Raw genomic sequence first — 72,089 nt, 5'->3', positions numbered from 1 at the left:
CGTCTTATGGGAGAGACACCTCTAGTGAACTGTGGACCCCGGTCCAATTCTCTTTACTCGAAATACAATCTACCGCAATACTTGTTTCTACTCGTTTTCTCTGCAAACAATCATCTTCCACACAATACGGTTAATCCTTTGTTACAAGCAAGCCGGTGAGATTGACAACCTCACTCGTTTCGTTGGGGCAAAGTAGCTTGGTTGTGTTGTGCAGGTTCCACGTTGGCGCCGGAATCTCCGGTGTTGCGCCGCACTACATCCCGCCGCCATCAACCTTCAACGTGCTTCTTGGCTCCTCCTGGTTCGATAAACCTTGGTTTCTTTCTGAGGGAAAACTTGCTGCTGTGCTCATCATACCTTCCTCTTGGGGTTGCCCAACGAACGTGTGAAATACACGCCATCAGTGATCCACTTAAGGGAAAACTTGCTGCTGTTCTACAAACCTCTGCTCTTGGGGGCCCAACACTGTCTACAGGAAAGGAGGGGGAACGTAGACATCAACAGCCCAGTAAGCTTTGTGCTCTAGTTCTAACGGTAAATGACAAGCTTTCCCATAAACCATTTTATACGGTGACATACCCATGGGATTTTTATAAGCAGTTCTATAAGCCCATAGTGCTTCCTTCAATTTAATAGCCCAGCTTCTTTCTAGATTTATTAACGAGTCTTTTGCAAGATAGATTTAATCTCTCTATTTGATAATTCTACTTGCCCACCAGTTTGAGGATGATAAGCGGAAGCAATTCTATGATTAATACCATATTTAGCAAGAGTTTTTCTAAAACCACCATGAATAAAATGAGAACCTCCATCAGTCATAAGATATCTAGGAACTCCAAATCTAGGAAAAATAATATCTAAAAGCATTCCTAAAGAGGTCTCACCATCAACACTCTTTGTGGGTATGGCTTCCACCCATTTAGTAACATAATCAACAGCGACAAGTATATGAGTGTTACCTTCTGAAGAAGGGAAAGGACCCATGAAGTCAAATCCCCAACAATCGAATGGTTCAATAACAAGAGTATAATTCATAGGCATTTCATTGCGTCTGGAGATATTACCAACCCTTTGACATTCATCACAAGATAAAATAAACTTCCTTGCATCTTTGAAGAGAGTTGGCCAATAGAAACCTGATTGTAGAACCTTTTGCGCGGTTCTGTCTCCGGCGTGATGTCCTTCATAAACACTACCATGACACTTACTCAATATCTCTTGTTGTTCATATTCGGGAACACATCTTCGCAGAATACCATCCACTCCTTCTTTATATAAGTGTGGGTCATCCCAAAAATAATGCCTCAAGTCATAAAAGAATTTCCTCCTTTGCTAAGTCGAAAAGGTTGGAGGCAAGTACTTGGATACAATAAAGTTAGCATAATCAGCGTACCAAGGACTATCTCGCGAGCTCACCTTTATTACAGCCAATTGTTCATTTGGAAAACTATCATTAACAGGAACATGATCATAAGCAATATTTTCCAATCTAGACAAATTATCAGCAACAGGATTATCAACACCTTTCCTATCTATAATATGTAAATCAAATTCTTGCAAAAGAAACACCCATCTAATAAGCCTTGGCTTAGCATCTTTCTTTTCCATAAGGTATCTAATTGCAGCATGATCAGTATGAATCGTAACTTTTGAATCAACAATATAAGATCTAAACTTATCACAAGCAAAGACTACGACTAATAATTCTTTTTCAGTTGTAGCATAATTTCTTTGAGCAAGCATCAAGAGTTTTGCTAGCATAATGAATAACATTCAATTTTTTACCTACTCGCTGTCCAAGAACAGCGCCTACAGCAAAATCACTAGCATCACACATAATCTCAAAAGGTAAATTCCAATCAGGAGGTTCAACTACAGGAGCAGTTGTTAAGGCTTTCTTTAGAGTTTCAAAACTTAAGGCTTCCTTACAATCATCATCAAAAACAAAAGGTACATCTTTTTGAAGAAGATTAGTAAGAGGCTTTGAAATCTTGGAGAAATCTTTAATAAATCTCCTATAAAACCCAGCATGACCAAGAACACTACGAATACCTTTAACATCCCTAGGATAGGGCATCTTCTCAATTTCTTCAACTTTAGCTCTATCAACTTCAATACCTCTCTCGGAAATTTTATGTCCCAATACAATTCCTTCATTAACCATAAATTAAAGTGGCACTTCTCCCAGTTAAGAACAAGGTTAGTTTCTTCACATCTCTGCAATACTTTATCAAGGTTTCGCAAGCAATTATCAAAAGAATTCCCATAGACAAAAAAATCATCCATGAATACCTCTACAATATTCTCACAAAAGCCATGAAAAATAGCAGACATGCATCTTTGAAAAGTAGCAGGAGCATTACATAAACCAAAAGGCATACGTCTATAAGAATAAGTTCCATAGGGACAAGTAAAAGTTGTTTTCTCTTGATCTTTAGTTTTAACGGCAATTTGTGAAAACCCAGAATAACCATCAAAAAAGCAAAAATGAGTATTTTTAGACAACCTTTCTAACATTTGATCAATAAAGGGTAAAGGGTAATGATCTTTCTTAGTAACTTTATTAACTTTTCGATAATCAATGCACATTCTATACCCTACAACTACTCTTTGAGGGATGAGCTCATCATTATCATTAGGCACAACAGTCATTCCTCCTTTCTTAGGAACACAATGCACATGACTAACCCATCTACTATCAGCAATAGGATATATAATACCAGATTCAAGAAGTTTTAATACCTCATTCCTTACCACATCCTTCATCTTCGGAATTAGACGACGTTGATGTTCAACAACAGGCTTTGCATCATCTTCCATATTGATAGCATGTTGGCAAATAGAGGGAGAAATCCCCTTCAAGTCATCAAGAGTATAGCCAATAGCTCCTCGGTGTTTCTTCAATATTTCCAATAACCTTTCTTCCTCAATATCCGAAAGCTTAGAACTAATAATAACAGGATATATTTTCTTATCATCAATATGAGCATACTTAAGATTATCAGGCAACGGTTTTAAATCAAAAACAGGATCTTCCTTTGGTGGTGGTGTTGTACCTAAATCTTCAACAGGCAAGTCATGTTTAAGAATAGGTTGACGAAGGAAAATTTCATCAAGCTCATTTCTTTCTTCCCTAAAGACTTCACTCTCACTATTCTCCAAATGTTGTTGCAAATGATTATTAGGAGCAAGAGCAATAGACGCACACTGTTCAACTCTAAAATCATTATTAGGCAAATCAGCTTTATAAGGAGTTTTGGCAAATTTAGAGAAATTAAACTCATAAGATTCACCAGCAAATTTAGTCATAATTTTTTCCTTCTTGCAATCTATAACAGCTCCACAAGTATTTAGAAAAGGTCTACCAAAAATAATAGGACAAGACTTACTTGCAAGCAGAACCAAGTACCAAAAAGTCAGCAGGATATTTAATCTTACCACATAGAACTTCCACATCTCGAACAATACCAATAGGAGAGATAGTTTCTCTATTAGCTAGCCGAATAACCACATCAATATCTTCAAGTTCACAAGAACCAATTTCATGCATGATATCCGTATAAAGCTCATAAGGAATGGCGCTAACACTTGCACCAATGTCGCATAAACCATAATAACAATGATCACCAATTCTAACAGAGAGCATAGGAACACTGGCTTTCCTGACTCTCTGTCTTTGTCGTTCTCCCATCCTCCAGTATTCTCCTGGATCCGATCAAGAAGGTCCCTTTTAAACTCTTCTTTGTTGCGTGTAAATGATCCAGAACAAGAAGTATCCAGCAAAGTCTTATCTTGAAAAGACAGTCTTGCATAGAAATTATCAATAATAATATTACCAGGAAGCTCATGAATGGGGCATTTGAGCATTAAAGACTTCAATCTCCCCATGCTTGGGCAATACTTTCTCCATCATGAGGCCAGAAATTATATATGCGGTTCCGATCTTTGTGAATTTCACTTGGAGGATAGAATTTGGAATAAAATAAAGGCACAATGTCCTCCCAATCAAGAGAATCCCTATTCTTCAGCAATTTATACCAGCTGCGCTCGCTTTACTAGACAAGCGATATAGAGAATAGTTTCTTCCTAACTTCATCCATAGCAATACCTGCACATTTGAATAACCCGCATAATTCATGTAAAAACAATAAATGATCTCCAGGATGGACAGCTCCATCCCCTTCATAGCGGTTATCCACAACACGTTCAATAATTTTCATAGGTATTTTGTATGGAACCTCTTTCTCACCTGGCGCCTCATCCACTACCTTTGCAGTAGTAGTAGATTTTCCAAAGAGGAATTCAAGAGAAGACCCCTCCATAATGAATGATAGCAGCATGCAGAAATAAAAACAGCACGTACAGTAAAGGTTTCCCTTACCAATTCCACTTACCAATAGCGCTTCACTCCCCGGCAACGGCGCCAGAAAATAGTCTTGATGACCCACAAGTATAGGGGGTGTATCATAGTACTTTTGATAAATAAGAGTGTCGAACCCAACGAGGAGCAGTAAGGTGTTGACAAGCAGTTTCGATGAAGGATTCACTGTAAATGCTCACAGACAAGTATTCAGGGGGTTTTAATATAGCAGTTGAATAAAGTACAAGTAAGTAAAGTGTGAGAGAAATAATTGCAGCGAGTGGCCCAATCCTTTTTAGCACAAAGGACAAGCCGGTTTGTTTACTTATAATGACAAAACGTTCTTGAGGACACACGGGAATTTAGTCTAGTGCTTTCGCTTCATATAGCTGATTAATCTTCATTGTTTTGATAAGTGTTGTGTGGGCGAACCTATGCTAATGCACCACCCTTCCTAGGACTAATACATACTTGTGATTATACCCCTTGCAAGCAACCGCAAATACAAGAAAGTAATTAAGATAAATCTAACCACAGCCTTAAACTCTGAGATCCTACTATCCCTCCTGCATCGATATACCAACGGGGGTTTAGGTTTCTGTCACTCCGGCAACCCCGCAATTAGCAAACGAATACAAGATGTATTCCCTAGGCCCATAAATGGTGAAGTATCATGTAGTCGACGTTCACATGACACCACTAGAACAATAACACCACAACTTAAATATCATAACATTGAATACTAACCAACATAATTCACTACTAACATTTAGACTTCACCCATGTCCGCAAGAACTAAACGAACTACTCACGAGACATCATATAGAACATGATCAGAGGTGATATGATGATGAATAACAATCTGAACATAAACCTTGGTTCAATGGTTTCACTCAATAGCATCAATAAAAAGTAGAAATCAATACCGGGAGAGTTTCCCCTATCAAACAATCAAGATTCAACCCTAATTGTTACAGCGGTGATGAGGTGCAGCGGTGGAGATGGCGGTGATGATGATGAAGATGATGGTGATGATGATGGAGATGATGTCCAGCTCGATGACGGTGACGATGGCGTCGATTTCCCTCCGGGAGGGAATTTCCCGGCAGATTTCAGCCTGCCGGAGAGCTCTTTTCTCTCTGGTGTTTTCCGCCCCGCAGAGGCGGCTGTGACTCTTCGCGACTATCCTCTGGTGCTTAGGTTTTCGGGACGAAGAAGTACGCGAAGGACAGGAGGCCAGAGGGGGCTGTGGGCCCCCTCCCCACATGGCGGCGCGGCCAGGGCGGCCCTCCTCGGCTCCCCCTTTTGGCTACCTCCGTCTTCTGGAAAAATAGGATTTTCAGTATAATTCCCGTCAATTGTTGATCTTCTGAAATATTGCATTCTGACGGTGCTTTTTCCAGCAGAATCCTGACTCCGGTGCGCGATTCTCCAATAATCATGAAACATGCAAAATAGATGAAATAACATAAGTATCATCCCTAAATATGAAATATATCAATCAATAACAGTAAATTATGATATAAAATAGTGATGCAAAATGGACGTATCATGGGTCTAGGATGCATGATTAAGTAATAGTAAAATGGAACCATTAGGGCCCTTCCTCAGCGGTTTAACGCTCTAGGCCGTCCGATGACAAATCTAAATGCTCCAGATCTTTTTTACTCATCCTGCAGTTGTGGCTTGGGCTTTTTTCACCACCTAAGCCGCGTGATCCGCACGACCAACATGACCGGGCCGCTACTGCATGAAACTACCAGAACGGCTTCTCATGAACCGGGCCTTGCGATGGTGATTGGCTTGCTTCGTTGGTTGTGTGGGCTTTGACATGTGCTCAGCCCTGCTGAAAGGCCCGTCGTGCAGTTAATTTCATGCGATGTAATGCGTCTTCCGTTGGCAAATCCTATACACTGACCAGGTCGGTGTGTACGGCATGCCGCACACACTGGTCGGGTATAGGGGCCGGCTCATTTCAGATTTTTTCTTCTTTTTCCGTTTCATGTTTATTCTTTCTCTTTCTTTTTTTATTTCATTTTCCTGTTTTTGTTTCATTTTTTCCTTTTATTTTTATTTCAAATTCCTAAAACATTCAAATTTAAAAAATGTTCAATTTTGAAAAATGTTCAAACTTTAAAATTGTTCAAAACTAAAAAAATGTTCAAATTTGAAAAATGTTCTAATCTAAAAAATGTTCAAAGTTAAAAATTGTTCGTACTCGAAAAATGTTCATATTCAAAAAAAGTTCAAATTTAAAATATCTTCATGTTCGAAAAATGTTCAAATTTTTTAAAAAAAATATAAAAAAGTTCAATCTAAAGAAATGTTGAAATTTGAAAAATATATAAATTCTGAAAATTGCTTTTTTAAAAAAAAATATATTTTTTAAAAAAATTCATAAAAATTAAAGCATTCGGATTTTAAAATAAAATGATTCAAAAATATTTCTGCTTTTTAAAAAACGAAAATATGTAAACAGAAAAGAAAAAGAGAATAAGAAAATCAAAAACGAACTTACCTGATGGGCCACGGCCCACTACACAACCGCCAGGTCAGGGAGTGTGCGGCACCCCATCCGCACCGACCCGGTCGGTGTATAACACCTCCCCCTTCCGTTCCCTTGATTATCGGGTGGTAGTGAACGCCATTTTGGTGTTTCTGGCCTCTTTTCGGGTGAGAAAGAAAACACCCAATATATCTGCAAGCAATTAAAAGGGCAAATCTAGGCAGTCGCAGAAGTAGGGGAGAGGTGAACGGCGTTCACTATCCTCTTTTCATCCTTCCAGAGTATAGTATATTCCAACGGAAAGGAGACTAAACTATACCTGTCTCCCTTTTTATAACTTGTTGAGGAGATAGGTATTGCTGATAAATGATGGAAATCGCCATACTTGTCGAATAACAACAGTTTTATGTGTACTCCATCGCATCGTACACATTTAACTTTGATACCTAATTTTAACTCTAGCAATGAAGATGATTATACTTCTACTACTGTCATCAACTGAATTTAGTTTGGTTTATGATGAAAAGAATTTTGGACGTGCCTGTCTCCCATTCACAGGGCCGGCCTGACCCATGGCAGGCATGGGCGGCCGCCTAGGGCCCAGGCCAAGGGGGGCCCAGGCCAAGAGGGGCCCAGGACCGGACCTTCTCCATACTACTATGGGCTAGAAAAATGTTTCGTATGAAAGTGAGAAAGGCAAACAACATAAAGAATTCAATGCCTGACCTTTCAGCTCCTATCACCATCAAGCATGAGCAAGGGCACTTCTGCTCCGGTGCTCCCCTCGGTATTTTTTTAGGCCCATCAAACACAATAACGATGGAGATCTTGTCATACCAGTTCGTAAGAGAGGGCACGATTGTAATTTTAGTGTAGGTGCATCGTCCGTACAACCTTGTACAGGACCGTCTGGTCCGTGTTGTGGTGTACCTTGTTTTTGTACGTATCTACAGTCACGTGCTTGTGCAAAAATAGAAAGATCCTATAAAGATCTTGCTCACGTGACCTTTTCTTTTTCTTACGCGACGTACACATACCGTATCAACATAGACGGGTATACAATGGCTGGATATGGGTTTCAGCGAACCCAACATAGAAAAAAATCCAACTATAACTCTTCAGTTTTATTTAGGGGGGAGCACCGGAGCAACCCTCGAGCAAGGGATGTTCACGAGGGGTGGCCACCAGTTCGCGCAAATAAGTGATGCCGCTGTTTGTCCGATCGGTCTGACTCCCTGCCTGGCTGCCTCGATCAAATGTGGGGATGTGTCTTTCTCATCTGTCTCGCGGAGTGCTTCTCGCTGGTCAGCGTTTTGCCCCTTCACGTAAGTCCATGATTAAATCTCTTGTTTGATTTTCATCTTATTCTTGAGTCATTTGAAAAGGTGTTTGGTTTCTTATTCAACTCAAAAAAATTGAAGTCGTTAGATGATAGTAATCTACGAAAACATTGCACTACTTTTGCACAATTTTTTACTCAGAAAGGGGCGTCTGATGTTGATCTTGATGATTTTCTTTCTGAATTGAAAGTGTTGCAAGTAACTTTTCCAGATGATTTGTTAGCACTTGAGATTTTTCAGTTTATTACAACTGTTGATTGCTATCCAAATGTGTCAGTTGCTTATCGTATTCTCTTGACTATACATGTGACTATAGCTTCGGCTGAAAGAAGTTTCTCTAAATTGAAATTACTGAAAAATTGTTTGAGGTCAATTATGTTACAAGACAGGTTGAATGACTTGGCTATATGTTGTATTGAGAAGGATATCCTGAACAACATTGAACTTAAAATTGGTCTTGATGATTTTGCATCTAGAAATGCACGAAGGAGCTTTTCTGTGGAGCATTGAAATATAATTGGTGACAGAGTCATTGTAATTTGATATTTATTTGAGTTAATTAAACTAGTAAAAAAATACTTACTATATTTTCTACTATTGTATTGTTGTTTTTTATCGTAAATATATGTACACATATTTGCGTCAAGGGGCCCCTTTATCGACTTCGCCAAGGGCCTCGAAAAACATAGGGTCGGGGCTGCCCATTCATCCTCATGGTTCACCATTGTACATGATATGTGCTATTCTGGTTTGTTGCTGGTATAAACTTGTTCTCTCATCCCCTCTATTTCACCTTAAATTCATGAAATCCAGATTGCCTAATTGTACCAATAGTACAGTACTGAATCTCTTCTTACTACTCTTGTTTATTGGAAACTGAGAATTCTTCGTTGTTGCTTTCCATCAGGTAGCAAACTGAGAATTCTTCGTTGTTGCTTTCCATAAGTTGTACTCAATGTGTTGCAAGCTCCAGCTCCAGTTGTCCAGTATTGCGTGGAAAATCAGGTCAAAGAAGAGGCAAGAGGCTGCATTGATTCAACTTGCTAACGACATATCAGTGAAAAAGAATTCTGAAGTTGATACAGGTTACGTACAAGTGCTAGCAACGTACCGAAGTCTCCCCCTCCTTACATGAAGTAATTCTGAACAAAGTCCATGAACGTCATCTCTAATTGCCCTTACATTCTCAGTTCTTGTACTATAACATTTTTATCTAATTAACGAATTACCCATGGGGGTCTCGATCCTTAAGGGAAAAAATTCAATAAACGGTAGTTATAGAGATTACCCTTACAAGGAACAAAACAGAGTGACCTGAGTCAATCTTAATGATGCCTGATTCTGTTCACAATTTCACACATATACTTGTAGGCTATACTAAACCACGCTATCCATTTGCAAGCTCTTTCCTGAATATGTGTATGCTTATTTATGCTATTAATACGTAAGACTTTGAGCAAATGTAGAATGTTGATTAGTTATGCTTAACCCATATTGAGGCACCGAAATCTGCTTTTAGTTATTTGTATAATCTTTATTTTGCCTAATACTATACCGACATTCGTCAAGATGGACGGGTGCGGCAATGCGTGCTTTGATATTCTAGTACTAGCTAAGATACTATTGTTAGAGTTGTATAGTCCCTTTTCCGTTATTCCCCAGTGTATGAGGGGCTTACCTGCACATTGTCACACATGTACATGTACTGGCCTATGGCCCTCTGTGAATACTAGTTGCTCATTCACAACAACTATCACTATGGTCATCCTCACCGGTTTCTCTATAAAACAATGGTGTGTGGTGTCTCTTACTGGTGGGCTTCTCCATGCAGCGATGCTGGAGTGAGACAATTTCCTGAACTACTGCGAGAGGTATTAATTTGCACCAGAAACAAACAAAAAAGACAAATTGTACTTGATAGTGTTAACGGGTCATATTCTAACCCAATTAGAAGTAGCATATGTGTGGGATGTAAGTTCTCCAAATCACAACTTAGCCGTTCTACGTAGGGACCGGCACGGAGTTGCTGGCGATTTTATTGTGCTCCAAATTGAATGCCGCACCCCAAAGTTCCATGGGGGACACTGTTGGACGCACCGGTGGGAATGCTCTCAGCTGATCGATGTGCATAGTTGTTTTATTTTTTGAGTTGATCGATGTGTATACAATATGATGACGATTGATGTAGTTTTCAGATGAATCTGTATGGAATTCGACCACAGTTGATGTTTGAATCCAAAAGCGTACTGCACACGTAGATGTACTCCTATCAAATTCTAGAAAAAAAAAAAAGACATGCTTGAAGCTAGCAGTGCTATAGGCCGGAGTGCCGGACAATGCATATTCCTAACAAATTCGATTTCCGTGTCCGACTCCAATCATGCAATCAATCGACTGTTTGTTTTTTCGGGTAAATCGCCTGTTATTATTGCGCGCGAGGGTAAGCATACTACTAGCAAAGATCGAGTACTCTTGCGCGGAAAAGGGATCGCGCCTTGTACGGGATGACAATGGATTACTGGTCCGATCTCCCTGACGATCTCCTCCACCTGGTCTACGCCAAGGTTGGCTGCTTGCTCCACCGCGTCCGGTTCTCCGCCGTATGCAAATCGTGGCAAGCCGCCGCGGTTGCGTCGCGGCACCCGGCGCCGCCTGCCCTACCGTGGCTCATCCTCTCCTCCATACTACGGAACGACCACGGGACGAGGCCCGTGTACCGCCCTGCGAAGACGAGGCCATGCGCATCCACCTCCCAAGCGAGAATATGGTCGACAAGTGGTTCGTGGGAGCTCACGACGGTGGCTGGATCGCCGCGGTAGGGTTCGACCAGCAGCTTGCGATCGTGAACCTCTTCTCCGGCGTCGAGGTCGAGGCGCCGCTTCCGAAACAGGGGACCATGTCCGGCAGGCTCGTCCGGAAGGTTGTCTTCTCAGAATCTCCAACCTCACCTGGATGCATCCTCGCGGCCATCACCCACCACCACGACAACCATGACATCCTGCTATGCAAGCCCGGTTGTCCGGAGAGCGGATGGACTGCATATTCCATGATAGAGGAGCTCCTGGACATCATATTCCACAATGGACATCTCTATGGCCTCAACCTCTACGGGGACCTGTTCAGGTTCGAAATAGGTGTGAACCAAGACGGCTGGCCGATGGTAACCAAACAACACCTGCACGCGTTTGAGATAGGTAACTCCCGTGTGGTCAACGACGACCATTGCTACGTATTTGTTTTGGAAGGCAAGCTCGCAATGGTGGTGAGGAGTGAGCGGTCTATATTCAGATCCGACCCTTTCTTCACGGTGTTTGAGCTTGGTGACGAACCGGCGATAGGGTTGCTTCGGAAGTGGGAGGAAGTAGCGAGCTTGGGAGACTACTCCTGTTCTTAGGGAAAACGTGGTCCAAGGCGGTGCCCGTACCAGCAGGTGGGTGCGGTGCGGTGCAGAGAAACTACATCTATGTCGATGATTTGGTTGGTGGCCGGGGCTATCGCATGCAAGAAGACGGCGGTCATGGAATCAAATCGCCTCAATCTTGGATACTTCGTGGCACATGGGCTTGGGGTGAAACGTTAACGTGGATTCTTCCTCCTGATTTCTAATCCGGCTAAGCGTAAACGATATGATCCAACGGCAATCAGATATGCTAAGCAAGGTTATAATTGGGAGGGGATTAAGAGGATGTTTCGGTGATCTACATTTAATCATTTACTAGTAAATTAATTAATATATTTTATATTAATATCTCCTCACTAACGTGTCTATCTTTAGAACTCGTGATCAAATATTAGAAAAAAAACTCAAGTATTAATGATGAGATGGACTGGTCCATGCCCACTACTTAGACAATTTACTTTAAAAAACGAGGCAAAAGCTTGCATTTTGTATATCGATGTAAAGAAAGAATAAATAAAAATGGGATCTCGTCATAAACAAAAAGGGACTAGAAACTAGTCAACAATTTCCATGATCCGCTATTTTGCCTTCATGTTTAATTTTTTGTATTAGGATTGACAACATGGATATATTGTTGCTAAAGTCCCTTGCAAAGTTCCCAAATTATAACTGTTATGTCCAATAGAAGTCCCTTCGGAGAGGAGGAGGGTGTCATGGAGATGGCTAGCCAATATTGCAGCGTCGGTTGCTTGGACCTGAGACACTCGTACAAAAGAGGGGATTGAAAGCCAAGAGACAACCACCGACCAAATCCGCTTGGAGGTGTGATGATGAGGTTATCCATTGATTGCAAGGGGTTGATAAATTATGCTAAAAAGTCGTCAACATATTATAGATGAAATTTGGCTTTTTGGATAGATAACTTTTTGCATTTACTATTGATAAATAGCGGGTAGAGGTGTTGATAAATTGTGAGCTAAAAAAGTCGTAAAATATTCTAAATAAAATTTGGCTTTTCGGGTCGGTAAGTTTTTGCGTTTATCGTTGATAAAACGGGCAAAGAGGTTGATAAATTGTGAGCTAAAATGATCACCAAGATATTCTAAATGAAAATTGGCTTTTCGGATCGATTTTGCATTTACCGTTGATAAACAGGGGGCAAAGAGGTTGATAAATTGTGAGCTAAAAGATTAGTCAAAATATTCTAATGAAATTTGGTATTTGAGCTCGATAATTTTTTTACATTTACCGTTGATAAATAACAGGCAAAGGAGTTGATAAAATGTGAGCTAAAAATAGTTGCCAAATTTTTCTGAAAGAAATTTGCCTTTTTGGATCGATAACTTTTTTGCATTTACCATGTATAAACAACGGGTTGAGGGGTTGATAAATTGTGAGCAAAAAATCGTTAAAATCTTACAAATGAAATTAAATTTTTGGATCTATAACTTTTTTACATTTAGAGGCCGCGGGTTAATAACATGTGAGCTAAAAATACTCTCTAAAATATTACATAGATTACATGGTAAAACAAATTGTCGATGCGTGATCATCTTTGACATGAAGCTGTAAGACAAATCCAAATATTCGTGTGCAGTAAATTTATTGGTCGGAAATCGTTGTTTAAAAATCGAACCAGTTGACCGAGACAGCGAGCCTCGTGTTACGACAGTTCGCGGCTCCAGTTTACACGATGTACAAAGAAGTTTTTTTTTACTTCTACCATCTTGATTATACGGTATAAAAGTAGCGATCCTGTTAGGTTGGTCATTGCCCTGGCCGTTGTTTTCTGATGTGTTGTGTTCGAATCCGGGAAGCTGTATGATTTTTGCCAACGCCTGCGGGAGAAGGATTGAACGGGGGACAGACCAAAACGGAATTGCGGACCGCCAAAAAGGGAAAATCACCTGGTTAGGCGGGACTGACCGCGGAATCGACAGCTCAGGAGGTTGACCGCGTCCTAGGGTGGCCCGTTGGAGATGCCCTTAGCGCTTCATACTACTGCAAGATGTATTAGTAGTATGCCCCACCAACGAGAAAAGACCATAAGTAACCTGTCCTAGTGCACTAAGAACTGAACAAAATGCAGCGGGTCTCAATTGTGGAAGAGAATCTCCCCAAGTCCACGATGTGTTCCAAGTCGTATACCACGATTGAACTTCGATGCCTAGCATTCCAATATTCTCATCCTAACAATCTCTCGCTTGTGTGTATTCTGTTAGCATGATCTTGATGGCTTATTATCGTGGTATCGAAATTTGTATTTTTGAAGGCTCTACAATTGATCCATCTCTATAACATCACCCAACAATGTGTCAGCTTATGTGTATCCTATTGGTCCTCGTGTGTGCTCTATTAGATCACAATGTATGATGTGTAAAATGTGAGATTAAGTAGGCATTTGTGCAATTGGTGTGTCTGTCCTTGTTAGGTTTAGGTTGGTTAGAGAACCATTGTATGGTAACATGACTGCCATTTAACAACATCGCTAGCTATACCCAACACATGATATTTTCTGCAAAAAATGGTAAGTAGCTAGACATAGAAATTGAGAAGAAAATCTATATGGTATTTCACGGTAGTGAATACTTATAATTAATTGATATTCTAGGTTTGACCTAAGCCAAATTACCTTAAGTTTGACCAAGTTATCTACATGACAAATATTTTTTTATATTTTCATCAAACAATATATTTGGCCATGCATGACATCATCACTCTAGATGTGGTGCGGATGCATGTGCACCAACATGTGTCTATGTGGTGGAGGCCAGAGGTGGTGAGTTACGTGCATGTATGATATTCTACGAGTTAGGAGGACATGCTACGAACATTTCGTGTTTGGTGAGTTCCAGATGAAGGCGTTGCACCAGCCTCTATCCAGTCGATGTTCTCGAATATCACTCCCCTCCCTGGAGGCATTGTAGAGGAGCCCCTTCACCTCTCTCATCGTTTGTGCCTTAGACTCTCTAGGTGAAACCTAAGTTTCCATCTTACCAAAGCATGCTTTTGTGACATCATTGTTGTTTTCCCCTTGCGAGTGTCACTTTGGAAGTCTAGTGATTTGTTTGTGACGTTGGCTTGTATCTTCGATACGGATTACGGATTGTAGTATGGTAAGATTTTTCCCTAGAAAACCTATGTTTAATCGAACCTTGGGAAGCACAACTAAATGATGCATGAAGGAAACATCTACAAGACTTGCTAGTATATTTTATTTCAGTTTACCAGACCTATGTTTAATCAAACCTTGGGAAGCACAGCTAAATGGATTAGCAAAGTTGTATGTTGTTTGAGCTATGTAAGTTGTACTCAATGTGTTGCAAGCTCCAGCTCCAGTTGTCCAGTATTGCGTGGAAAATCAGGTCAAAGAAGAGGCAAGGGGCTGCATTGATTCAACTTGCTAACGACATATCAGTGAAAAAGAATTCTGAAGCTGATACGGGTTACGTACAAGTGCTAGCAATGTACCGAAGTCTCCCCCTCCTTACATGAAGTAATTCTGAACAAAGTCCATGAACGTCATCTCTAATTGCCCTTACATGCTCAGTTCTTGTACTACTACGTATAACATTTTTATCTAATTAACGAATTACCCATGGGGTCTTGATCCTTAAGGGAAAAAATTCAATAAACGGTAGTTATAGAGATTGCAGCCTTACCCTTACAAGGAACAAAACAGAGTGACCTGAGTCTGTTAATGATGCCTGATTCTGTTCACAGTTTCACACATATACTTGTATGCTACTACACACGTAGATGTACTCCTATCAAATTCTAGATAAAAAAAACAAGACATGCTTGAAGCGAGTGCTATAGGCCGGCCGGAGTGCCGGACAATGCATATTCCTAACAAATTCGGTTTCCGTGTCCGACTCCAGTCATGCAATCAATCGCCTGTTATTATTGCGCGCGAGGGTAACCATAGTACTAGCAAAGATCGAGTACTCTTGCGCCGAAAAGGGATCGCGCCTTGTACGGGATGACAATGGATTACTGGTCCGATCTCCCTGAAGATCTCCTCCACCTGGTCTACGCCAAGGTTGGCTGCTTGCTCCACCGCGTCCGGTTCTCCGCCGTATGCAGATCGTGGCGAGCCGCCGCGGCTGCGTCGCGCCACCCGGCGCCGCCTGCCCTACCGTGGCTCATCCTCTCCTCCATACTACGGAACGACCACAGGACGAGGCCTGTGTACTGCCCTGCAGAAGACGAGGCCATGCGCATCCACCTCCCAAGCGAGAATATGGTCGACAAGTGGTTCGTGGGAGCTCACGACGGTGGCTGGATCGCCGCGGTAGGGTTCGACCAGCAGCTTGCGATCGTGAACCTCTTCTCCGGCGTCGAGGTCGAGGCGCCGCTTCCGAAACGAGGGGACCATGTCCGGCAGGCTCGTCCGGAAGGTTGTCTTCTCGGAATCTCCAACCTCACCCGGATGCATCCTCGCGGCCATCACCCACCACCACGACAACCATGACATCCTGCTATGCAAGCCCGGTTGTCCGGAGAGCGGATGGATCGCATATTCCATGATAGAGGAGCTCCTGGACATCATATTCCACAATGGACATCTCTATGGCCTCAACCTCTACGGGGACCTGTTCAGGTTCGAAATAGGTGTGAACCAAGACGGCTGGCCGATGGTAACCAAACAACACCTGCACGCGTTTGAGATAGGTAACTCCCGTGTGGTCAACGACGACCATTGCTACGTATTTGTTTTGGAAGGCAAGCTCGCAATGGTGGTGAGGAGTGAGCGGTCTATATTCGGATCCGACCCTTTCTTCACGGTGTTTGAGCTTGGTGACGAACCGGCGATAGGGTTGCTTCGGAAGTGGGAGGAAGTAGCGAGCTTGGGAGACTACTCCCTGTTCTTAGGGAAAACGTGGTCCAAGGCGGTGCCCGTACCAGCAGGTGGGTGCGGTGCGGTGCAGAGAAACTACATCTATGTCGATGATTTGGTTGGTGGCCGGGGCTATCGCATGCAAGAAGACGGCGGTCATGGAATCAAATCGCCTCAATCTTGGATACTTCGTGGCACATGGGCTTGGGGTGAAACGTTAACGTGGATTCTTCCTCCTGATTTCTAATCCGGCTAGCGAGAAACGATATGATCCAACGGCAATCAGATATGCTAAGCAAGGTTATAATTGGGAGGGGATTAAGAAGGATGTTTCGGTGATCTACATTTAATCATTTACTAGTAAATTAATTAATATATTTTATATTAATATCTCCTCACTAACGTGTCTATCTTTAGAACTGTGATCAAATATTAGAAAAAAAACTCAAGTATTAATGATGAGATGGACTGGTCCATGCCCACTACTTAGACAATTTACTTTAAAAAAACGAGGCAAAAGCTTGCATTTTGTATATCGATGTAAAGAAAGAATAAATAAAAATGGGATCTCGTCATAAACAAAAAGGGACTAGAAACTAGTCAACAATTTCCATGATCCGCTATTTTGCCTTCATGTTTAATTTTTTGTATTAGGATTGACAACATGGATATATTGTTGCTAAAGTCCCTTGCAAAGTTCCCAAATTATAACTGTTATGTCCAATAGAAGTCCCTTCGGAGAGGAGGAGGGTGTCATGGAGATGGCTAGCCAATATTGCAGCGTCGGTTGCTTGGACCTGAGACACTCTGTACAAAGAGGGGATTGAAAGCCAAGAGACAACCACCGACCAAATCCGCTTGGAGGTGTGATGATGAGGTTATCCATTGATTGCAAGGGGTTGATAAATTATGCTAAAAAGTCGTCAACATATTATAGATGAAATTTGGCTTTTTGGATAGATAACTTTTTGCATTTACTATTGATAAATAGCGGGTAGAGGTGTTGATAAATTGTGAGCTAAAAAAGTCGTAAAATATTCTAAATAAAATTTGGCTTTTCGGGTCGGTAAGTTTTTGCGTTTCTTGTTGATAAAACGGGCAAAGAGGTTGATAAATTGTGAGCTAAAATGATCACCAAGATATTCTAAATGAAAATTGGCTTTTCGGATCGATTTTGCATTTACCGTTGATAAACAGGGGGCAAAGAGGTTGATAAATTGTGAGCTAAAAGATTAGTCAAAATATTCTAATGAAATTTGGTATTTGAGCTCGATAATTTTTTTACATTTACCGTTGATAAATAACAGGCAAAGGAGTTGATAAAATGTGAGCTAAAAATAGTTGCCAAATTTTTCTGAAAGAAATTTGCCTTTTTGGATCGATAACTTTTTTGCATTTACCATGTATAAACAACGGGTTGAGGGGTTGATAAATTGTGAGCAAAAAATCGTTAAAATCTTACAAATGAAATTAAATTTTTGGATCTATAACTTTTTTACATTTAGAGGCCGCGGGTTAATAACATGTGAGCTAAAAATACTCTCTAAAATATTACATAGATTACATGGTAAAACAAATTGTCGATGCGTGATCATCTTTGACATGAAGCTGTAAGACAAATCCAAATATTCGTGTGCAGTAAATTTATTGGTCGGAAATCGTTGTTTAAAAATCGAACCAGTGACTGAGACAGCGAGCCTCGTGTTACGACAGTTCGCTGGCTCCAGTTTACCTGATGTACAAAGAAGTTTTTTTTTACTTCTACCATCTTGATTATACGGTATAAAAGTAGCGATCCTGTTAGGTTGGTCATTGCCCTGGCCGTTGTTTTCTGATGTGTTGTGTTCGAATCCGGGAAGCTGTATGATTTTTGCCAACGCCTGCGGGAGAAGGATTGAACGGGGGACAGACCAAAACGGAATTGCGGACCGCCAAAAAGGAAAATCACACTGGTTAGGCGGGACTGACCGCGGAATCGACAGCTCAGGAGGTTGACCGCGTCCTAGGGTGGCCCGTTGGAGATGCCCTTAGCGCTTCATACTACTGCAAGATGTATTAGTAGTATGCCCCACCAACGAGAAAAGACCATAAGTAACCTGTCCTAGTGCACTAAGAACTGAACAAAATGCAGCGGGTCTCAATTGTGGAAGAGAATCTCCCCAAGTCCACGATGTGTTCCAAGTCGTATACCACGATTGAACTTCTGATGCCTAGCATTCCAATATTCTCATCCTAACAATCTCTGCTTGTGTGTATTCTGTTAGCATGATCTTGATGGCTTATTATCGTGGTATCGAAATTTGTATTTTTGAAGGCTCTACAATTGATCCATCTCTATAACATCACCCAACAATGTGTCAGCTTATGTGTATCCTATTGGTCCTCGTGTGTGCTCTATTAGATCACAATGTATGATGTGTAAAATGTGAGATTAAGTAGGCATTTGTGCAATTGGTGTGTCTGTCCTTGTTAGGTTTAGGTTGGTTAGAGAACCATTGTATGGTAACATGACTGCCATTTAACAACATCGCTAGCTATACCCAACACATGATATTTTCTGCAAAAAATGGTAAGTAGCTAGACATAGAAATTGAGAAGAAAATCTATATGGTATTTCACGGTAGTGAATACTTATAATTAATTGATATTCTAGGTTTGACCTAAGCCAAATTACCTTAAGTTTGACCAAGTTATCTACATGACAAATATTTTTTTATATTTTCATCAAACAATATATTTGGCCATGCATGACATCATCACTCTAGATGTGGTGCGGATGCATGTGCACCAACATGTGTCTATGTGGTGGAGGCCAGAGGTGGTGAGTTACGTGCATGTATGATATTCTACGAGTTAGGAGGACATGCTACGAACATTTCGTGTTTGGTGAGTTCCAGATGAAGGCGTTGCACCAGCCTCTATCCAGTCGATGTTCTCGAATATCACTCCCCTCCCTGGAGGCATTGTAGAGGAGCCCCTTCACCTCTCTCATCGTTTGTGCCTTAGACTCTCTAGGTGAAACCTAAGTTTCCATCTTACCAAAGCATGCTTTTGTGACATCATTGTTGTTTTCCCCTTGCGAGTGTCACTTTGGAAGTCTAGTGATTTGTTTGTGACGTTGGCTTGTATCTTCGATACGGATTACGGATTGTAGTATGGTAAGATTTTTCCCTAGAAAACCTATGTTTAATCGAACCTTGGGAAGCACAGCTAAATGATGCATGAAGGAAACATCTACAAGACTTGCTAGTATATTTTATTTCAGTTTACCAGACCTATGTTTAATCAAACCTTGGGAAGCACAGCTAAATGGATTAGCAAAGTTGTATGTTGTTTGAGCTATGTAAGTTGTACTCAATGTGTTGCAAGCTCCAGCTCCAGTTGTCCAGTATTGCGTGGAAAATCAGGTCAAAGAAGAGGCAAGGGGCTGCATTGATTCAACTTGCTAACGACATATCGGTGAAAAAGAATTCTGAAGCTGATACGAGGTTACGTACAAGTGCTAGCAATGTACCGAAGTCTCCCCCTCCTTACATGAAGTAATTCTGAACAAAGTCCATGAACGTCATCTCTAATTGCCCTTACATGCTCAGTTCTTGTACTACTACGTATAACATTTTTATCTAATTAACGAATTACCCATGGGGTCTTGATCCTTAAGGGAAAAAATTCAATAAACGGTAGTTATAGAGATTGCAGCCTTACCCTTACAAGGAACAAAACAGAGTGACCTGAGTCTGTTAATGATGCCTGATTCTGTTCACAGTTTCACACATATACTTGTATGCTACTACACACGTAGATGTACTCCTATCAAATTCTAGATAAAAAAAACAAGACATGCTTGAAGCGAGTGCTATAGGCCGGCCGGAGTGCCGGACAATGCATATTCCTAACAAATTCGGTTTCCGTGTCCGACTCCAGTCATGCAATCAATCGCACTGTTATTATTGCGCGCGAGGGTAACCATAGTACTAGCAAAGATCGAGTACTCTTGCGCCGAAAAGGGATCGCGCCTTGTACGGGATGACAATGGATTACTGGTCCGATCTCCACGAAGATCTCCTCCACCCGGTCTACGCCAAGGTTGGCTGCTTGCTCCACCGCGTCCGGTTCTCCGCCGTATGCGGATCGTGGCGAGCCGCCGCGGCTGCGTCGCGCCACCCGGCGCCGCCTGCCCTACCGTGGCTCATCCTCTCCTCCATACTACGGAACGACCACGGGACGAGGCACGTGTACTGCCTGCGGAAGACGAGGCCATGCGCATCCACCTCCCAAGCGAGAATATGGTCGACAAGTGGTTCGTGGGAGCTCACGACGGTGGCTGGATCGCCGCGGTAGGGTTCGACCAGCAGCTTGCGATCGTGAACCTCTTCTCCGGCGTCGAGGTCGAGGCGCCGCTTCCGAAACAGGGGACCATGTCCGGCAGGCTCGTCCGGAAGGTTGTCTTCTCGGAATCTCCAACCTCACCTGGATGCATCCTCGCGGCCATCACCCACCACCACGACAACCATGACATCCTGCTATGCAAGCCCGGTTGTCCGGAGAGCGGATGGACTGCATATTCCATGATAGAGGAGCTCCTGGACATCATATTCCACAATGGACATCTCTATGGCCTCAACCTCTACGGGGACCTGTTCGGGTTCGAAATAGGTGTGAACCAAGACGGCTGGCCGATGGTAACCAAACAACACCTGCACGCGTTTGAGATAGGTAACTCCCGTGTGGTCAACGACGACCATTGCTACGTATTTGTTTTGGAAGGCAAGCTCGCAATGGTGGTGAGGAGTGAGCGGTCTATATTCAGATCCGACCCTTTCTTCACGGTGTTTGAGCTTGGTGACGAACCGGCGATAGGGTTGCTTCGGAAGTGGGAGGAAGTAGCGAGCTTGGGAGACTACTCCCTGTTCTTAGGGAAAACGTGGTCCAAGGCGGTGCCCGTACCAGCAGGTGGGTGCGGTGCGGTGCAGAGAAACTACATCTATGTCGATGATTTGGTTGGTGGCCGGGGCTATCGCATGCAAGAAGACGGCGGTCATGGAATCAAATCGCCTCAATCTTGGATACTTCGTGGCACATGGGCTTGGGGTGAAACGTTAACGTGGATTCTTCCTCCTGATTTCTAATCTGGCTAGCGAAAACGATATGATCCAACGGCAATCAGATATGCTAAGCAAGGTTATAATTGGGAGGGGATTAAGAGGATGTTTCGGTGATCTACATTTAATCATTTACTAGTAAATTAATTAATATATTTTATATTAATATCTCCTCACTAACGTGTCTATCTTTAGAACTGTGATCAAATATTAGAAAAAAAACTCAAGTATTAATGATGAGATGGACTGGTCCATGCCCACTACTTAGACAATTTACTTTAAAAAAACGAGGCAAAAGCTTGCATTTTGTATATCGATGTAAAGAAAGAATAAATAAAAATGGGATCTCGTCATAAACAAAAAGGGACTAGAAACTAGTCAACAATTTCCATGATCCGCTATTTTGCCTTCATGTTTAATTTTTTGTATTAGGATTGACAACATGGATATATTGTTGCTAAAGTCCCTTGCAAAGTTCCCAAATTATAACTGTTATGTCCAATAGAAGTCCCTTCGGAGAGGAGGAGGGTGTCATGGAGATGGCTAGCCAATATTGCAGCGTCGGTTGCTTGGACCTGAGACACTCGTACAAAAGAGGGGATTGAAAGCCAAGAGACAACCACCGACCAAATCCGCTTGGAGGTGTGATGATGAGGTTATCCATTGATTGCAAGGGGTTGATAAATTATGCTAAAAAGTCGTCAACATATTATAGATGAAATTTGGCTTTTTGGATAGATAACTTTTTGCATTTACTATTGATAAATAGCGGGTAGAGGTGTTGATAAATTGTGAGCTAAAAAAGTCGTAAAATATTCTAAATAAAATTTGGCTTTTCGGGTCGGTAAGTTTTTGCGTTTACTGTTGATAAAACGGGCAAAGAGGTTGATAAATTGTGAGCTAAAATGATCACCAAGATATTCTAAATGAAAATTGGCTTTTCGGATCGATTTTGCATTTACCGTTGATAAACAGGGGGCAAAGAGGTTGATAAATTGTGAGCTAAAAGATTAGTCAAAATATTCTAATGAAATTTGGTATTTGAGCTCGATAATTTTTTTACATTTACCGTTGATAAATAACAGGCAAAGGAGTTGATAAAATGTGAGCTAAAAATAGTTGCCAAATTTTTCTGAAAGAAATTTGCCTTTTGGATCGATAACTTTTTTGCATTTACCATGTATAAACAACGGGTTGAGGGGTTGATAAATTGTGAGCAAAAAATCGTTAAAATCTTACAAATGAAATTAAATTTTTGGATCTATAACTTTTTTACATTTAGAGGCCGCGGGTTAATAACATGTGAGCTAAAAATACTCTCTAAAATATTACATAGATTACATGGTAAAACAAATTGTCGATGCGTGATCATCTTTGACATGAAGGCTGTAAGACAAATCCAAATATTCGTGTGCGATAAATTTATTGGTCGGAAATCGTTGTTTAAAAATCGAACCGGTGATCGAGACAACGAGCCTCGTGTTACGACGGTTCGCTGGCTCCGGTTTACCTGATGTACAAAGAAGTTTTTTTTTACTTCTACCATCTTGATTATACGGTATAAAAGTAGCGATCCTGTTAGGTTGGTCATTGCCCTGGCCGTTGTTTTCTGATGTGTTGTGTTCGAATCCGGGAAGCTGTATGATTTTTGCCAACGCTCAGCGGGAGAAGGATTGAACGGGGGACAGACCAAAACGGAATTGCGGACCGCCAAAAAGGGAAAATCACCTGGTTAGGCGGGACTGACCGCGGAATCGACAGCTCAGGAGGTTGACCGCGTCCTAGGGTGGCCCGTTGGAGATGCCCTTAGCGCTTCATACTACTGCAAGATGTATTAGTAGTATGCCCCACCAACGAGAAAAGACCATAAGTAACCTGTCCTAGTGCACTAAGAACTGAACAAAATGCAGCGGGTCTCAATTGTGGAAGAGAATCTCCCCAAGTCCACGATGTGTTCCAAGTCGTATACCACGATTGAACTTCGATGCCTAGCATTCCAATATTCTCATCCTAACAATCTCTGCTTGTGTGTATTCTGTTAGCATGATCTTGATGGCTTATTATCGTGGTATCGAAATTTGTATTTTTGAAGGCTCTACAATTGATCCATCTCTATAACATCACCCAACAATGTGTCGACTTATGTGTATCCTATTGGTCCTCGTGTGTGCTCTATTAGATCACAATGTATGATGTGTAAAATGTGAGATTAAGTAGGCATTTGTGCAATTGGTGTGTCTCGTCCTTGTTAGGTTTAGGTTGGTTAGAGAACCATTGTATGGTAACATGACTGCCATTTAACAACATCGCTAGCTATACCCAACACATGATATTTTCTGCAAAAAATGGTAAGTAGCTAGACATAGAAATTGAGAAGAAAATCTATATGGTATTTCACGGTAGTGAATACTTATAATTAATTGATATTCTAGGTTTGACCTAAGCCAAATTACCTTAAGTTTGACCAAGTTATCTACATGACAAATATTTTTTTATATTTTCATCAAACAATATATTTGGCCATGCATGACATCATCACTCTAGATGTGGTGCGGATGCATGTGCACCAACATGTGTCTATGTGGTGGAGGCCAGAGGTGGTGAGTTACGTGCATGTATGATATTCTACGAGTTAGGAGGACATGCTACGAACATTTCGTGTTTGGTGAGTTCCAGATGAAGGCGTTGCACCAGCCTCTATCCAGTCGATGTTCTCGAATATCACTCCCCTCCCTGGAGGCATTGTAGAGGAGCCCCTTCACCTCTCTCATCGTTTGTGCCTTAGACTCTCTAGGTGAAACCTAAGTTTCCATCTTACCAAAGCATGCTTTTGTGACATCATTGTTGTTTTCCCTTGCGAGTGTCACTTTGGAAGTCTAGTGATTTGTTTGTGACGTTGGCTTGTATCTTCGATACGGATTACGGATTGTAGTATGGTAAGATTTTTCCCTAGAAAACCTATGTTTAATCGAACCTTGGGAAGCACAGCTAAATGATGCATGAAGGAAACATCTACAAGACTTGCTAGTATATTTTATTTCAGTTTACCAGACCTATGTTTAATCAAACCTTGGGAAGCACAGCTAAATGGATTAGCAAAGTTGTATGTTGTTTGAGCTATGTAAGTTGTACTCAATGTGTTGCAAGCTCCAGCTCCAGTTGTCCAGTATTGCGTGGAAAATCAGGTCAAAGAAGAGGCAAGGGGCTGCATTGATTCAACTTGCTAACGACATATCAGTGAAAAAGAATTCTGAAGCTGATACAGGTTACGTACAAGTGCTAGCAATGTACCGAAGTCTCCCCCTCCTTACATGAAGTAATTCTGAACAAAGTCCATGAACGTCATCTCTAATTGCCCTTACATGCTCAGTTCTTGTACTACTACGTATAACATTTTTATCTAATTAACGAATTACCCATGGGGTCTTGATCCTTAAGGGAAAAAATTCAATAAACGGTAGTTATAGAGATTGCAGCCTTACCCTTACAAGGAACAAAACAGAGTGACCCGAGTCCGTTAATGATGCCTGATTCTGTTCACGGTTTCACACATATACTTGTATGCTACTACACACGTAGATGTACTCCTATCAAATTCTAGATAAAAAAAACAAGACATGCTTGAAGCGAGTGCTATAGGCCGGCCGGAGTGCCGGACAATGCATATTCCTAACAAATTCGGTTTCCGTGTCCGACTCCAGTCATGCAATCAATCGCCTGTTATTATTGCGCGCGAGGGTAACCATAGTACTAGCAAAGATCGAGTACTCTTGCGCCGAAAAGGGATCGCGCCTTGTACGGGATGACAATGGATTACTGGTCCGATCTCCCTGAAGATCTCCTCCACCTGGTCTACGCCAAGGTTGGCTGCTTGCTCCACCGCGTCCGGTTCTCCGCCGTATGCAGATCGTGGCGAGCCGCCGCGGCTGCGTCGCGCCACCCGGCGCCGCCTGCCCTACCGTGGCTCATCCTCCCCTCCATATTACGAGACGACCACGGGACGAGGCGTGTGTACTGCCCCGAAGAAGATGGGGTCATGCGCATCCAGCCCCGAGCGAAAACTTGGTCGGCAAGTGGTTCGTGGGAGCTCACGATGGTGGCTGGATCGCCGCCGTAGGGTTCCACCGAAGCTTGCGATCCTGAACCTCTTCTCCGGCGTCGAGGTCAAGGCGCCGCTTCTGCAACAAGTGGACCATGCCCGGCACCCAAGTCGGGAAGGTTGTCTTCTCGGAATCTCCAACCTCACCTGGATGCATCCTCGCGGCCATCACCCACCACCACGACAACCATGACATCCTGCTATGCAAGCCCGGTTGTCTTAACATCGGATGGACTACATATTCCGCGATAGAGGAGCTCCTGGACATTATATTCCACAACGGACATCTCTACGGCCTCAACCTCTACGGGGACCTGTTCAGGTTCGAACTAGGTGTGAACCAAGATGGCTGGCCGATGGTAACCGAACACCACGTGCACGCGATTGAGATAGGTAGATCCCGCGTGGACAACGACGGCCATTGCTACGTATTTGTTTTGGAAGGCAAGCTCGCAATGGCGGTGAGGAGTAAGCGGTCTAACATATTCAGATCCGACCCTTTCTTCACGGTGTTTGAGCTTGGTGACGAACCGGCGATAGGGTGGCTTCGGAAGTGGGAGGAAGTAGCGAGCTTGGGAGACTACTCCCTGTTCTTAGGGAAAACGTGGTCTAAGGCGGTGTCCGTACCAGCGGGTGGGTGCGGTGCAGTGCAAAGAAACTACATCTATGTTGATGATGTGGTTGGTGGCCGCAACTATCTCATGCAAGAAGACGGCGGTGATGGAATCAAATCGACTCAATCTTGGATACTTCGTGGCACATGGGGTTGGGGTGAAACGTTATCGTGGATTCTTCCTCCTGATTTCTAATCTAGCTAAGAAGAAAAGATCCAACGGTAATCAGATTTGCTAAGAAAGGTTATAATTGGGAGGGGATTAAGAGGATGTTTGGGTGATCTACATTTAGTCATTTACTAGTAAATTAATTAATACATTTTATATTAATTAAATGCCCGTGCGTTGCTACCGCTTATTTTCTTATTTTCTTTTGTCGGTGTACACGTTGCATGTGTAAAACTAAAATGCACATGAACAATTACTTATATGGAATTATAAAGAAAAGATAGTAGTCACATAAATCTGGGCAACATTGAAACTTTTTTTTTATAAAACGGAGGCAAAAGCTTTGCCTCATCTATTCATTAAGCAGAAGGTACTCGGTTTTTAGGAGAAAACCGGGCGAAAACCAACAACAATAGTGCCAAAGCACACCCACGGCCACACACACACACCGCCACAAGGGCCACACCTAGCCATCCTGGCTACCAACAAAAGCTACAGAAGAAGCTCAAGTCGGTCTATGCTAAACAGATGGCTCTTCGAGGAGAGACCGACAGCTTCGATTCTGAAGACGAGTGTAATATCCCAGGTAATGGGGTTACAAAAATAGAGGAAACAGATGTGTGCATTGCATTCATGCATAGAAAATCTGGGAAATTTTCGCGCTTTAAAGTAAAACAGATCACGATAGCGAAGTTTCACTTGATCTTGGTGGAATTGAAGTAGCTCATCAAGTCAAGCGCTATAAACCTCAATGTGACTTAGTTAAAACCTTGTTTTGGGTAGAGATGATTTGATCTAAGGGGTTAGATCAAATGGAACTAATAATTAACACAACAACACTTTACCCAATGATCAATTGCTTGATCTCATAAAAGATTATAATATGGAATTCCCTGCCATAACATATGAACCTACAATTAATTGGGAATCAAGTAACAATAATTGGGAAACCATTCTTCACTTATCTTTTCCATGCCTTAAACTAATCCATGATCCTACATGAAACCTCATGGTATTCATTCCACTTCAACATTGGAATTATAACAAGGAGATCCACTCAAGAAGTATATATTCTTCTATATTCCAAGTTATTACACATCAAACCTATAGAGGTGAGAGTTCTATAGTATTCATTAGAGAAGCAATGGAAAACCTTGAGCTAAACCTTGGATATACATCCAAGTATTCTAATCATCATCTTCAAGAGGAACCTTTGAGTATTATTCAAGACATTTCTTAGAGAGAGAAACCATATATGCTAAACATAGAGATTGATGATCACATCACCTCTATGGAGCCTAATCTTAGGTTAGTATTAAAGACCTTTCCCAAATAAGAGAGACCAATCATACTAATTCTAGCTTCACCTATTAAGAATATAGGACAATCTTTGAACTAAAGTATTAGGTTGTAAACCATTTCCTTTGGAGTGGTGAGATAACCTAATATCACATGAAATAATACCCTATCCATGAATTGATTAAGTAAGGAAGAGAACTATCCATATAACCAGATGATCATATTATCATTGTTTAAGTAGAACCCTAACATGATATCTCAGGCATTCTCCTGGGATATAATCTATTGAGACAACCATAACCATGGGCATCCAAGAAACTATAAAAGAAGTTCTATATCTTAGTTGATCAAGAAAATACTTGATCTTAGAAGTGAGAAACCCAACTCATGAGAGATTCTAAGGAAGCCAACCCTTGATCATTATAAATTGAGTAATGATCATAAACCCTAAGAACTTGTAGTAGAAGCCATTAAGAACAAGTTGATCATGTCTAATTCATGATCAAACCTTGGAGATATATAACTACCAACTAAACCTTAGTGGGTTAAGCAGATATAATCCAATGACAGAAATCATAGGGGAACTACTAGAAAACCTAAACCATTTCACAAAGGTTAATTATAGAGACAACTGTATATTAGCAACCTTCGTATAGTTTAGCCCTATATTCATCTAAATGATCTGGGAATTTATTCATCTTATAAGTGGTGAGAAAGAGCAACACTAGCCAGAGTAATATGGTGTTAAGTCATATATAGAACTTATGCTCATATCTCAAACTTACTTGTGAATTATTTGATGATCACAAGTAAAACCCTAACCTATATCCCAACATTAGTTGTGCACCACTTGGATGATCACAACTAAAACCTAAAACACAATTAAATCCCAACCCATGTGTCATTAGGTGAATATAATTAGAATCCTAGTAATATTTGAGATAAGCATCTTATTAATGGTGAGGTAGAGTAAACCTAAACCACTCAACATATGATCAACACACACTAGGAAACAATAATACCTAATACCATATTGCACTTATGCTTCATCTCATAAGCATAAGAAAACTCTAGTATCAATTCTATAAAGATTCTAACAGGAATCAAGATATAAACCCAACCTACTCTTCAAACTTTGCATATATAGGTATACCACCTATTGTTTCCAAATAAATGAAAGCCTCATGAGAAGAACAATATCCATCTTAACCACTTTAAAACTAAAGGTTTAGAAGATGACATTAATACTTTAAAATAGCCTTCAACAATTTTCCAAATCCCTAACCATCATGAGCACATGCAATAATGCCATGAGATCAAATTCTAAAATAAGAAACTAAATAAGGAACTATGCCTTGTAAATTGTTTCTGCAAGGTAACAAAAACTTAACTATCAATAGGTACTTAGAAGGGCCTATTTAAAAAATAGTTGGACCACCCTAAATTGATCATTGCAAATTATGTCTATATAGATGTCCATTTCCAAACTCTCATAACATTTAATAAACAATGGTGTCATAACACATATAAATTATTCTTAAAATCCCATATGAAGTATATTAGTATCTTCATAAATTCCAAAAGGATCCACACATGAAAAAAAAATCCCGCAAAACAGATTTGAATTAAAACAGAATTCAAAATGGAAAATTAAAATAGAAAACAGAAAATAGGAAAGAAAAAGAAAACAGAAAAAAAAGAGGGAACAACTCACCTGGACTCACCTGGCCGCAGTAGACCCACCAGCAGCCCAATTCTCAGCCCAGTCCATCGCCAGAACCAGCCCAAACCCAGCTCCGTACCGATTCGTGAGGATAAGAACGAGGAGAACGTCGTCTCCTTCTTCGCCACCGTCGGCGCACAGGAGGACGCCACGGCGACGAGCAACTCCACGTCCCGGCCGCCATTCTAGACCGCACGACCGACGAAGAACCGCCTCAACCCTATAAATACTCGGTCGTAGACTCCCTCGCTTCTGTTCTTCTTTTCTCCCCAAATTTCTCAAACCCTAGCCGCCCGGCCATCTTCGCAGTCGCCGATTAGGGCCACCTCGAGCACCGCTGTGAAGCTCTGGGGCTTCGCATGGTCGCCAGCAACCTCCTCGTCAACGCATGCTTGCCGGGAAGCCCTACAACCGACGAATCGAATCGCCGTTTCTCCGCCGGTCACCCGCAGACGCCGACGATCGTCGTCGAGATAAGCCACCCCAAGTCTTGCCGACACGCTCGTCGGAACCGCGGTGAGCTCCTCTACCGCCTGGCATGCTCGCCTTGCTTACTAACCCACAGTAGCGTCACCGCGTCGTGAACCCGTGCCCGCCGCCGTATTTCGAGCTCGCCGGAGTTACTCCGGTGACCAAAAGTTAGGGGCGCAGCCACCCATAGGCTCAGCATAGCGCGGCGACTTCAACCCGCACCTCAGCTCGGGCGCGGGAGCGCCGATTCGCCGGCGTCGATTCCGTCTGGCCGCCGGCCGGTCTCTGTCATGCCACCTCGTCAATTTTGACTGCGGTCAAAGTAGTCGTGGCAGCTGACCTGGCCACTGGCCTACCTGTCAGCGACTATGCGGGTAGAGTACCCGGGTAGCATTAGTAATTCCGTTTTAAATTTAAATTCAATAATTACTGCAACTTTGCAAAATTATATAAAATTCATAATAACTCAGAAAAATGAAAATAAGATATCAAAATTCTTAGAAAAGTAAACTCTATCAAATAAAAATATAATATGAAATTTTTATTTTTAATAAAAATTTAATTATTTAATACTTGTTATTTAAGCCTTTAATTTTAATTCTAAATTCAATTAAAATTCAATAATTAGTAAAAACTTCTAAATTTAATAAAAACCAGTAAGTAAATCAGGAAAATATTAAAACTAATTTTCCTTTACTTTTAACTTATTAAATCCTTAATAAGAGGATTTAAACCCTAATTAATAATTGTCTTAATTATTAATTCATTAAAAATAGTATAATGCCATATCCCAACATTATTTTAAAGAGTATTTATAACTTCAACTTTATTAATAAAGTTATTAATCCATGAATTATAGGGTAATTAGGACAACCTTAGATCCTTTATAAATAAAGTTATAACCCCATAATTTCATGAAGGATCCTAAAACCCTAATACCATTAGGAACCCTAGCCCTATTATTTTATGTGAACCCTAAATTGCTAATAAACCTAAACCTAGGTTATAACTTGTGATCATGTTATTTCCTTTTGGATTATAGACTCACAATTAGCAACTAAGTATTTGTTCTTGTTCCCATAAAATAATAGAAGCCATAGTACTTATAAGTAGATATACCATGAACACATCCTAATAAAACCTAGATGATAATGTAGGGTCAACCAAGTGCAAACCCTAGTTATTATTACCAAAACCATCATCCTTAACTATCCATGATTAGCATCACACCATTGTGATGAACCTCAGGAACAATTATGCCAAATCTTGAGCATTACCTAACCATATTCCACTAAACCTAGTAGTGTTGGATACTTATCAACCATCCTATTTAGGAGCCAATTACTCCTGACTTAATAGAACCAACAGTAAAACCTAGACCACTTCCACCCTAATTGATATACTTCTTATTAATTAAGAAGTATGTTCTTCAAAAGTTATTCTTTTGAAGAAAATATGGAATCATCATCAACCCTGCTTATAAGGACCTATAAACCCTAGCCAGCTATCACTAGCAAGATAAACCCACCTTGACAACCACCAAGTAAAATAAATTGCTTAGGATGCCTAGGCTTATCTTAACCCTACAAGCCCTAGGTGTTGATGAATCCAACTTTGTTGGGATCCATCTAATACCTATTCCAGCAACTACATGCAGCCATAGTCAACCATAGAAAACCACCCACTTAATTATCATACTTGTTCTTTATTAAAGAACATGTTCTTCAAAAGTTATTCTTTTAAAGTATAGGATAATCAATCATTAACCATGCCATATAGTACTAAAACTGACCACTGTTCCTTACTTGTTAACATTATGCCAATCATCATTCTTTGTGTGCTCAATTGAATATTATGCTTTATTATCTACCTGTTTATAATATCAAGTAAATCACACCTGAATAAGAACCTTGTATGTGAATCACTCTAAAAGTGCAACACACCCTAAACCAATCATTACAACTCACTGATCCTAAATCATCGGGGTTAGTTCACGTTTAGAGCGATTGCATCTTATTCTTATGCATTATTGCATCCTTGCCAATCTTTTAAACATCGTCCTTACCGGACGATGATGCTATTTCAGAATTTGGAGTTATTGCGTATCGAAGACCTTGTCTGCATAATCTTGCAGCCAAGAAAGGCAAGTTCATCACTTGCTCATGTCATTTGAGTATTTCTATCAAATTAATTGCAAAGTACTATGGTTATCACTATTGCATAAAAATCAAAACCACTACTTTCATAACTATGAATATGACTATGTGGTGGGCAATGGAACCATAGATTGTGTTGATATGGTGGAGGTTCCATTGCACGGGTTTATATCCATCTAGGATTAAACAACAAATGTCGCCAGTGGTTCTTGTGCCGTAATACCCGTGTTAACCATAAGATCCGGAGTGGGACGGAGTAGTCAAAAGTGTTTCCACCTCTCGTTCATCAACGGATGCGCTTTACCGTAGACACTTGTATACGTCGGGGCAAGCGGTTGGCTGGGGAAGCCTTAAGTCCCCACGGCATAGTCCGTAGACACTTGTCGCTCGAAGTGCAAGCGGTTGGCTAGGGAGGCCTTAAGTCCCCACGGTATTGCGGTCTATGATGGGTTGCAGCTACCGGCGAAGGAGTTTGGTTAACGAGTCCCAAGCTGTTGTCGTGGTCGGGGTCCACCCGTGAGTGGGAATAATGGGACCGGCGAGGACCCAGGGTCGGGGTATGCAACAAAGGGTGGGTGTTCGAGGTAGCGGAGGAACATGATTGGCTAGACCTTATACCGGGCCTCACACCAAAGGAAGTGTGGACGGGTAACGTGCTCGGTTGGCAACAAGGTTAAGATCTCTTATGGGTAAAGCAACACACCTCTGCAGAGTGTAAAGAACCGTGACCTGCACTCCCTGTTCCGGGATATGGAACTGCGAACGCGGCCGGAAAGGAGCTCCATGAAGTTCTAGTAAACCGGTGAAGGCTGACGGACATAGTTCTTCTGAATAAAAGCAACCTTTTGAAGAAATGATTATGAAATCTTGCATTGGTATTAGACTTTCTGGTCTAATGCTGTAGCTAGTGCATTAAACACCTCTTTCCTATAATGAACTTGTTGAGTACGCTCGTACTCATCCCACTCTTAAATCCCCTGCTTAGATATGGAGGCATCGAAGGAGGAGCTACAGTGCAACTCGAAGGCCGAGGAGTCAACAACCACTTCAAGAGACAGGACCTCGTCGGATGAGTCGAATACCACATCCAACAAGGAGAAAACCTAGTTTAGCCATAGAATGGAACTAGCTTCCTAAACCTAGCTCCTACTTAGCTAGAATCTATTCATAGCCTCTATAGCTAGTCAAATACTCTACAAATAGAGTCCGTGATAAGATTAGATCACGAGTCGTTCTTTTGGAGTTTATTTGCAGTTTTACCTCATTGTAAAGTAGGAGTCTGTGTGGATCTTTTGTAAAGAGTACGTATGTTGTAATTCTATAGACATGCCTTGGACCCGCATATGTTTCTGTTGTACCACTCTGAGCGATATAATACGAGTGGAACGGTGTTTCATTGGTGTTATATCAGACTTGCATACTACACCATGCAGTGGTATGCCGGGTCACCACAACGAGCCTCGAAGAGGAGATGCGCAAGACAAGCGCCAAATAGGACCTTCATCGGACCACGCCTCAAAGGTCATCGTACACTGGTGATCTCACCTACGACCGCGTCCTCTGACATCCGCAAGACGCCTGCGACGGTACCCCTCAGGGTGCAAAACGTCGCCCCCGACGGTACTTTTTAAGGTGCAAAACGTCGGCCCCGATTGCAGCTCCGTCCAAATAAAAAAGGAAGAAGAAACCCGCGCAATTTTTTGCGCCTCCGGGGAATGCGGCTACACATCTACGACAACTACATCATCGACCATGACTACCTCGACCACGGCTACATCACGATCGGCTACCTCGACATCGACATAAAGGCTACGTCTACAGCGACACATCGGCAACAACTTCAGTAGACAGCGTCTGCGTCGTCACTTGCGTCCACGCCACTCCCGCTGTGACTGCGGGAGGGAAGAGAAGGAACCAGAAGGGAACGCCGATGATGAAAAGGAGGAGAAGGAGAAGAGGACGGAAGCACGGGACTGCAAATTCAGTCGCAATCGTCCGCTTCACTCCCGCTACGACTGAGGGGGGATGTTAATACGTATAGGATATAGAGATAGACTAAGACTGTAGAGATATCATCTTGTACTCCAAGTCTGCTCCCTCCTGTATTTCTATATATACCCCATGAGGGTCACCGAAATAAACAACGAAAACGAAATAAATATTAGGGTTTTACGACTTTCTACAGGACCTTGTGATGTGTTGCAACTCGCATACCACGACTGAACTTCCGATGCCTCTCATTCCAATGGTATCATCGAAGTGCTCTTTACTTTTTTTTCGATAAGGGGTAGCCGCAGCCTCTGCATCAATTGATGCATACGGCTCTTTGCTTTTGTGGGTATTATGTTGGCACGATCTTGATGAGTTCTTTGCATGCTACCTATATTTGTATTGCTGAAGGCTACACCAACCCCTATCTATGAGCGCACCCTGCAACGTACGTGTGAGCTCATCTGTGTCCTATTGATTCACTATGATGTGCGATTGTGAGATTATGTAGACATTTGTCCAATTGGTGTGTCCGTCCTTGTTAGGTTTAGGTTGGTTGGAGAACCCCTGCATGGACTACTATTTAACAACATAGCTAGCTAGACTCAACGCACGCTTTTTATTTTTATTTTGCTTGAAAATAATACATGGCTAGACATATTTGGTGAAAAGATAATCTATGTGATATGGAGCATAGTAGTTTTCTTGAACGAAATATATATGTAATTCTAGTGAATATGTCTATAGCTACTAAAACGCTTTATATATATACGACTTCACACCAAATGTGATACCACAATTTTTTCCTTAGGTTAAAGTGATAAATCACTAACTTAAGGGGTTCGAAGTGATCCACTGTTTTGAACCCTGAATCACAGACCAAGGTGGAAAGCAAAGAATTGTGGTATGATGGGTAGCCTAAGCTAAAATGAGCAGGATTTGAGAATTTCAGTCGAATTCCATGTTTAAACTCATGTGCAAAAGGATGGAAAAAAAACGTTATATATGATTTGAGATGATAACGGGTAGGGAACTAGAAGTCTGACGGGGCTTCAGTTTAGATGAACTAGAAATTTGCAATAGAAAATGTGAAAGGCAGTAAACAAGACAAGAAGGTAAAACTGATTTCCCTTCAGATCTCTGCAAGCTCTTGCTAATGTCGGCAGACACATGCTACTGTTAAGTTGCCTATCAGATGACTGCTCATTTGTTTTGAGTAATACTTGGTGTTCCATGCTTCATTGCTTCCTAATTATCTTGATACTGAGACACCTTAACTGCCTTACGAGCCATTAAACCTTAACTAAAAATTTATCCTTTAACATAGCCCTCCTAGCATTGTATATAACCTATTTTTCCATCTAATATGAATAGGCAGCTGCCGGGTTTACCCCAGAAAAAAAGGATTTGAAACATTTGTTGCAGGAGATTGCTAGACCTGATACTTTAACACAACTCAAGGCATTTTTTCTGTAGAACTCCCTCAATATTTTCAGCGTCTCATGCATGTCGGATGTTAGGTTTTTCCTATCTATTAATCTTGCACAATTCAGCACGGACAATTCAGCACAATCTTTTTTACTATGTTTCTTTAAGTTGATGTGGCAACCGTTAAGGATGATGAATGGATCGGTTGGAGTAAATAAACTGAAAGGTAGACCTTTTTCTTTTCTTTTGGATGACCTGCTGTCTGATCAATTGCTGCAAGGGCATTACCTCCTGCAGGACATAAAGGGGCCATGAACATATGTCATGGTGGTTGTATTTCTGCTCATGTTATCTATGATGTATGATGCAACTTCGGAATTCCAGAAAACAATTTATTTTGGTAAACGGTAATCCAAAAATGAATTTGTACATGACATACATTAATTGTTTCATCAGATTTTACAAATTAACTAAACATTATTGTACTGGCAAACAAGATATAGGCACAGGTAGCTTGCCGCAGTAAGCTGCCAAGGGAAAAACATATTTCTGACTGCTGCTCTCCGTTTCATCTACAGTATGAACCATGACATTGCAAAATTTGACCTTTTGTATTGGTGCTGTTGTTAGTGTGAAAACAAATTAGTTTATATTGACCCATCAAGGTTGACGCAGTGAAAACTAGCATTTGTAATATGGTGTCCTAATGCGAAATAATTTCAGTAATGTATGTGATTTCCCCTGAAGTGGAAGTCGTCTCTCACAGGACAAACTGCAATGCAAGTGCAAAAGGAAAACACACTGCTGACAGCTAACTCGGTTCCATCTACAATGAGTTATTTCTATGGCACTACGATTCCATTAAGGTATTAGGTAGAATTCAGTAGGATATCATCACCACCATCCGTCCTCAAAATGGCATAAGTTCACAACTTCAGATAGTAACAGTTCCGAATCCAAGGAATGAAAAGGGGCAACACTGAAGTACAACATGAATGGCCTTAAGAAAAGAAGCTCAAACAAATTGGTGTATTTACATTTGGCCAGGTATGCCCATGTTCGGTTGTACATCTGATATATACAAGGAGGAGGTAGCAATCAGGGGTCGGATACAAATGAATGATATAAGTAAACACACATGAAGCTGCACTAAACAGGTACATCAGATACTAGGAATCAGCCCCCACATGATCATCACTAGACAGTATGTGGTTAGATCTGGCACATGATCTAACTGTTGAAAGCAGCCTATGAGCCTACGGGTGAAGACCTTGCGAAGGACTTCGGCAGTCACATGGCAGAACAGGCATATCACAGTGTTTGAAAACAACACTTCCCGTGATGGAGGTACAGGGAAGTCATAATACACAATGTGTACATGATCACGAGCACAGGACATGGGACTATTCACAGGAACTTGGATACCACGCGGCAGGATGTCCAAAAGGCTGCAGTTGCCGCTTTTAGAATTGCCGGATTCTGGTAGATACTGCAAGAGCAAGATACAGGAGCGAAATCAGAGAGATAGCTACACAACTACGGGAATAGCAAACACCCAGTTGTATGCAAACCAAGAGAAATAGTATGATGAACCAAGAAATCCCTAGGCCCTATTGTTTAAGAAAATCGAATTACTATTCTCATAAACAGCATTGAATAATCTGGGATCAATCCCTGCACAATATTTCGCTGCAAGCACTACCGTTAATTTTGACAACATCATCGACATGATAACACAACTCTGATTTTTTTTGTGAGCATGTACATTGATTTTAGTAAAGCGGCCTTTAGATGCATTCGGTTCCAAATTAATGCCAGATAAAGAAGATTTTGGGTGTAGTTTTCCTTGTGATGGCCCAGGGTGCGTCGGTACTTGTGACATTTTTGCTTGGGACACGTTTTATTTGGCAGTTTTCTGTATAGATGCGAGTGGGTCACAGTTAGTGATCAATATGGAACTTCAACTGATGCAACTCATCAGATCCTAACTTTCTTTACTAATCTAGTTGTTCACAAAATGATGTTGTCCAGTTGCCCTGAGGCAAGTATTTATTTATTTTTGTTGCTTACAAACCATTTAGTTTGATAAAATCATGTCCTAAGTCTTCATTTTTCACTGAGAAGTAAAGTTTCCTCTAAGGTCTTAAAAAAGATTATTCGGGAGGTCCAAGGAGCCTCTTGAAGACATGAGGCTTACCCTAACAAATCCACCATGGGAGAATTATAATAGCAACTGTGATTGCAAGGATAGCTTACCCAATAGCTGTCGCACTCCATGATGCTACATTATAAATAACTTGTGTTCCAGCCCATGCCTTCTGAAGCTTGCCTTTTCTCTTTTTAGTTGAAAATGTCTTGCTAAGGGCTGAGAAATGAAGGGTGGGGAATCTAACATAAGGAAACTTTCAACTAACAAAATTCATCTGAATTAAGAAAGGGGACAAAAGTTACCGTCTTGAAGTTGATTGGGCGTCAATACCTACATAACACGAAATCTCCAGTATTAGAAGTACAAAGATTCCAAATCAATGAGTGGCATGAAATCCTCTTTCATGATGACAATCTCACAATCAAGGTTCCACGAGAGCCTCTATGTGGAGGTTCAATCTGTTAATGAGAGAATAATTGATGTGTATGTCCGTGAATCCCCAAATGCACCACAGTGGAGGCTAACCTGCGTTTATGGGGAACCCCGAGTTGAGAATCGCCACCGCATTTGGGACGCTCTGAATAATATGAAAGCCGACTCGAACCTGCCATGGCTCGTCCTTGGCGATTTTAATGAAGCCTTATGGCAGCAGGAGCACTTCTCATGCACTCCTCGGGCTGAACGGCAGATGGCTGCGTTCCGGGAAACCCTTGCTGTGTGTAACTTGGTTGACCTGGGGTTTAAGGGCTTGCCGTATACCTATGATAACAAACGAAGTGGCAGAGCCAATGTTCGTGTAAGGCTTGACCGGGCTGTTGCTACTGCTGAATGGCGCGACCTTTTCGCTGATACGTGTGTGGAGCACCTGGTGTCGCCGGTGTCTGATCATAACCCTGTACTTGTCCGTCTGATCAAAGAGTCAAGAGCAAGCCCGAGACAGCCCCGACGCCACTATGAGGTCTGGTGGGAACGAGCAGCTGAACTCCCTGAACTTATTGCATCTGCTTGGGAGGAGACAGGGCAAAAGAGGGACCTGAACTCTGTTCGTAAAGGCCTTGATAATGTCATGAACGTTCTCCAAGCCTGGAGTCGCAAGAAGTTTGGCAATCTGCTAAAGGAATTGGACAAGTGCAGGAAGGAGTTAGAGCACCTCATGTGGCTTAATACAGATCGTACCGCGATCAGACGGGTCTCTGATCACATGAACGAGCTATTATACCGTGAGGAAATGCTTTGGATGCAAAGATCACGCATAAACTGGTTGAAGGAGGGAGACCGTAATACTAAAAAATTTCATCAAAAGGCAACCTGGAGGGCAAGAAAAAACAGGATTAAACGCCTGAAAGATGACAATGGAACATGGAAGGATAATCCTCCGGACATGGAGAGAATGGCTACATCCTATTTTAAGGATCTTTTTACACGTGACCCTGATATTAATTTTGAGAGTTTGGCACAGTTGCTACAGGTCCAAGTGACACCAGAGATGAACGAGATGCTATGCAAGGAATTTTCTGATGAGGAGATTGGGGATGCCTTGTTCCAAATAGGGCCACTCAAAGCTCCTGGCATAGACGGCTTCCCAGCCCGCTTCTATCAGCGGAACTGGGCCACTCTGAAGGTGGAGGTGATCAATGCAGTGAAGCTGTTCTTCCTCACTGGGAATATGCCTGATGATGTTAATGACACTGCTATTGTCCTTATTCCAAAGGTGGATCACCCGGAGACGCTGAAAGATTTTCGGCCAATTAGTTTGTGCTCGGTTCTATACAAAATAATCGCCAAATGCCTAGTGAATCGACTAAGGCCTATACTTGGAGAGATCATCTTTGTTAAGTGCCTTCGTTGCGGGGCGCCTGATCACCGACCACGCTTTGGTAGAATTTGAGTGCCTCCATTTCATTGAGCACAACAGGAAGCAAGAGCAGAGTTTTTGTGCATACAAGCTGGACCTATCTAAGGCTTATGATAGGGTCGATTGGGGTTTTTTACGGACAGCGATGGAAAGGCTGGGTTTTGCTCACAGATGGGTGGACTGGATTATGGCTTGCGTCACCACTGTGAGGTACAATGTGAAATTCAATGGAACCCTCCTGGATTCGTTTTCCCCTTCCCGAGGTCTTCGGCAAGGTGACCCCCTATCCCCCTTCTTGTTCTTGTTTGTAGCTGATGGACTTTCAGCGTTGTTGCAAAAAGAAGTGCAGGCACAACGGATCAAGCCCCTGAAAGTGTGTCGACAGGCTCCTGGGGTCTCTCACCTTCTGTTTGCGGATGACAGCCTTTTGTTCTTTAGGGCTAATGTAGAGGAAGCCCAGTGTATCCAGGCCGTCCTGGAATCATATGCCCAGAGCACAGGCCAGTTAATTAATCCGAGTAAGTGCTCCATTATGTTTGGAGAATCCTGCCAGACAGGGGATCGGGACCTAGTGAAAGGAGTGCTGCAGGTTACCCAGGAAACCTTTGAAACGAAATATTTGGGCCTACCCACGCCGGACGGTCGTATGAGTAAAGGTAAATTCAAGAGCCTGCAGGAAAAGCTCATTAAACGCCTCATTCAGTGGCGTGAGGTTTATCTCTCGCAGGGAGGAAAGGAGGTGCTTATCAAAGCTGTGGCGCAGGCTATCCCGGTATATGTCATGGGTATCTTCAAACTACCCTTCGGCCTTTTGGATGAGCTGACCAAGTTAATAAGAGATTTCTGGTGGGGCGCGGAAAATGGCAAGAGGAAAACACATTGGATCTCTTGGGATAGCATGTTGAGGCCAAAGGATGAAGGCGGTATGGGGTTTAAGGACATGAGGCTTTTCAACCAGGCCCTGTTGGCCAAGCAGGCCTGGCGCCTACTGCAGAACCCTGAAACCCTGTGTGCCCAAGTACTGAAAGCAAAATACTACCCCCAAGGCATGCTAGCAGATACTGCTTTCCCCGGGAATGCATCAACTACTTGGAGAGCCATTGAGTATGGGCTAGAGCTGGTGAAAAAGGGGATGATTTGGCGTATTGGTAATGGTGCGAGCGTCCGAATCTGGCGTGCGTCGTGGATACCACGCGAGTCCTTCCTCAAACCAATCACACCGCAAGGCCGATGTAGGCTGCGCTGGGTGTCAGACTTCCTGAATCCAGATGGCTCCTGAAATGAGCAGCTGCTCGATCGTTGGTTCCTGTCCATCGATATCCAGGAGATCCTCAAAATCCCAACATCGACAAGGAACGAGTCCGACTTCATAGCGTGGCATCACGAGAAATCTGGGGCCTTTTCGGTCAGAAGCTCCTACCGGCTGGGACGTGAGGAGCAACTCCAAAACGAGGGACGTCAGGCAACAAGTGCGCAACCATTGGGCACAAGCGGCGATTGGAAACTCATCTGGCAATGCCCTGTCCCACCCAAGGTCCGCATATTTGCTTGGAAGCTGGCACGCAATGCCCTCGCCACTCAGGTTAGCATGGTACGGAGGGGTATGGAGACGTTGCCTACCTGCACTATTTGTGGAACTGAGGACGAGACAACATTCCATGCTATGGTTTTATGCCCTCATGCACGTGCACTGTGGGAGGCAATGAGACAGGTATGGGATCTCCCCAAGGATGAACTTCTGTTTGACATAATCAGGACTGGTTCATGCATGCCCTTCGCTGTGTGGATGTCGATCAGCGCGTAGCCTTCCTAATGACCCTTTGGAGAGTCTGGCATGTGCATAACGAGATCACACATCAAAAGAAACCCGCTCATGTTGAGGCATCAAGGCGATTCCTGATGAGCTACGTCGAGTCATTGATGCTTATCGAGCAGAACCAGGTGGTCGATACAGACAAGGGTAAACAAAGCGTCGACTATGGCCGGGGCTTTGGGAAGAAGAAACAGACGACGGAAGAAAGACCCCACATCAAGCAGAAGTGGAAACCACCTGACGCCGGGCTAGCCAAGCTAAATGTGGACGGGGCCTTCTCTACTAACGGCCGTGCGGGAGTAGGCATGATTTTGCGTCGGAGTGATGGCTCGGTCATTGTTGCTGCATGCAGGAGCCTACCTTCTTGCGCGGATGCGCTGGAGGCGGAGATTGTGGCCATTGATGAGGGGCTGAACCTGGCTTTGGCCTGGGAACCAGGGGCAATTGTCGCGGAAACTGATAGTGCGGTGGCCCTGAAGCTCATCAGTGAGACTACCCCAAACCTATCCCGCTATGCTATGTGTGTTAGTAGTATCCGTGAGAAATTGAAGGAAAGAGCGATTGGCTTATGTAAGGTTAGTCGGGAGGTGAATGACGCTAGCCATAGTTTGGCCTTCTTAGGGAGAGTACATGAGAGAACTAGTGTTTGGTTCCAGAACTACCCATCTGATGTTGCTCTCGCGATTCAGGCAGACTGTACTCCCCCTGTCTAATTAATATAAGCTCTTTTCCTTGCAAAAAAAAAGGTTCCACAAAGAATATTGACAGGCCTTCCCATGTTGATCTAGATAGTGCATTGGACAAATAGCGTGAAACCTACCACATGAAGAGTAGACACCATACTGAACTAGTAGTTTTTACCCATGCATCTAACTTGTACAAATATATTTAATTATCCAGAAGCGTGCAACAGATAAATAGTGTGAAGAGTAGACACCATACTGAGCTACAGGTAATCCATGTCCCCAAGTCATGTTTCTAACTTTTATGTATGTATTTAACTATCCAGAACCTCAACAAGCACTGCAAAATAAGCATGATTTTCATACAGAATCCAAGACTCGATGTACATTTGGATGCTGAGGCTGATATTCAGGACTGGCTGTGTAAGAAGAGCCAACTACACAGAATAATTCAAGGGAGATCGAATTAAAGGTGAACTGAACTTTGCACACCTTAGTTTCTTTCAGCGACAGCAAGTATGCAGCCACGAAGCACGCAATCCCATCAACTATATCCTCTTGCTTACCGAGAACATATCCATCCTCTGAATCATCACTGACGTTCATACTCTTGTCATCCCATATATCTGCCGCGCTTACGATACCCCATGATATGGTTTCAACTACTGTTACACGAGTAATTGTAGAACTGTTCAGTTGTCATGTTTGACTGAAATGAGTGAATAAATGGGGGTCTAGCATGATGTGGCACGGTGCAAGACGCATTATGTCTAAGATCTGGTTCCCGCAAATGGTAATAACAGTTCATTTGGGCACCTGCTCCATTTTGGTATACCAACTTCTGAATGTTATCAAGCTTTTGAAGAAATTCAGTTGATTCGACCCTCGAGTTGAGAAGATTACATAGCTGCAGAGCATGGGGTGTAATACAAAAATTAGTACAGCTTTAAAACAAAAGGAAGCACAATGAAAAGAACTCTTCTTTTCTCCTTCCCTCCCTCCCTAGTCCTAGGTTTCATCTCAGTACATCTTCCTAGTAAGTGATATCGAGGGAATATTCGGTGCAAATTGAACTTTTTTTTTTGAGCTGAAAACTGTAGGGGAGGCCCCGACAGTAAAATTTTATTAAAAGAGATAAAATATGTACAAGAGGAGAGAAAAAAAGGAGGGAATGTACAGAAGGGCCTAACCCTGGGCATAACCCAAAGAGAGCTACAAAGCGTCTAGCCAAGCTAAGAGAGGGGTTTTTTGGTCATCCTTCATTCTGTAAGAGAGAAGGAAGATGTCCCTCTTAAAAGAAAAGGACCAAGCTCTAAAAGAAGGTGTTACATTGTCAAAAATAAAAGCGTTCCTTTGCTTCCATAGATTCCAGGTGGCAGTGGCGAAAACTTCAAAGAAAAAAGGCTTCCTGAAGATTTCTCGTGCAGTAGCAATCATCTCAGAGAGTTCCATGGTGTCTTCAAGAGTGATGCCAATGGATTGCCAACAACATTTACTGAAGTTACAATTCCAGAAGAGATGGTCCCTGGTTTCTAACAACCCATCATCGCAGAGACGGCATATTCCGTTGTCATTGAGTGAAAAATTTCTCCTTATAAGCATATCCTTGGTGTTTAGGCGGTCATTAGCGAGAAGCCAGAAGAAAGATTTAATCTTGGGAGTGCACTTTGATTTCCAGATCCATGAAGAGAAGGTTGGGGCTTGAATGTGTTCGAAGGTTAGCTTATAAACCTTGTTAGCGGAGAAGCGAGAGCCCCAACTATAAAACCATAGGTCCTTTCCATCAGCGTTCCGAGCGGATCTGGTCTGGTGTATAAGGTGATTGAACTCATGAAACTCCTCGAAGGCTTGGGTGGACAACGGGAGATGGAAAGCATCAATAGGGTCGTCCAAATCTAGAATATTTTCCACAGAAGCTAGCTTATTAATAGCGAAGGAGTGTAGCCTAGGGAACCTTGTCATGAGGACATCCGAAGCCCAATTGTCGCTCCAAAAGAGTGCAGTGTCACCAGTACCAATCGCGCATGAGGCAATCCTCTTGAACTTTGAACAAAGCTTGACAATGTCCCTCCACCAAAATGAGCTTGAAATGTTAGAGGCTTGTGGAGTGGAATTATTATAGCTCTTCCAAATTAGATGGACCCAGGGAATGTTCTCCTTATTGAAAAATTTGTGCAAAAATTTGATAAGAAGAGCCTCATTGTGGGAAGCAAGGTTACTGATACCCAGACCTCCTTTCGATTTTGGTCTACATACTAGGTCCCATGCTGCCAAAGATTTGGGTCTGTTGGAGTTATCCATTTTACCCATATACCAATTCTTCTACTTTTATCCACAATTTCAATGGCTCCATCTGCAATTTTGAGAGTGGAGAGGTAGAAGGTGGGTAGAGAGCTAAGAATGGCCTTAGTCACCATTATTCTACCATCAAAAGAAAGGAAGGAGGCAGTGGCAGCAAGGCGATGGTTAATCCTCGAATATAGCGGGCCAAGGTCACGAATGCGAGGTCTGCTTAGGCCAAGCGGGAGGCCGAGATACGTGAAGGGGAAAGTTTCTAGCTTGCATCCAAAGAGGCCGGCCAAGAGGGTCGCTTTCTCATTAGGAACATTAATCGGGAGTAAGCAAGATTTGGCGAAATTAACTCTTAAACCCGTAGACTGGGCAAAGGTTTCCAGGATGCTTTTAAGACATAGAAGTTGTCGAGAGCAGGCCTGCATAATTAGTAAAGTGTCATCCGCGTATTGGATTATTGGAAACTCTCCATTCACCGATGGGATGGGATGTTGAAGGAGATTGATTTGGCTAGCTTTGTTGATGACAGTTTGAAGAAGATCCGCTGTAGATACATATAAAAGAGGAGATAGAGGGTCGCCTTGTCTTAGCCCTCGTCTGCAGTGGAAAGATTTCCCTGGAACGCCATTGAGAAGAACCACAGAAGTGCCAGAAGAGAGAATACAATTAATCCAACCGATGAACCTATCATCCAAGCCATACTGTTTCAGCATAGATATGATCGCGTCATGTTCGATCATGTCGAAAGCTTTAGTAAAATCAAGCTTGAGGACAATGATCTCTTTTTTAGACTGATGGCATTGATGGAGAAATTCGAAGCTCCAAGCGAGGCAATCCTGAATAGTCCTGCTTTTGATGAAACCATATTGGTTTTGATGAACGATCTTGAGGATCACCTTTTGAAGGCAATCAGCAAGAAGTTTAGTGAGGAGCTTAAGGCAGGAGTTGAGAAGCGAGATAGGTCTATAGTCTCCAAGATTTTCAGGGTTGAGAACCTTTGGTATAAGTGTAATAAGAGAGTTATTGATTCTTTGGAGGTTCACATTGCCATTGTAGAAAGCATGACAGAGTGCGTAAAAATCATCCTTAATAATATGCCAGCACCTTTTAAGAAAGAGGCCATTGAAACCATCCGGACCAGGGGAATGATCAGGAGGAAGCGATTTGATGATATTATCAATCTCCTCAGACGTGAAGGGAAGAGAAAGTGATTCCAGCCCATCAATCCTAGCAATGAGGTCTCCAAGAGGAAAGTGCATGGTTGGTTTATCTGTGTGGCCTAGCCGCTTGGAGAAAGTGTTCCAGATTATAGCTGCTTTGGCCTCATGATCATTATATGAGACGCCGTCATTAGAAGTAAGAGTTGGGATTTTATTCCTTCTATAGGACTTTGTGGCAGCTGCATGAAAGAATTTCGTATTCTCCCCTCCCAATTTTACCCATCTAATGGTGCATCTATTCTTCCAGTAGATGCGCTTACAATGTAAAAGATTAGCAATGCGCTCTTTGATTATATTACGGAAGTTGAACTCTGGTAGCGAGAGCGGTCTTTGCTCTTCCAAACCATCGAGGAGATTCAGCACCAAGTTGCATCTGTCCATCCACATGGAGAGACGGGAAGTGTTTTTGCTCCAATTTTTAAGCGCTTTTCTTGTATTCTTGAGTTTCGAAGAAATTATACCCGCACAGTCTCTAGCCCTGCAAGGGATTGCCCAGGCATTCTCCACCACAGTCATGAAGCCTTGACAATCAAACCAGAAATTTTCAAAGCGGAAATTTTTTGCCTTAGGGATATCAGTCCCAATTGAAATCAGGAGGGGGACATGGTCTGATGTATTGCGGGTGAGGGGTTTTATCTCAGTATTTGGAAAGGTCGAGGTCCAGAGTGCCAAGGAGAAAATCCAGTCTACTTGTTCCAATAAGGGGCTCTGCTGCATGTTGCTCCATGTGAAGGCTCGGCCTAAGATAGGGATTTCTACCAGCCCATGGGAGTTGATGAAGTTGTTAAAAGTGCACATGTCCTGTAGGTTCCCACCTTCCCTATTCCTGTTTTCTTCGGAGCGGTAGAAGTTAAAATCCCCAGCAAGAAGCCAGAGTTCATTATCCGGAATTTCCAAGTTCATCATCCATTCGACGAAAACATCCCGAGCTTCACCGGTACATGGGCCATAAATATTAAGAAGATGCCAGCTTTGTCCAGAGACCAGCGATGTGAATTTGATGTGTACAACGAATTGCATAGATTCTATGACCTGGCCATGGAAGAGAGATCCATTCCAAATAGTGATAATGCCCCCCGAGTTTCCACACGAGGGGAAGTAGGCAAAGTGATCAAAACGTTTTGGTGCGAATTTACGGATGTATGAGTGGTCAAAAAAGTCTCTTTTTGTCTCTTGAAAACATAAGATAGAGCAATTTGACTCATCTATTTTTTCCCTAATCGCATCTTGTTTGACTTCAGCACCAATGCCTCTAATATTCCAATTCAGGATAAACCAATTGATTTTATTTTCCATATATATAAAGGGGAAGTAAAAAAGGGGGGAACGATTTGCATAGCAACCGCACTCGATGGCTTCCAGAGCCAAACATGGCATAAATAAACCAAGGGGCCAAAACCAGGCCAGAAGGTAGTAGATATTAAGAGGGAACTCAATCCCCACAACAGGTTCAGTACACACGAGTAGCTTAATATAAGGCTGAAGTTGCAAATAAAAAGGAAGAGACCACAACATAGCAAAAGGTAAAGCTGGCCGAAGTCATGTCCCTGCTTCTGCAGGCTGCGGCGGTCTTCTACTTCTTCAGTCCACATCTTCATTGGGAATGACCAGATGGAGCAGCTTGTCATCGGCAATCTCCTCAGGAGGGATGCCACAGAAGCTAGTCCCAAGTGCGCGTAAAGTCTCGACCGGCAGATGTGGGGCTGGCTTGCGATGAAGTGGAGAGACGTTAGGGATAACAGCCATATTGCTATTCTTGCGCTCAGGTAAAGAAGCAGAACTGTTCATCTTTAGTTTAGGAGAGCTCCTTTTGAAGAGTGTATTCTGACGTGCTTCCATTGGAATGCTTTTGCAGATCTTCTGGGAACCAACATCAGTGGTGAGTCTGTATCCATCTGCACGGTTGCTGAGACGGGGGCTCCTTCGCACGGTGTGGACTGAAATTGGAGTGCCATGGCGTTTGCGGCGATGGTATGTGATGAGGATACCCTGCCTGTTGCAGAAGCGATTGAAAGCAGGGGGGTTGGGATTGCTGGAAGCTGGTCCGGAGATAGACAGCGGGCTGAAAGCAAGTTTCTTGGTGATTTTTTTGGCTTCAGACATATGGCACCCCAGATTTATAGTGGCAGAGAGCTTCTTAACAAACTGATCTGCCAAAGCCCTTTTGTTCTGTGTACTGATAAGCATGCTTTTTAGAGGCCCTCCGGAAAGATTAACCAAGAGATCTTGCAAAGTAGTGAGGTTTCCTTCATCAGCCGGAGAGAGAGTCTTGCATAAAGATAAAAGGGCATTTGCTGGAGTAGAGCCTGCATGAAGAGTCATGAAGTGACAAGAAGGTGTCCACTTAGAGGTACAAAGGGGGGAGCCAGACACGTATGGGAGTCCAAACTTTTTGAAATCCTCAAGAAAAGAGGCAATCTGGTCATCACTGAGCGCTTGAACTCTTCAAGAGTAGCCAAAATTTCCACTTCAGTGTATCCCGCCAATTTGAGATCCTTGGCAGCTTCTGCAAGGTCAATTGGTTCAGACTGCTCATAGCTGGATTCCTCAGGGGTCTTGAGAAAAAAACCTTGATTATGATCATCATCTTGGGGAGAGACAACAACAGAGGTATGTCCACCACCTAGGGAGGGAGTAGGAGCAGCAGAAGTGACAACCGACAAAATCCTGTCCACCGGTCGCACATTGCCAGCTGATTGTTCTGCATTATTGGCATCATTGGCAGACCAAAGAGCGTTCGATGCTGCATCAACAGGATGTTCTGGGAGAACTGGACCTTGGAAGGGGTGTGCATCAATGTAATCTGGCGGCAGATCTTCAGTTGGTGGCAAAAGAGCTGGCTGTACATCACCGATGAGGGGATATGCAGTGATCGTCCAAGACCTTCTAAAACCATTACGGGAGAAAATCTTCCCAAAAGTGATGTCTCTAGGGATATGATCCAAATTTTCAACTAGGCACTTGATGATAACCTTTTCAAAGCTGTGAGCTGGTTCGTGCCAGAAAAGGAGAACACCTCCAAAAGACTTGACGATGGCTTCGATAGAATGCTGATTAATTAGTTGCTGCGGGATGACTAACATCATGACCCAGCACTGGACCGGCTCATCCATGGATCTCGCATTACGACCCTCGTCTTGATTGATGAAAGAGAGCACACCCGGACCAGGGAAAGCCGGGTGCAAGTTCTTTACCACACGGTCGCGAGCAAAGACAGTTGTGAACTGGAAAAGACCAACACCGAGGGGATGGGGGCCAGAGAGGAGTACCGTTTCCTTGAGGGTGTCTCTGAGATATCTGCGGATAGCAGTGCGCATTTCAAGTTGTAGTTCTGCCGTTTGAGGTTCTGGGAAGACAGTTGCGAGGGCGAAGGTCTCCCCTTGCAGCGGCTGGTCATCGACAGCGAGGACACGAGTCCTTCTAACTCGCTCCTCACCACCCTCACGGATGAAGAAACCCGGCGGCACAAAAGGCAGAGGATCAATGGCAAAATTCGCCATGGGAGGAAGCGGAGCAGAGCTTGACGAAGTGTACGAGGCGTTGTGGGTGGTGGAGTTAGGGAACGAGGCGTCCAGTTTGGGGCTTGGAGCCTTTTTAACCCAACGAACAGATCGATTGCGCTTGGAGTTAAGGCATTGTTTTGCCACGTGCCCATAGTTGTAGCAGGATTTGCATCTGACTTCCGATGTACACTTAGAGGGCTCGTGCCCATAGCCCAAGCAGTTGAGGCACGCCTGGGAAGTTGGGCCGGCCGGTGGGCTAGGCAGACGAGGCGACGGAGGGCTGACCGAGCCGTTGGCCGCGTGCACGCGAGCGGAGCTCGAGGGGTCAGATGCTTTGGAGGCGGCCGACATCGCGCAGCTAGCCCGAGACGCAATTAATGAGGAATTGATGTCACGAACGGTCATCTTCATCGGCTCCGACGAGCGGCCGAAGGAGCCAAAACGTGGCTGTGGCTGTAACTCCGGCGAGCGGCAAGACTCGGCCGCAGGGTTGCTGTAGCCCGCACAAGCCGGGTAGACCAGGGGATCTGCGAAGAACAGGCGGCGATTCCCCCGCGAAGCTCCAGAACGCTTAAGAATTGGCTTAGTTCCTTTCCGCCTAGCTTGGTCCATGACATCGAGAGCTCTGCGAGCACGCTGTTTGGACGGAGGGGACACTAGAGTCCATTCTTTCTCTTGGTCTGAGCACCAGGTCCTGAACTCACGTTCCCAGTTCGGGCCACCGCTGCCCCAAAGGTGAAAGAAGCACTTAAACTCCTTGCAGCTGAAGCTACGGGTGGAGGTGACATGGAAGCCAACACGCTTGCTGCGGACGGAGAATCTGAAGACACGGTCGCGGATGTGAAGCACCTCCAAGTTCCCGCAGAGGCCACCAAGGCAGGATTCAAGGGCCACCAGACCTCAGTTTGCAGTTTGCGATGTTGTTTTATATATCTGAAGTTGCTACTACATACAAGATGTTGTGAGCAGTCAAGTCTGGTTAATGGAATGACAGCTAAGTAAATTCTGAGCCAGTTTAACAACAAAAAAAAAACAGTTTAGCCCATTCAAATTCTGGAATATTTTGTGACTTAGTTCGAGGATGTTGTTGACCAGAGCTCAGTTTTCAGTTATGCTGTGGTTTTATTTGTGGAATTGCTACTTGAAAGAGCACATTTGCCACACCTTTTTTTTTTGCAATTTGGATGTTTGCCACATCATGTGTCACTCACATGTGGTTGTCATGTGGGAAATGTGCACAAAATTCAGCTTGAAAGAAGTTGTGAAAAGTCAGCGAGCATGCTTGGCAAATGGAATGATAATAATTATGTAAAATCCCGATCCAGTTCAATCTGTCAGAATTCATTGCAATTCCAGAAATAGCCTAATCGCTACAGTTTCGACGACCCCCACTGCCCCACAATTGTCCCAAATCGCTAATCAATTGAGCCATCAACTTCGCGAACTGAAATTCAAGTCTCCTACGGATATCAGTAGTACAAAATCTCGTAGTCGGCGCCGCGAGATCTCTCCCCTCACCTCGTACGTCTCGTAGTCGGCGTCGGTCGGCAGCGTGGTGGGCGGGCCCTCCCCGTCGCTGATGTCGCCGGCCCCCTCCACCCCCGCCTCGTCCGGATCCCCCGCCACCAGCCCGTCACCGGGGTCGTCGGCCTCGCGCATGAGCTCGAGCGCGCGCTGGCACTGCTCAGTGGGCACCCCGCACCTGTGATGTGTTCCAAAGTTTGGAATCCAAACTCGCATGCCACAACTGAACTTCTGATGCCTCTCATTCCAATGGTGTCATTGAAGTGATATTTTCTTCTGTGGGTATTTTGTTGGCATGATCTTGATGGCTTCTTGGCATCTAATCCATATTTGTATTGCTGAAGGCTCTACCCCAACCCCTCCTCTCTATGATCGCACCCTCCAACGTGTGAGCTCATCTGTGTCCTATTGATTCGCAAATATATGATGTGCGAATGTGCCGCATTAAGTAGACATTTGTTTAATTGGTTCGTCCATCCTCGTTAGGTTGGAGAACCTATGCATGGTAACATGACTACCATTTAACAACAAAGCAAGCTAGACTCAATGCACGATTTATTTATTCTTTTGCTCAATGGTAAGAAAATCGTTAACTGCTTGGTCGGTTTGGTCGGCTTGGGAGTAGCGATTAATTGGAACTAGGACGATTATCGGTTGGCTATTAATCGATGCAAACTACGCAAATTAGCACTTTAAAAATAGTTTATATAAGAAAAAATAATAGTATAGAAGCCTCTATATGTCTGGTCCTACTTCTTTAAAGCCTAAAATCTAAGAAAAACATGTACGAATCTCCTCCGTGACCTAATCTTTAAGGTCACGAGCGAATCAGGCTCCACTAGCCGAAGCCGTGTTCCTTCCTTCCACTTCTTCTCCTCTCACCTCTGAAGTTTATCTTCTGCCACCACACCTACTTCGGGTACGATCCCTCTTACACCTCAACTACCTAACCTATTGAAGGCTTCCTTGAGCTCCTGCACGAGCTCCTTAAGGTGGTCGAGCTCTTGTATCTGAAGACTGGGCAACTGTGAGTAACTGGTCTGCAAGAGCAATAAACTAGTTGACGATAGTGAAAATCGAGCTGCTAGAGGCTGCAATCAAGCAAGAGCTTTGCAAAACCTACTTTATTGGAGAGGGGTAGCGCCTCTACTAGCGATATGCATTGAAAATTTGTAAATTTTTTGACCAAGTGTAGTAGTTAATCGGGATACCTAGTAATCAGACTTTCGGTATGATTAATCGGGCTAAAGGATTAACATAAGCGATTAATGGTAATCGACACGGTCAGGACCCTAGTAGCAATTAATCGGCCTAGTAATCGCTGAATCGGCCTAGTTTTTTAACAATGCTTTTACTAGAAAATAATGCATAGCTAGATATATATGGTCAAAAGACAATCTATGTGGTATGCCATAGTAGCTTTCTTCAAGAAAATATGTCATTGTAGTGAATATGTCTATAGCTACTAAAATGCTTTATATAGGACTTGACACCAAACGGATACCATAAATTTTTCTTAGGTTAAAGTGATAAATCACTAGCTTAAGGGATTGGAAGTGAAGTATTGTTTTGAACCCTGAATCACAGACCAAGATGGGAAGCAATGAATTGTGTTATGATGGGTAGCCTAAGTTGATTAAATGAGAGGGATTTGAATTCAATATTCAAACTCATGTGTGAATTTGCACCGGGTGGATGAAAAAAAACTTTACATATGATTTGAGATGATAACGGTTAGTGAGTCGAAAAGAAACAGCGCCCTTCTAAAATGTCAAATGTTGATTAGATCTCTGACGGGGCTACAGTTTAGATGAACTAGAAGTGTGCAGTAGAAAATGTGAAAGGCAGTAAACAAGACAAGTCTAGAGGTAAAACTGCTTGCCACTCAGATGTCTGGAAGCTCTTGCTAATGTCGGCAGATACATGCTACTGTTAACTTGCCTATCAGATGACCGCTGATTTGTTTTGAGTAATACTTGGTGTTCCATGCCTCATCGCTTCCTAATTATCTTGATACTGAGACGCCTTAACTTCCTTGCGAGCCGTTAAACCTTAACTGAAAATTTAGCGTTTAACATACCACTCCTAGCCTTGTATCTTTTCTTACTACTTTGTGAAAAGGCAGAGCTCCTGTGTGCGTTTACCCCAAAAAAAAACATTTAAACATTTGTTGCAGGAGATTGCTAGACTTGATATTTTGACACAACTCAAGGCAATTTTTCTGTAGAACTCACTCAGCATTTTCAGTGTCTCATGAATGCCAGGCATTAGGTTTGTCTATCTATCAATCTTGCACGGTTCAGCAACAATCTTTTCTTACTGATTTGTTTTTTCAGTTGATGCGGCCATGTTAAGGATGATGTGTGTATTGGTTGGAGCAATGAACTAAAAGGTAGACCTTTTCATTTTTCTTTTCCATGACCCAACATGTGTTGCCTGATAAATTGCTACAAGGGCATTGCATCATGCAGGACATAAAGTGGCCATGAACATATGCCATGGTGGTTATATCTCTGCTCAAGTTATCTATGATGTACGATGCAACTTCGGAATTCCAGAAAACAGTTTATTTTGGTAATGGTAATCCAAAAATGAATTTAGACATGACATAAATTAATTTTTTCGTTAGAGTTTACAAATTAACTAAGTATTCTTGTACTTGGCAAACAAGATATAAGCACAGGTGGCACGCAGCAGTAAGCTGCCAAGGGAAAAACATATTTCTGATTGCTGCTCTCCGTTTCATCTACAATGAGTTACTGCTTATTCCTTTTCTTGAAACATGACATTGCAAAATTTGGCCTTTTGGATTGGTGCGGTTGGTAGTGTGAAAACAAATTAATTTATACCTGTCAAGGTTGACACTGTGAAAACTAGCATTTGTAATATGGTGTCCTAATGAGAATTAATTTCAGTAATGTATATGTGATTTCCCCTGAAGTGGAAGTCGTCTCTCACAGAACGAACTGCAATGCAAGTGCAAAAGGGAAATATACTGGCGAAGGATGAAAAAAATCTAAGGTAGGGCGAACCTTAAATGATGCAAATACCAAACTAGTTCTAAAAAACAGTAATGATATCTTAATACAATAAAAATAAAAACACATTTGATTATAAGTAGAATCTAAAAAAACATATCAATAAAGCTAACTCAACGGGCAAATATTTACATCTTTTTAAAAAATATACTATAATTTAAACAATCAACACGTTTGATTACCCCTCGTTTGCGCAACTCGGTTTTGATTACCATTTTTGCTGAAAAATTTCTTTCAATTTTTGATGTCACCACTGGTAAATCCAATGTCATCGTAATGGGGTAATAATTTGGTCGGAGGCTCGGAACAAGTATGATGTGCATTTCAAATATCTGAAAATGTTTGAAGTCTTCAATTATATAAGTATGTATAATGAATAACTCAAGCTTATCTTGTATATACTAGGGTACATTCAATGATAAATTTATGTAGTACAAGCAATGTTATTTACATTGAATCTAGAATACGAGTTTATGTTTGGAGGTAAAAATATTCTATGTTTTTTGGTCTGTAATCGATTTTGCGCAGTATTCACTGAAACACGCATAACGCATAAAGTCAGTTTTCGACGTATGACCACTCAAAATTTTCAGAAAAAACACGCGCATCTAAGTGTATTCACCAAAAATCAAGGTAGGGCGGCTGCCCTACCTTGCCCGACTGGGACTTCGCCCCTAAGTGACAACCGCCCTACCTTGCCCGACTGGGACTTCGCCCCTGAGTGACAGTTACTCTTGGTTCCATCAAATGGACGGGCTCGGCGCGCCGCTCCAGCTCGGCGGGGTCGCTCAGGCTTGGCGCGTGGCGCACCCCCGCCTTCGTCGTCCGCGCGGCGGTTGCAGAGGTACGCACGCCCTCCACGAGACCGTGTATCAGCTGCTGCAGTTCTGTGCTCGTTAGCCATCCCGTGGTGGTTGAATTCGCCTTGGTCTGCTGCTGCTGCAGGGTGACGTGGAGCTCCAGGCAAAGGTAACGAGCAAATGCTTCTTCGAGGTAGAGATCGGCGGGGACCGCGTGGGCAAGGTGGTCATCGGGCTCTTCGGCGAGGTCATCCCCAAGACCATCGACAACTTCCGCGCCTTGTGCACTGGTAGCAGGCTAAATAACACTCCATTGTCCAATTTCGACAGCAAATCCACTGTTAATGTCAGTCAGTGTGCTGAGTAGTATGTATCTGGACTCACGCACTGTTTCTCTCTGTTTTGATTGGGGCAGGCGACAAAAGGTATGGATACAAGGGCTGCTCCTTCCACACAATTAAATGGATTTATGTGTTGGAACAACACCACAGAAATCCAAGTGTTCCAACTTGCATGCCACGCTCTGAACTTTTGATGCCTCTCATTCCAATATTATCATCCAGGGGATCTTTGCTTGTGTTGGTATCCTGCATGGTGGCATGATTTTGATGCCTTCTTCTGGTCTTAGCTATATTTTTATTCTTGAAGGATCTACAATGGCTCCCTCTCGATAATTGCATCCTACAATTTGTGACCTTAACCATGTCCGATTCAATGGCGGAGTCAGAGTTTCAAACTTGTGGGGTCAGAGGCATAATTATCATTGAACTTACTTAGTTTTTTTGTATTTTTTTGGATTAGTATACAGACGTATCTAAAGCCTTCGACGAAAACCTGTGGCTTTGGACGTGGATTCGCCACTAGTCTTATTGCTTCTTTTTTGTGTCTTGTTGATTCGAAAATGTATGGTGTGCAAATTTGAGATTAAGTATACCTTTGTGTAATTGGTGTGTCCTTCCTTGTTAGGTTTAGGTTGGTTGGACAACCGTTGTATGGTAACATGATTACTATTTAGCAACATAAATAGCTAGACAAAAACAAATTGCTAGAAAATAATACATAGCTAGACAAAATCAAATTGCTAGAAAATAATACATAGCTAGACATATATCCTGAAGAGACAATCTATGTGGTATGTCATAGTAGTTTTCTTCAAGGAAATATGTCATTTTAGTGAATATGTGTGTAGCTACTGCAACGCTTTATATAGGATTTCACACCAAATGTGATACCACAAAGTTTTCCTTAGGTTAAAGTGATAGATCATTGACTTAAGGGATTTGAAGTGACGTATTGTTTTGAACCCTGAATCATAGACCAAGACGGTAAGCAAGGAATTTTGGTACATACGATGGGTTGCCTGCTCATTCAAAATGAGTAGGCAATTTCAGTAGAATCCTATCTACCAATCTTGCACGGTTCAGCAATAATCCTTTTTTTTAATACTTTCTTTCTTTCAGTTGACTTCTGTACGATGTGAAATCTGAGTGTGCTGCACCCTGCGTTAACCATGAATGCTCACTGTGCAGCTGCCGATATAGCTAGATCATGTGCGAGCTCATTGGCTTTGTGCCAACCACTATACTGACGACTATTTAACCACTGCATTATTGAGAAAAGCTGATATATCAGTGTGCTACCTATTTTTATCTTCATTGATCCTCTTTTTTATCGGCTCATTATCCTAAGTTGATCCAGTGCAACGAGCTGTACTTGGTGTAAGAGTATAGGCCCGTCCGATTTGTCACATGTAAAGACGTACTCCCTCCTTTCTCTTTTAATAGACGTGGGGTTAGTTAAGCATGAGCTTGCGCTTGAGCTGTATCACTGGAGGGAGCAGATCGAAATGTATTAGTGACTTAGTGTCACACACACAGGATGCGTCAAATAAATAATGCACAAAAACTTGGATTTGTTACCGCACCAGAAACTTCCATGGTAAAAATCGTTACAGGCTTACACTACCACAAGTGAATCAAGTGTATCAAGTGGGCGGCATCACACAACCTTAGAACTAGAGGGTCATGGGTGCACAAAGGTCGGATTAGGCAGACCCTTGCTCTTAGTTGCAATGAAGCAGTATTGAACTATTAGCAGCCATGGGTCAAGGGTGCCAGTATGGGCTCTCCCAAGAGCCACAAGAACAATAGTGACAATCAGGTGCCTCCTACTAGTGGGGCTTCTCCTGGCGGCGACGAATGGAGACACCTGCTTAGACCCTAGGACTACTGCGAGTGTATTCAGACGATTCAATCTTCAGCCCCAGGAACAAAAAAAGACCATGAATCACCTCACATGTGCACTAAGCATTGCAGAAAATGCAATGGATTTTTGTCATGGAAGAGCATCAGTGGGCACCCGTGATGTGTTCCAACTTGCATGCCATGCTTGAACTTCTGATGCCTCTCATTCCAATGGTATCATTGATGTGATATTTTCTTTTGTGGGTATTTTGTTGGCCTGATCTTGATGGCTTCTTGGCGTGTTATCTATATTTGTATTGCTGAAGGCTCTACACCAACCCCTCTCTATGATCGCACCCTGCAACGTGTGAGCTCATTTGTGTCCTATTGATTCACAAATATATGATGTGTGGATGTGGCATTAAGTAGACATATGTGCAATTGGTGTGTCCATCTTTGTTAGGTTTAGGTTAGTTGGAGAACTCATGTATGGTAACATGACTACTATTTAACAACATAGCTAGCTAGCCTAGACTCAATGCCTGATTTTTTTAAAAAATTGCTAGAAAATAATGCATAGCTAGGCATATATGGTGAAAAGACAATCTTTGTGGTATGCCATACTAACTTTCTTCAAGTAAATATGTCATTGTAGTGAATATGTATGTAGCTACTAAAACTTTTTATATAGGACTTCACCAAACGTGATACCACACATTTTTTCCTTAGGTTAAAGTGATAAATCACTAGCTTAAGGAATTTGAAGTGATGCATTGTTTTGAACCCTGAATCACAGACCAAGATGAGAAGCAATGAATTGTCGTATGATGGGTAGCCTGAGTTGATTCCAAAATGAGCAGGATTTGAGAGTTTCAGTCGAATTCCATACTGAAACTCATGTGCAAATTTGCACCGGTGGATGAAAAAAAACTTTATATATGATTTGAGATGATAATGGATAGTGAGTCGGAAAGAAACAATGCCGTGCTAAAATATCAAATGCTGATTAGATCTCTGACAGGCCGACAGCTTAGATGAACTAGAAGTCTGCAATAGAAGATGTGAGAGGCGGTAAACAAGACAAGTCTAAAGGTAAAACTGCTTGCCACTCAGATGTCTGGAAGCTTGTGCTAATGTCGGCAGATACATGATACTGTTAAGTTGCATATCAGATGACTGCTGATTTGTTTTGAGTACTACTTGGTGTTCCATGCTTGATCGCTTCCTAATTATCTTGATACTGAGACACCTTAACTGCCTTGCGAGCTGTTAAACCTTAACTGAAAATTTAGCGTTTAACATACCCCTCCTAGCCTTGTATCTTTTCTTACTAGTTTGTGCATAGGCAGAGCTCCTGTGTGCGTTTACCCAAAAAAAAAAATTAACATTAGTTGCAGGAGATTGCTAGACTTGATATTTTGACACAACTCATGGCAATTTTTCTGTAGAACTCACTCAGCATTTTCAGTGTCTCATGAATGTCAGGCATTAGGTTTGTCTATCTATCTATCTTGCACGGTTCAGCAACAATCTTTTCTTACTAGTTTGTTCTTTCAGTTGATGCGGCCATGTTAAGGATGATGTGTGGATTGGTTGGAGTAATGAACTGAAAGGTAGACCTTTTTATTTTCTTTTCGGTGCCCCAACATGTAGTGCTTAATCAATTGCTGCAAGGGCATTACATCCTGCAGGACATAAAGTGGCCATGAACATGTCATGTGTTAGTGATATATAGACCCTTTACTGTACATTCCCAGTGTATGAGGGGGCTTCCCTGCATATTGTATAACATGTACATGTACTGGCCTTTGGCCCACAGTTGCTCATTCACAACATCATGGTGGTTGCAACTTCGGAATTCCAGCAAACAAATTGTTTTGGTATGGGTAATCCAAAAATGAATGTGTACATGACATAAATTAATTGTTTAATTAGAAATTACAAATTAACTAAGCATTCTTGTACTTTGCAAACAAGATATAAGCACAGGTGGCGCGCCACAGTAAGCTATTTCTGACTGCTGGCTGCTCTCCGTTTCATCTACAGTGAGTTACTGCTTATTCCTTTCCCACGAACCATGACATTTCAAAATTTGGCCTTTTGGATTGGTGCTGTTGTTAGTGTGAAAACAAATTAATTTATATTTACCCGTCAAGGTTGACACTGTGAGAACTAGCATTTGTAGTATGGTGTCCTAATGAGAATTAATTTCAGTAATGCACGTGATTTCCCCTGAAGTGGAAGTCGTCTCTCACAGAACGAACTGCAATGCAAGTGCAAAAGGAACATACCGGTGACAACTACTCTCGGTTCCATCTACAGTGAGTTATTGCTATGGCACTACGATTTCATTAAGGTATTAGGTAGGACTCAGTAGGACATCATCACCACCATCCGTCCTCAAAAGGACATAAGTTCACAACTTCAGGTAGTAACAGTTCCAAATCCGAGGAATGAAAAGGGGCAACAATGAAGCATAACATGAATGACCTTAAGAAAAGAAGCTCAAACGAATCGGTGTATTTACATTTGGCCAGGTACGCCCATGTTCGGTTGTACATCTGATATATACAAGGAGGAGGTAGCAATCAGGGTCGGATACAAATGAATGATATAAGTAAGCACGCATGAAGCTGCACTCAACAGGTACATCAGATACTAGGAATCAGCCCCCACATGCTCATCACTAGACACTATGTGGTTAGATCTGGCACGTGATCTAACTGTTGAAAGCAGCCTATGAGCCTATGGGTGAAGACCTTGCGAAGGACTTCGGCAGTCACATGGCAGAACAGTCGTATCACAGAATTTGACAACAACACTTCCCGTGATGGAGGTACAGGGAAGTCATAACACACAATGTGTACATGGTCACGAGCACATGGCATTGGACGTACTATTCACAGAAACTTGGATACCACGCGGCAGGATGTCCAAAAGGCTGCAGTTGCCGCTTTTAGAATCGCCGGATTCTGGTAGATACTGCAAGAGCAAGATACAGGAGTGAAATCAGAGAGATAGCTAGACAGCTACGGGAATAGCAAACACCCACATGCTCACACACAAAAAATCAGAGTCGTGTGATCATGTCAATGATGCCATCAAAAATTACATTAGTGCTTGCAGTGAAATATTGTGCAGGGATTGAACCCGGATTGTTCAACGCTGTTCATGAGAATAGTAATTCGATTTTCTTAAACAATAGGGCCTGGGGATTTCTTGGTTCATCATACTATTTCTCTTGGTTTGCATACAACTACATTGATTTTAGTAAAGCAAGCTTTAGATGCATTCGGTTCCAAATTAATGCCAGAGAATAAAGATTTTGGGTTTAGTTTTCCTTGTGATGGCCCAGGGTGCGGCAGTACTTGTGACATTTCTGCTTGGGACGCGTTTTATTTGGCAGTTTTCTGTATAGATGCGAGTGGGTCACAGTTAGGGTACCCTTTACCCTAGTTAGTTCAATAAAATGCACTAACTTTTTCTGTGAAATCATCATTTTAGTTCTTTTTTTACAAAAAGGATAACGGGTACCCTGACATCATCATTTTAGTTCTTTCTTTTACAAAAGAGGGTAAAAAGTACCCTAACACTGACCCACTTGGATCTCTAGTTCTCTGGATGTTAAATAACATTGGATGGCGTTGGGAATATGTCACATTATGGCAGGGCAACGTTTAACAATCTACTGAATCCTCCACTTATTTTGATGGGATGGTTAAGGTATCGTAGATAATGTTACAGAAGTTGGCATACTGAACGTATTCGATCAATATGGAACTTCAAGTGATGGAACTCATCAGATCCTAACTTTCTTTACTAATCTAGTGTATGCTTTGTTCACGCAGTGATGATGTCCAGTTGCCATGAGGTAAGTATTTGTTTATTTTGTTGCTTACAGACCATTTAGTTTGATAAAATCATGTCTTAAGTCTTCATTTTCAGTTAGAATTAAAGTTTCCTCTAAGGTCTTAAAAAAGATTATTCAGGTAGAGGTCAAAGGAGCCTCTTGAAGACATGAGGCTTACCCTAACAAATCCACCATGGGAGAATTATAATAGAAACTGTGATTGTAAGGATAGCTTACCCAATAGCTGTCGCACTCCATGACGCTACATTATAAATAACTTGTGTTCCAGCCCATGCCTTCTGAAGTTTCCCTTTTCTCTTTTTAGTTGAAAATGTCTTGCTAAGGGCTGAGAAGTGAAGGGTGGGGAATCTAACATAAGGAAACTTTCAACTAACAAAATTCATCTGAATTAAGGGGAAAAGAGTTACCATCTTGAAGTTGATTGGGCGTCAATTCCTGCATAACACGAAATCTCCAGCATTAGAAGTGCAAAGATTCCAAATCAATGAGTGACATGAAATCCTCATGTTCCATGATGACAATCTAACAATCAAGGTTCGACAAGGAATATTGACGGTCCTTCCGATGTTGATTTAGATAGTGCAATGGACAAATAGCGTGAAGCCTACCACATGAAGAGTATACACCATACTGAACTAGTGGTTTTTATCCATGCATCTAACTTCTACAAATATATTTAATTACCCAGAAACGTGCAAGGGATAAATAGTGTGAACAGTAGACACCATACTGAGCTATTGGTGATCCATGACTGCAACTCATGTTTCTAACTTTCTGTCTGTACGTATTTAACTATCCAGAACCTCAATAATCACTGTAAAATAAGCATGACTTTTAGTCAGAATCCAAGACTTGATGGACAATTGAATGATGAGGCTGATATTCAGGAATGACTGTGTAAGAAAAGCAACTACGTATAGAATAATTCAAGGGAGTTCACAAATTAAAGGTTAAGTGAACTTTGCAGACCTTAGTTTCTTTCAGCGACAGCAAGTATGCAGCCATGAAGCACGCAATCCCATCAACTATATCCTCTTGCTTAACGAGAACATATCCATCCTCTGAATCATCACTGACGTTCATATTCTTATCATCCCATATATCTGCCGCGCTTACGATATCCCATGATATGGTCTCATCTACTGTTACAGGAGTAATCGTAAAACTGTTAGGTTGTCAGGTTTAATTGCAATGAGCGAGTAAATTGGAGTTTGCAGCATTGTGTGGCAAGGCGAGCCTATGCATTGACTGCAAGATAAATTATGTTTATATTCTGGGCCAGCAAAAGGTAGTGACAGTTTGTTTGAGGAATCACGCACCTGTGCCATTTTGGTATACCGACTTCTGAATGTTATCAAGCTTTTGAAGGAATTCAGGCGATTCGACCCTCGATTTGAGAAGATTGCACAGCTGCAGAGCAGGGGTGTAGTACAAAAATTAGTACAGATATAAAACAAAAGGAAGCACAATGAAAAAAAAAACTCTTCTTTTCTCCTTTCCCTGTATCCTAGTCCTAGCTTTCATCTCAGCACATCTTCCTAGTAAGTGATACCCAGAAGAAGTAGCAGAGGATGATAGTTTACTCCATTCAAACCAGGGAATATCCCGTGCAAATTTAACTGAATTTGAGGAAGCTGGGTACCAGAGCTCAGTTTAATTACAGTCATGCTGTTGTTCTATAGTGGATTTGCTACTTGAAAGAAGCCGTGAAAAGTCAATGGATATGCTTGGTAAATGGAATTATGATGAGGTGAATTCCGACCCAGTTGAATGAAACGAGACTATCACAATTCATGGGAGTTTTCAGGAACTGGCTAAATCGCTACAGTTTGAGGTACCCCATAATTTTCCCAAATCGCGTATTAATTGACCAAACCAACATCGCAATCAGAATTCGAAGTCTGTATCTACTATGGACGGACATGGCGGCGCGCTGCGAGATCCCTCCTCCCTTCTCTTTTGTCACACGACCTTAGAACTAGAGCGTCATGCGTGCACAAAGGTCGGATTAGGCAGACCCTTGCTCTTAGTTGCAATGAAGCAGTATTGAACTATTAGCAGCCATGGGTCAAGGGTGCGAGTATGGGCTCTCCCAAGAGCCACAAGAACAATAGTGACAATCAGGTGCCCCCTACTAGTGGGGCTTCTCCTGGCTGCGACGAATGGAGACACCTGCTTAGACCCTGAGACTACTGCAAGATGTATTCAGACAATTCAATCTTAAGCCCCGAGAACAAAAAAGACCACGAATCATCTCATAGGTGCACTAAGCATTGCACAAAATGCAATGGATTTTTGTCATGGAAGAGCATCAGCCGGCACGTGTGATGTGTTCCAACTTGCATGGCACGACTGAACTCCTGATGCCTCTCATTCCAATGGTATCATTGATGTGATATTTTCTTTTGTGGGTATTTTGTTGGCCTGATCTTCATGGCTTCTTGGCGTGTTACCTATATTTGTATTGCTGAAGGCCCTACACCAACCCCTCTCTATGATTGCACCCTGCAACGTGTGAGCTCATTTGTGTCCTATTGATTCGCAAATATATGATGTGTGAATGTGGCATTAAGTATATATTTTTGCAATTGGTGCGTTGTGGTGACCCTGCATACCACTGCATGTTGTAGTATGCCAGTCGTTGATATAACATTCACGAAGTACCATTCCGCAAATATTACATCCCTCAGAGTAGTACAACAGAACATAGCAGGGTCCATAACTCATTCACTTATTATTACAAGCATCAAACATATATTGTCTTGGAGCTCCTCTTGGGTCCTCAGAGGGATACTCCTGGGTTCGAGGTGAACCCAACTTAGCTTACAACAGGCGAGTCTCATTAAACTATACATTTATTGCCTCGAGCAGCTAAATACTAAGAGTTCGGACTGCTCGGTTACTACTACTACTGGATGTCTCTAGGCTTGATCTCCTCCGGAAGCCTCCCCGGATCCGTAGACTATGAGATAGTCTACGCCTTCAACACCTCCTGAGAGGTCAGGTTCATCATAGCCGATGATCTCGGCTCCTTCATTGTTGTCGTAGTCCTCCTCCGGACGATTCGGACAATCTAAGCATGGGATTTAAGAGTGGTATGAGTACGAGCGTACTCAACAAGTTCATTATAGATAAGAGGTGTTTAATGCACTAGCTACGATATTAGACCGGAAAGTCTAATACCAATGCAAGTTTTGGTAAACATTTCTTCAAGAGATTGCTTTTATTCCAAAGAGCTATGTCCGTCGGCCTTCACCGGTTTACTAGAACTTCATGGAGCTCCTTTCCGGCCGCGTTCGCAGTTCCTTATCCCGGAACGAGGAGTGACAGGTCACGGTTCTTTACACTCTGCAGAGGTGTGTTGCTTTACCCATAAGAGATCTTAACCTTGGTGCCAACCGGGCAGCTTTCCCGTCCACACTTCCTTCGGTGTGAGGCCCGGTATAAGGTCTAGCCAATCATGTTCCTCCGCTACCTCGAACACCCACCCTTTGTTGCATGCGCCAACCCTGGGTCCACGTCGGTCCCATTATTCATGTAGATTTCAAGGTGGACCCCGACCACGACAACAGTGCTGGGCTCTACCATACACTCCTACGCCGGTGGCTGCAACCCATCATAGACCGCAATACCGTGGGGACTTAGGACTCCCCAGCCTCACCGCTTGCTCCTTCGGGCGACAAGTGTACTACGGACAATGCCGTGGGGACTTAGGACTCCCCAGCCTCACCGCTTGCCCCCTTGGATCACAAGTGTACTACGGTAAAGCGCATCCGTTGATGAACGAGAGGTGGAAACACTTTTGACTACTCCGTCCCACTCCGGATCTTATGGTTAACACGGGTATTACGGCACAAGAATCACTCGGCGACATTTGTTGTTTAATCCTAGATGGATATAAACCCGTGCAATGGAACCTCCACCTTATCAACACAATCCATGGTTCCATTGCCCACCACATAGTCATATTCATAGTTATGAAAGTAGTGGTTTTGGTTTTTATGCAATAGTGATAACCATAATACTTTGCAAGTAATTTGATAGAAATACTCAAATGACATGAGCAAGTGATGAACTTGCATGAACACTGCAAAGTTTTGCAGTTGGATGGTGTGGACTGACCCTTGTCCTCTGGTTCTGAAAAATAGCATCATTGTCCGATAAGGGCAATGGTTAAAGAAGCAATTATGCATGATTCCAGTTTTAGGGTTTGTGCCCCCCTTCCGATGTCGTTGTTATTTTATGAGAGGTTAATACTAAGATAGATTTGGAGATACTCTATTTAGGATAAATACAACCTTGAAATATTGTCAAGGTGTTTTTAAAGTCCAATTGCATTAATGGACTTATTTTTATTGTTGAAAATAATATGTGTGATTTAAATCATTATTTAAATCCTCAAATTAAGGCTTATTCTTAATTGTCTTCAAAAATTCTCTTTGATATTTTATTTAGATAGAGAATTTTATGTTGATCAATTTTCATATTTTTAATTATTTTTTTAGAGTTATAAATAAGTTCCTATGAAATTTCAAAGTTTCTGGTTTAATTGGCATTTGTGAAATACCAAATTTGCCCCTGGGCCCACCTGTCAGGGTGGCCCAGCGGTTAGATCGAACCGACCGACCTGGTCCGGCTCGACCAGCTCATTCCCCTCTCTTCCTCTCTCGCGCGACTAAACCCTAGCCCTCTCCCGTCGCTCTGGCGATCCGTGGTCGCCGCCGCCGTCGCCGAATTAATCCGGACGTCTCCGGCCATCTCCGGCGGTGAGATTGGTCGCATCTGACTCGCCTTTCGACGGCGCATCAGATGGTCCGCGTCGATTTGTGATTGGAGGCCCTCCCTGTTCGCCCCCAACCCTACTGCGACTAGGGTTGCGCGGGTTTGCGGCGATTCGCCGCTCGCCGGCGTCCCTGGCGGTGCGGTGCCCTCCGTGGTCCCGCCTCGGTGGTGCTGGGTGTTGCGGCGCTGGTCCGGGCTTGGCTTGGCCTGGCTCGGCGCTGCCGTGCGCCCGGCGTGTGCCGCCGTGGTCGCCATGGCCGTGTCCTTTGTCCGCTCACCCGTAAGTGCTCTTCTCTCTCTCTCTTTCTTCTGTTCCTCCTCCTTCTTCTAGCTAGAAATGCGGCTGTGCCTTCCTATGGAGAGGCCATGCCTTGCTGCTACTACTGCGCTACTAGCTGTTGCTGATGTGTTTGTTGTTGCTGTGCGTATGCTGCTGTGCCTTCTGCTGCTGCCATGTATTGCTAGCTGCTGCTACTCTTCTAACTTTGCTCTATGCACTACTGTTATATGCTATTCTTCTACTGTGGCCCTCCTGTGATTGCTCATGAGCATCCAGTGATGCTCATGGCCTACTGGCTTGCTCCTGTGATAACTACTGCCACTAGGATATCCTGTGTGTGCATAATCTTGGCCCTGGCTTGATTATTATGCATGATCCTTGTAGTATGCAAGTGCCAGTGTCTCTGTTCTTGATGCTATCTTCACCAATTACTCAAGTGTATTCATTTATGGTGTTCTGGCTTGGTTGCAGTGTGCAATTCTTGTAAATTTACAAGAGCCAGTGCCCCAGGGTGCTCTTCTGTGTGCTATAATTTATAGACATGCTCCCTTGAGCATGCCTGTTACAAGAGATCACCATCCTTGGTTGATTTGCTTCTGTATATGACTAATTTAATTATCTGTGATATATTTGTTCATGTCCTGTGGCTGATCTTATTGTCTGGTTCATGTGTTGATGTTATGCTTGGCTGTGGTGACCTGTAGCAAGAGCAAGTGATGCTCTGATGATCAATTGATCATTACTTGCTTGTGAGCAAGTGTGTGCTTCTCTCTGTGATTCACTGGTGCTCAACTGGTGCTATGTGTGCATCCAACAGGCTTGGCCTGTGTGTGCTGGTGCTTGCCCAAGCATCAGTGGATGCTTGCAATGATCCATTGGATCATCTGCAAGGCTCTGTACATTAGTAGCTTGTCTGTTTCATTTATCTGTTTATTTTGCCTTGCTAAATGGATGAATGATGTGAACTGTGATTCAGTGATGATCATTTCAATGAATTTGTTAGGGCTAGCTGGATGCCAACCACTGGTTGGGTACCCTAGCCCACTACTGAACCTTTCTGGTGATGATGTGGTGGTTCTAAGTGTTGGCTGTGGGTTGAGGTAGCCCTGGCAGCACTGTGATGCTGTCAAGGGTAGCTCCCCCTTTCTATGGCTTGCTGTGTATGGACAATTGCTTTCTGGCTGATCATGTTTGACTGCCAGAAGCCTTTTGATGTTGACAATACTAGTAGAAACTTGTATTTCTACCATTCTGATGGTGTAGCTAGACTGTTAGGTGCTTGGTGACTTTGAATGGCTAATTAGGATCAAATCCATGATGGATTTCTCTCGGTTGTGTCATCTGTGTTGACACAACCGGTGTTCCCTTGGTTGTTTTCCTTCTAGCCTTTGCTTTATTTACTGGCACCAAATGGTTTTGCAACCAAGTGATGATACATCCAGGGTTTCCAACCCTTATTTGATTCTGTGATGCAAGTGTATGCTTATTTATGAGCAAAACAGAGTTTTGCTCAGGTTGATCTTGTTTATACCTCACTCCAGCTCCTAGATGGTTTGTTGGTGTAGAGGATTGCTTCTGTGTTGTTCTTGTGGTTGATTTACTTGCCCTGCTCCTCCTGGGGAGCTTGATTCAGATCTTGTGGTGAGTTAGCAGATTGAACAGCAGTGGTTGTTCATGTGTTCTTGTGTTCTTGTGTTCTTGGTGACTTACCAGTGAAGCCTGTCGATGGATATGGCTTAGGGTTTGCTTCTGAAAAGCTTATATTTGTGCTCCCTTGCCCTCCCTGGTCGACAGCTAGGGTCTGGCACACTTGGTGACTCACTGATGATGTGTGTGTGTTGTGCTACATGCACACTCAGTGGCTTGGTGTTGAGAATGCACACACGCAGTGTGAGCTGCCTGTGTGTGTGTGTGTGTGCACCGATACTCGAACTTGGCTTGGAGAGGATCAGCTCGGCAGCTTGATCATATCCCCTTCATTTCCTTTATTTGCTAACCTGCCAAGTGGCTTTGCCACTTGGCTTAATTCTTGTCTTGCTTTGTTACGTGCGGGGAATCAACAATTGATCAAAATGGATATGGAGATCATCAAATTCAAGATCAAGTGAAGATGATCTTGTAGTATTTAGGATAAGATCCATCCTTGTACTTTTCTTTTTATTTTCTTTTATTCTTCAATTTCTCCAATTCTTGTAAGGTGTTGTAAAATTCATTTATTTCCATTATGAATAATGTAAAGACAATGTATCTTGTTTGTTAATCAATAAAGCTCAAAGTTTTCTCTAATGAGCTTTACTATAGTTTAATTGTTCATATTGTTTATTATTTATAATTTACTTGATGAATTTCCTCACAATTGAATTTATGAGATATTCATTTGATGTTTGAATTTGAAATTCAAATTCAACTTAAGTTTGAATTCAATCATGCAACTTAAGTTATGATGCAAACTCTCCCCTCTCTTCTCAAAATCCTAGTTTAGTTAGATAAGAGCAAGTTTGTCGCACTCTCGAAACCCTAACCCTGTAAGGTGTCGAGAGAGAAACTTGTCCCCCTTCGATGCGCTTTTGTTTAAAAGCGCGAAATTTCCCCGTAAATTACAATGCAATGCACATCCCTTTCTAAAATCTACCCCTCGATCGTCTCTAAACCTCGGGACATTACAGCCTTTCCCCTTAAAGAAAACTTCGTCCCGAAGTTGTGGTTGTAATACCTGAAGAGTTCGGGGTATGTTCTCCTCAGGTCTTCTTCCTTTTCCCAGGTGGCTTCCCTCTCGGGATGATGCTTCCATTGTATCTTGCAGTACTTGATAGCTTTATTTCTGAGTTGTTTCCAGCTTTCTTCGAGAATCTTAGCTGGCTTCTCGATGTAAGTCAAATCTGGTTGTAACTCGAGCTCAGAATGTGATATTGGCTCATCTGGGGTCTTTAAGCATTTCCTGAGTTGCGACACATGGAATACATTGTGAACTTGTGCTAGCCTTCCCGGTAGATCCAATTCAAAGGCTAAACCTCGGTTCTGACTCAGTATCTTGAAAGGTCCGATGTATCTAGGACTGAGTTTTCCTTTTACTCCAAACCTCTGGATTCCTTTCATCGGGCTCACCTTAAGATATACCATGTCTCCAACTTGTGGCTCCCATGTTCTTCTGTTCTGATCTGCGTAACTCTTTTGCCGGCTCTGGCTATCTTCAGTCTATCTCTTATAATGTCAATGATGTGTTGCTTTTCCTTGACATAATCAGGGTTAAACTCCTTGCTTGCTCCGGCTTCATACCAACATATCGGTGATCTACACTTCCTTCCATACAGAGCTTCAAATGGTGCCATCTTGATGCTGCTTTGATAGTTGTTATTGTATGAAAACTCTGCTAGTGGTAAGTGCTCTTCCCATGATCCTCCGAAGTCTAGGGCACAAGCCCTAAGCATATCTTCTAAAATCTGGTTAGTTCTCTCCGTTTGTCCACCTGTCTGAGGATGATAGGCGGTACTATAATCCAACTTGGATCCTAAAGCTTCATGTAATTGCTTCCAAAATGCTGATGTGAATACGGATCCTCGATCCGACACGATCTTCTTGGGCACTCCATGCTTACTCACGATCTCTTTGATGTAAAGATCAATGAGTTTCTCTCCTTTATCTTGCTGGTTTCATCGCTAAAAAGTGTGCACTTTTCGTCAACCGGTCCACGATTACCCATATCATGTCCTTCTTTTTATTTGTCATGGGTAGTCCGGTAATAAAATCCATTCCTATCTCCTCCCATTTCCATTCTGGAATAGGTAAAGGTTGTAACTTCCCTGCCGGACTCTGGTGTTCCGCCTTCACTCCTTGGCAGGTATGGCATTCCGCCACATATTGTGCTAGTTCTCTCTTCATGTTATTCCACCAGAATAGCTCCTTTAGGTCCATGTACATCTTTGTACTTCCCGGATGAATGGAGTATGGTGTTTGATGGGCTTCCCGGAGTATTACTTCCTTGATTTCAGCAATATCCGGAACACAAATTCTCTTCTGAAACCATAATGATCCCGATTCTCCGCGGTGAAATTCTGATGGTCTTCCTTCATCAATCATTCTCATCTCCTCCACGATGAATGGATCATCCAGCTGACCCATCATTATCTCATTCTTCAGATTAACATTCAACTCATCGGCTATTTGCAAAGCCGATAGTCCCTCATGAGCTTCCTTCTCCCAGAGTTGTAATTGGGCTTGACTTATTTCTTTCCTCAACTTCGGTGATATTTCTTGCTCCACTCCGCCGGTGCTCTTCCTACTCAAGGCATCTGTTACAACATTGGCCTTTCCTAGAGTGTAATTGATGGTCAAATCATAATCCTTGATTAATTCTAGCCATCTTTTCTGTCTCATGTTGAGTTCCTTTTGAGTGAAGAAATATTTGAGGCTTTTATGATCCGTATAGAGCTCACACTTAGCTCCATAGAGAAAATGTCTCCATGTTTTAAGTGCAAATACAACTGCTGCTAGCTCTAAATCATGTGTTGGATAATTCACTTCATGAGGTCTAAGTTGCCTTGATCCATATGATATTACCTTCCGATCTTGCATGAGTACACAACCCAATCCATGTTTGGATGCGTCGCAGTACACGGTGTAATCCTTGCCAACTTCAGGAACTGCTAACACCGGTGCTGTGGTGAGTTTCTCTTTTAGAGTATGAAAACTCTTCTCACACTCATCCGACCACACGAATGGTGTATTCTTCCTTAACAACTTCGTCATTGGTCCCGCTATCTTGGAGAATCCTTCAATGAACCTCCGGTAATATCCTGCCATTCCGAGGAATCCTCGGATCTCTTTGACAAGTCTTGGGTGCTTCCCATTCTAGAACTGCTCGCTACCTTGCTCGGGTTAACAGCGATTCCATCTTTACTAATGACATGACCAAGGAATTCTACTTGATCTAGCCAAAATTCACACTTGCTGAACTTGGCATAAAGTTGATGTTCTCTTAGTGTTTGCAACACTATCTTCAGATGTTCAGCATGTTCAGCTTTATCTTTGGAATAGATCAAGATATCATCGATAAATACGATGACGAACTTGTCTAGACATGGCATGAAAATCTTATTCATGAGATTCATGAAAATTGCTGGGGCATTGGTTAATCCAAATGGCACTACAAGGTATTCATGATGTCCATACCTTGAAACAAAGGCAGTTTTCGGAACGTCTTCCTTCTTGATCTTTATCTGGTGATAACCGGATCTTAGATCAATCTTGGAAAAGACTCCCGCGCCTCTAACTTGATCAAATAGATCTTGTATTCTTGGAAGTGGATACTTGTTCTTGATTGTGACGTTGTTCGATTCCCGTAGTCGCCGCACATCCTTCTTCCTCCATCCCTTTTATCTACGAAGATCACAGGTGATCCCCATGGTGAAACACTCTCTTGTATGAATCCTTTTTGTTCCAAATCATCCAGTTGCTCCTTAAGTTCTTTCAACTCCTTGGGCCCCATCTTGTATGGTGCCTTAGCAATTGGAGCTGTTCCTGGAATTAGGTCGATAGTGAATTCTATCTCCCTATCTGGTGGCATACCAGGTAATTCCGCAGGAAACACATCCTGGAATTCATTTACTACAGGTATATCCTCTAGCTTTACCTCCTTCATGCTGTTTAGCTGTAGCTCCACTTCAATCTGTGTATGTTTGTCGCCTTGGTAAATCATTCTACTTCCATCGGGGCTTTTCAAAGATACGGTCTTGTTCACACAGTCGATCAATGCTCCATTAGCTTCCAACCAGTTCATACCAAGAATGACATCAATGTCCTTCATCGGTAAGATGAACAGGTCCGCGTCAAACGCGCACTTATTGATCATGATGACTTGTTTTTGTTTGGTATGGGTTACTATTATCGTTCCCCCGTAGAAAGTATGGTTATGGGTGTATCTAACTTAGTGCAACTAATCCCATGTTTGATGATGAATTGCTGAGAAATGAATGATGTAGTTGCACCAGTATCAAAAAGTACTTTGCCAGGATGAGTGAGTATCTGGAGCGTACCTATCACCGCCTGATCGGAGTTGACCACCTCCTCCAGACTGGTACAATTCAGCTTGCCGAAGGGCTTCTTATTCTTCCAGCTCCCTCCGGTGTTTCCTCCTCGGCTTCCTCCTCCTCCAGATTGACCTCCTCCGGCGTTTCTCTTGGGGCAGTCCTTCGACATGTGCCCCTCCCGGCGACAACCAAAGCATATAATCCTTGGTTTCTTGCAGTCCTTGGCGAAATGCCCGGTGAGTCCACAGCTTCACGCAAACTACTGGATTAGCGACCTGAAACGCTTGGTTCCTCCTACTATCGTAGTAGTTTCGTTGTTGTTTCGTTGTTGTTGTTGTATCTTGGCTTGAAACTCAATGCTGGTATTGGGCTTGTTGCTAACAAATCTCTTAGGCTCAAACTTGGCCTTCTTCCTTTTCTCCTCCTGCAGCTTGTTTAAAATCATCTTCCGAGTGATGGCAGCATCCACCAACTCTCTTGGAACTCGGTTGCTCTCATCATTCGGAGTCAGTACCTTGAACTGGGGACTTAACCCCTTCAGAAACCTCTTATTTTTCTTGTCCTCGGTGTTGACT

The 72,089-nt window shown here is 42.7% G+C and overlaps 2 protein-coding genes across 2 annotated transcripts; both read right to left on the bottom strand.

The window, feature by feature from the left end:
• Positions 1–36,459: 36,459 nt before the first annotated feature.
• On the bottom strand, positions 36,460–50,750 carry LOC124690838. The gene is made up of 6 exons (XM_047224167.1): positions 50,529–50,750; positions 42,812–42,902; positions 42,488–42,657; positions 37,947–37,974; positions 37,752–37,860; positions 36,460–36,984 (listed from the first exon to the last, which is right to left on the bottom strand). The coding sequence occupies exons 1-6, from the start codon at positions 50,748–50,750 to the stop codon at positions 36,903–36,905; spliced, it is 702 nt and encodes a 233-aa protein (XP_047080123.1). The 3' UTR covers positions 36,460–36,902.
• Positions 50,751–59,455: 8,705 nt separating this feature from the next.
• Positions 59,456–65,463, bottom strand: LOC124690837. Its single transcript, XM_047224166.1, has 6 exons — positions 65,218–65,463; positions 61,746–61,836; positions 61,396–61,568; positions 60,834–60,861; positions 60,643–60,751; positions 59,456–59,537 (listed from the first exon to the last, which is right to left on the bottom strand). Exons 1-6 carry the CDS (start codon positions 65,461–65,463, stop codon positions 59,456–59,458), a joined length of 729 nt encoding a protein of 242 aa, XP_047080122.1.
• Between the last annotated feature and the right edge of the window lie 6,626 nt (positions 65,464–72,089).

This window comes from Lolium rigidum, chromosome 2 (assembly GCF_022539505.1).
Source record: "Lolium rigidum isolate FL_2022 chromosome 2, APGP_CSIRO_Lrig_0.1, whole genome shotgun sequence".
Taxonomy (NCBI): Eukaryota; Viridiplantae; Streptophyta; class Magnoliopsida; order Poales; family Poaceae; genus Lolium; species Lolium rigidum.
The sequence above is the reverse complement of the archived record's forward strand: the minus strand, read 5'-3'. Positions and strand labels throughout refer to the sequence as shown.

Coding starts and splice junctions, on each gene's coding strand:
- LOC124690838 (XM_047224167.1), bottom strand. CDS start 50,750: ATGCGAGTTTGGATTCCAAACTTTGGAACACATCACAGGTGCGGGGTG. Junction 37,975..42,487: donor TGTCGCTGAAAGAAACTAAG/GTGTGCAAAGTT, acceptor CGTGTTATGTAG/GTATTGACGCCCAATCAACT. Junction 36,985..37,751: donor TGGAGTGCGACAGCTATTGG/GTAAGCTATCCT, acceptor TTGCTCTTGCAG/TATCTACCAGAATCCGGCAA.
- LOC124690837 (XM_047224166.1), bottom strand. CDS start 65,463: ATGGCGACCACGGCGGCACACGCCGGGCGCACGGCAGCGCCGAGCCAG. Junction 61,837..65,217: donor ATCTGATGCGCCGTCGAAAG/GCGAGTCAGATG, acceptor CCTGCTCTGCAG/CTGTGCAATCTTCTCAAATC. Junction 59,538..60,642: donor TGGAGTGCGACAGCTATTGG/GTAAGCTATCCT, acceptor TTGCTCTTGCAG/TATCTACCAGAATCCGGCGA.